Source organism: Tasmannia lanceolata, unplaced genomic scaffold, assembly GCF_043159265.1.
Source record: "Tasmannia lanceolata isolate RefF3 unplaced genomic scaffold, GAP_Taslan_0.1 ptg000018l, whole genome shotgun sequence".
Classification (NCBI taxonomy): Eukaryota; Viridiplantae; Streptophyta; class Magnoliopsida; order Canellales; family Winteraceae; genus Tasmannia; species Tasmannia lanceolata.
Genome location: NW_027518695.1, coordinates 54,199,720 through 54,271,808, shown reverse-complemented (window position 1 = coordinate 54,271,808; position 72,089 = coordinate 54,199,720). Strand labels below are relative to the sequence as shown.

Here is a 72,089-nt window from a genome sequence, read left to right as displayed (position 1 = left end):
ATTTATTATTAATTTTGAAGAGTTTTGGGAGAAAATCATGCGAAATGGGAACGGATATCCCCGAGATAACGTCTAGCTAATCATGCATGTCTCAGAGATGAATAAGAAGCACACACAAAAGAAATGAAAGATATGTCGCCTAAGAATAGCTAGGTTATGAGTGCCATGCCTAATTGGTGTCTAAGTTCTGGTGGACAAGCACATGCATGCTACAGCTAAAGGTATAGGATCTGTACATGAAAATAAGAAAACACAGCAAAATACGCAACACACGACTCAACAAGACAAATCCTAAAATTCTAATGCAGGACTTGACTCGGACCAGGATGGCCATCCATCCTAGCTGCACTACGTATCCCGGCCTCGGGAAGAATCAGAGCCAACGTAGTTCGGTGTCCTATGCTAAACTACAATGCCTAAACCTCTAGGACCGCTATCCTAGACTCGATCAACTAGACTCGACTAGTTTTTAAAGCTTTTTGTGCGATTGCTTAAATTCAAGTGGATTGTGATTTTTACGACTCTCTATATGTCCTAACTAATGCAGGTTGTTTAGCCTTAAGCTAATGCAGGTGGGCCCTACATCCTATGTGTATCTAGGCTGTGCAACATAAAGAAAACCATGGGCTGACTATATGCTTCCTAGTCTAGCCATCGGTTCGACTAAGTGTCTGACCGATCGACTCGAGGCCTCCTAACTCTAGGGACACTCACACGACAGGACACACCATATCAATACAAATCAGGACCGACTCCTAACTCTAAAACACCCTAAATATCTAGGACAGACTCCTAACTCTAGGGGAAGATCTTTTTTGAAAAGGTTTTGAAGTTTTTTTGTATTTTTTGGAGGTTTTGAAGTTATGAAAAATGGTGAAAGGGTGTAAAAATGGTGACTGAAAATGGTGAAAGGGTGTAAAAATGGTGTCTAAAAATGGTGACTGAACTCAGGGTGCCAGCAGCACGCCTGAGCTGCCTACGTACCCCTCAGCTAGGGATCAAGCCATCCGTAGTTCGGACCAGAATTCCTAACTACTCTGCACATGACTCAAGATTTTTTTTGAAATTTTGATTTTTAAAATGTTTTTGGATTTTGAATTGTTTTTGAGATGTTTTTGAATTTTCAAGTGTTTTTTGGAATGTTTTTGTTGTTTTCAAGTATTTTTGAAATGTTTTTATTGTTTTTTGACACCAGAGAATAAAATCCTATCATCATACGGGTAGGGAGACTTCTGGAATCCCGCAAAGGTTGGATAGCATCCTATGCTTTGCGGGGGAACGAACAGGAAAATAACTCGGCAAGGGTTGGACAGCATCCTATACCTTGCAGGAGCGGGTAAAGATCACGACTTGATGAGAGGATGGACAGAATCCTAACCCCTATGATGATAGGAAAAACTCCTGGACTGACTGAAGGACTGACTCCTGTGCTGAAGACTGTTATAATTACTATTTATAATTACTATACAAGATTACTATTCAAAAATACTATTCATAATTACTATTTATAGGTACTATTCAAAACTACTATTCATAATTACTATTCAAAACTACTATTCATAATTACTATTTATAAGTACTATTCAAAACTACTATTCATAGTAGGACTCGTTGATGTGGGACCCGCTGTTGTGGGACCCGCTGCGGGACCCGCTGTTGTGGGACCCGTTGATGTGGGACCCGCTGGGACCCGCTGATGTGGGACCCGCTGATGTGGGACCCGCTGATGTGGGACCCACTGCTGTGGGACCCACTGTTGTGGGACCCGTTGTGGGACCCGCTGTTGTGGGACCCGCTGTGACCCGCTGGGACCCGCTGTGGGACCTACTGATGTGGGACCCGCGGATGTGGGACCCGCTGTGGGACCTACTGCTGTGGGACCTACTGATGTGGGACCCGCTGTGGGACCCGCGGATGTGGGACCCGCAGATGTGGGACCCTCTGTGGGACCCACTGTGGGACCTACCGCTGTGGGACCCGCTGTGGGACCCGCGGATGTGGGACCCGCAGATGTGGGACCCTCTGTGGGACCCGCTTTGGGACCCGCTGTGGGACCCGCTGTGGGACCCGCTGTGGGACCCGTGTGTGTAGTGCAAAGAATGAATAATTAAAAAATAATAAAAAATAAAATAAAATAAAAATAAAAAAAAAATGAACTTACGCCACAAGAGATCCAGGAAGGTGTTGACAGAGTCGTGCTTGTGTGGGGCCCGCTGATGTGGGACCCGCTGATGTGGGACCCGCTGGAGGTGGGGCCCGCTGGAGGTGGGGTGGAGGAGATGTGGATGCCGATGGAGCTCCGGTGGTTGGTTGGGAGGATGTCGGAGAAGGTGGCCGGAATCCGGTTGGGTTGCCGGAGGAGAAGAGGTGGTGGTCTGTGGTGGATGGAGGGTCGGATGATGGTGGTGGTGATCGGTGGATGGCCGGTCGGAAATGGGTTTGGCCTCGCCGGATTCCGGCTGGGTTGCCGGAGGAGAAGACTCTCTCTCTCTCTCTCTCTCTCTACAGATCTCTCCTCTCTCTCTCTCTCTCTCTCTCTCTCTCTCCCCTCTGCAGATCTCTCTCTCCTCTTTCTCTTTTTTCCTCTGGTTTTTCCTTTCTTTTCTTCCTCTCGTTTTTCTTTTTTCTGTGTTGTTTTTCCTCTTTTTTTCTCTTCCCCTCCCTGGTTTCTCCTCGCGAGAGAGAAGAAAACCATCATGAGTCATCATGAGGGGGAGAGAAAGTGAGAGTGGTTGTCCCCCTCATGTCCCCCATTTTCTTAATTTTTTTTTTTTTTTTTTAAAAAAAATAAAATAAAAAATCATTACATGCATAGGATACCAAAAGAAAACAAAAAACATAATCATTGCTTACAAATTTTAAAAATCAAAAGAAAATGATGATGTCCCCTTTCTTCTTTCTTTGAATATAATCGGATCCCACATCAACGGGTCCCACACAAACGGGTCCCACACCAGCGGGCCCCACACAAGCGGGCCCCACACAAGCGGGTCCCACACAAGTGAGCCCCACACAAGCGGGTCCCACATTATATATATATATATATATATATTTTTTTTATTTTATAAAAACAGGGTGGTGATATTGACACTACCAATATTGATGGGCGCACTATTGGCGGAAAAATTGATGGACGCACCATCCAATCGTGTCTTATTCGAAATCTGCTCTGCACCGTTCCAGGATAATTCACCCCCCTTTTCTGGTTTACACTACGGTCCTTTCTCTGCTCGTTCGCTAGGCAAATGTACTCGGATTTTGACGAAATTTTGCGGGGACCTAGCTGGGACCCAAAGCTAGCCTAGGGTTAAGTTTGGGACCCTAGATCATTGATCTGATGGGGTTTTGCACAAAATGGGAAGGGTTTAGGGCACGGTCAAAATGGGGTGTCTACAGATGCCCCTCTTTGGCAGAGCGCGCTTGTCGCGCGAATGTCAAAGCTGAACAGACAACACATTTTGACTGGCCCAAGATTTCGAACAGAAGGGATGCAAAAGGGTGGCGAGATGGATCGACGAGACACATTCTCATCGAGAAGGAATGATAAGATGAATTGACGAGACAGAATCTCGAAAAGAAAACTGAGATGGACTCTCAAGTGGTAATGAGACAGACTCTCACACAATGCAGAATGGAATGATTAGACAGCATCTATTTAAGCCATTCAGGGATTTGGAGATTGTAAAGCGGAATGATTAGACAATATCATGATCAAACCTAAATTTGGATCTGGGACAAGCGAAATGATTAGACAGCATCTTGATCATTCCTGAATTGGGATCTGAGAAGACAGCATCTTAACAGATGAACACAGCGGAATGATTAGACAGCATCATGATCAAACCTGGATTGAGATTTTGAGAAGACAGCATCTTGACAGACGAACGTTGCGGAATGATTAGACAGTTATCATGATCAAACCTGGGATCTGAGAAGACAGCATCTCGACAGATGAACGAAGCAGAATGATTAGACAGTTATCATGATCAAACCTGGATTGAGATCTGAGAAGACAGCATCTTGACAGACGAACGTTGCGGAATGATTAGACAGTTATCATGATCAAACCTGAATTGGGATCTGAGAAGACAGCATCTTGACAGATGAACAAAGCGGAATGATTAGACAGTTATCATGATCAAACCTGGGATCTGAGAAGACAGCATCTTGACAGATGAACGAAGCGGAATGATTAGACAGTTATCATGATCAAACCGGGATTGAGATCTGAGAAGACAGCATCTTGACAGACGAACGTTGCGGAATGATTAGACAGTTATCATGATCAAACCTGAATTGAGATCTGAGAAGACAGCATCTTGACAGACGAACGTTGCGGAATGATTAGACAGTTATCATGATCAAACCTGAGATCTGAGAAGACAGCATCTTGACAGATGAACGAAGCGGAATGATTAGACAGTTATCATGATCAAACCGGGATTGAGATCTGAGAAGACAGCATCTTGACAGACGAACGTTGCGGAATGATTAGACAGTTATCATGATCAAACCTGAATTGGGATCTGAGAAGACAGCATCTTGACAGATGAACGAAGCGGAATGATTAGACAGTTATCATGATCAAACCTGGGATCTGAGAAGACAGCATCTTGACAGATGAACGAAGCGGAATGATTAGACAGTTATCATGATCAAACCGGGATTGAGATCTGAGAAGACAGCATCTTGACAGACGAACGTTGCGGAATGATTAGACAGTTATCATGATCAAACCTGAGATCTGAGAAGACAGCATCTTGACAGATGAACGAAGCGGAATGATTAGACAGTTATCATGATCAAACCGGGATTGAGATCTGAGAAGACAGCATCTTGACAGACGAACGTTGCGGAATGATTAGACAGTTATCATGATCAAACCTGAATTGGGATCTGAGAAGACAGCATCTTGACAGATGAATATAGCGGAATGATTAGACAGCATCATGATCAAACCTAAATTGGGATCTGAGAAGACAGCATCTTGACAGATGAACACAGCGGAATGATTAGACAGCATCATGATCAAACCTAAATTGGGATCTGAGAAGACAGGATCTTGACAGATGAACACAGCGGAATGATTAGACAGCATCATGATCAAACCGAAATTGGGATCTGAAAAGACAGCATCTTGACAGATGAACATAGCGGAATGATTAGACAGCATCATGATCAAACCTGAATCGGGATCTGAGAAGACAGCATCTTGACAGATGAATATAGCGGAATGATTAGACAGCATCATGATCAAACCTGAATCGGGATCTGAAAAGACAGCATCTTGACAGATGAACACAGCGGAATGATTAGACAGCATCATGATCAAACCTGAATCGGGATCTGAAAAGACAGCATCTTGACAGATTGACAACAGCGGAATGGGTGCTCTAAGGGAGACTTTAGTGAGGTGCTCTCAGGGAGACTTTGGTTGGGTGCTCTCAGGGAGACTTTGGTGAGGTGCTCTCAGGGAGACTTTAGTGAGGTGCTCTCAGGGAGACTTTGGTTGAATGCTCTCAGGGAGACTTTGGGTGGGTGCTCTCAGGGAGACTTTAGTGAGGTGCTCTCAGGGAGACTTTGGTGAGGTGCTCTCAGGGAGACTTTAGTGCGGGTGCTCTCAGGGAGACTTTGGTTGGGTGCTCTCAGGGAGACTTTGGTGAGGTGCTCTCAGGGAGACTTTAGTGAGGTGCTCTCAGGGAGACTTTAGTGAGGTGCTCTCAGGGAGACTTTGGTTGGGTGCTCTCAGGGAGACTTTGGTTGGGTGCTCTCAGGGAGACTTTAGTGAGGTGCTCTCAGGGAGACTTTGGTGAGGTGCTCTCAGGGAGACTTTAGTGCGGGTGCTCTCAGGGAGACTTTAGTGAGGTGCTCTCAGGGAGACTTTGGTTGAATGCTCTCAGGGAGACTTTGGGTGGGTGCTCTCAGGGAGACTTTAGTGAGGAGCTCTCAGGGAGACTTTGGTGAGGTGCTCTCAGGGAGACTTTAGTGCGGGTGCTCTCAGGGAGACTTTGGTTGGGTGCTCTCAGGGAGACTTTAGTGAGGTGCTCTCAGGGAGACTTACACGGATGATGCCTCAGGGGTCTTACATAGATGGGATGCCTCAGGGGTCTTACACAGATAGGATGCCTCAGGGGTCTTACATAGATGATGCCTCAGGGGTCTTACACAGATGGGATGCCTCAGGGGTCTTACACGGATAGGATGCCTCAGGGGTCTTACACAGATGATGCCTCAGGGGTCTTACACAGATGGGATGCCTCAGGGGTCTTACACGGATGGGATGCCTCAGGGGTCTTACACAGATGATGCCTCAGGGGTCTTACACAGATGGGATGCCTCAGGGGTCTTACACGGATGGGATGCCTCAGGGGTCTTACACAGAAGGGATGGATATTTCTTTTGATTTTGATTGATTGATTTATTGATTCAGATTGATTCATTTGAAAATTGCTTTGTCTCTTGCCGAGAAAATGGGATTGCGAGTTCTTTGCTGAGGACCAGACTCACATGATCTGCTGAGGTTCTGAGTATTGATCATTTCTTCTGAGAGAACTGAATTTTGCTGGAGATTGAAGGCTGCGTGAGCAAATTCTAGACTTCGCTAGGGAAACTGATTTTCTTGGAGAATTGACTCTTCTGAAGAGTGGAATCAACTGAGGAGTTTAGAGGTTTGGCTTGAGATGTGCTCGTACCCCTCTTATCTTAACTTGCTGGAGGCCTTATTACTGATTGCCTTTGTGTGCTTGACATCTTTTATGACGCGAGTCATAAAAGATGCCCCTAGTATATTGTGTTTCCATGACAGGAGTTTTAAGGAGGCAGGACAATGATGGTTGAAGAAAAGATGTTTCATTTCATGAAGGCTTGAGGTTGCACAGTTTTTTTTTGTATGGAGAGAGTAGGACAATCACCATGATGGCTGGGTCTGAGAATCCCTTTTTTTTGCATTGCTCACTTTTGGAGGCTTAAGGTCTCTGGTAGGTTTGAATAAGATGTCTCTCGCCCCTTCTGATACCTAAACCAGGATTTACTCTGAATTTTCTTTGCATTTTGGAGGACACGCTCCCATTCTTCCAGCACCCGACAGTTTGGACTTTGCAAGGAGAGGGAACACAAATATGGAGGAACAGATTTCCAAGGACTCAATCAAAGAAGACTCTTTTTGCTTTAAGGACTCGACTCGCTTTCGACTCACTCTTGGATCTGATGTGTTATTTTTCAAGGGTATGGCTTAGCCACTCTTAGAGTATTTCGAAGACCATGTCAAGAGGCACTACTCTCCTCTTTCGGTGTTTCCGTCATGGTTATTATCCCTTTCAAATTGCTCGGTTTCAATGCCCCTAGTTTAGAGGAATGTTAAAGTAATCTTGCTGGCACTACTTGGACTCCGAGATTTTGCCCTGGTTGAAGACTGTTTCTCCATCTCGATGATTCGCTTTTTCGTTGGAAGTCATTGCCATTGACCAGATTGCCTTTTCAGGTTTTCAATCTGACGGACCGCTTGCCCTAACTTTTGCCTGGTTCGCCCTTTCGGGTTTTCAATCCAGCGGGCTTGATACCCTAACTTTTGCCTAAGCTGACTTTTCAGTTGTCAACTTAGCGGGTGAATGACCCTAAATTTTGCCTAGACCGCCCTCTCGGGTTTTCAGCCTAGCGGGTCTTCAGACTCCGTCTCTTTTTCTTCTTGACTTTGAACCTCTGCTTGTTCACCAGAAGGACTTTTCTAGGTAGGCTTGGATTCAAAAGGGTTGGGTATTTCTTTTGGATTTCAAAGTTTCGACCGAACCTTGATCGGCCAGGTTGCCTAAAGTATCCCAAAAATGGAGGATCAGGTCCGCGTAGTTCGCTGGGGTTTGGAACACAATGATTTGGCTTTAAGCTCAAAGGTTGAAAGGGAATAATGTGACTTTTATTCCAAAGGTTGAAAGGGAATAATTTGACTTTTATTCCCAAGGTTGACCGAACCTGAATTGATCAGGTTGCCTACGTACCCCCGAAGAGTTGGGGATCAGGTCAGACGTAGTTCGAAACGAACTACCCCTGGTTTGTGGGTGTTTGAAAAGAATGTTTGATTTTGTTGAGGCTCAAAGGTGTTTGCAAAAGGATTTTTTTTTTTTAAAAAAAAAACTTGGGATTTTGGCATTTAAGGCTCAGGCGTCCAAGGATGGCCTTCTGGTGTTTTGGCATACAAGCTTTTTGAATGGCTAAGGTTCAATGGCTTTGAACTTTTTTTTTCTCTCTTTTTTTTTTTAGGAGTCTGGCGGCATTTCCTGGCAAGACTTCATCTGTACTGCGCAAGCTAGACTGATTGAATTCCCACTTTTTCTTTGGGATCTCGCACTGATATTCGGGATTCTACGGCTCTGGGTCTTCTATGAATGCTGAAGATGATTTTGAAATTTTCAATCCATTTATCGACTCTGCTTCCTGCGATTCTGACGTTCTTGAGGAGTTGACGTGGGGCATGCTCCCTTCTCCTTTCTTCTCTGGATTCTATCTTTCTTTTTTTGTTCATTTGAAATGCGGGAATGCCCTTACCCTTTGATTACTTTGACTTAGAATTCCATCGTAATGTATAGCCCAAGTATTCTTTTTGGGGTTCATGTTCTATGCTCATGACTTTGTTGTCCGAAAGTCTTCTCTCAATTTTTCATTAACTTCACTTGATATCTGGTATTCTTCGTTTGAAATTTTTGCTTTTTCGACCCGATGTCTGAAGCTGAGGGTGACTTACGTTGAACAATGCCAAGGCACGCTTCTGGTTTATCCTCATAGGACCAAGCAACACTTATTTGAACCCTCTAAATAGGTTTATCGATTCTTTGCGCTCTTCGGGAGATTTTGCCAATCCTTATTTCCCGAGTTTCGGATTTGGATACCACTATCCACGGTATCGATTTCATCTTCGAGTGGCTTTGCTCGACGCTCTTCCCCTCGTTTGATCAGCTTTCAAATCTCGAGGAGAATTTCATCGGCATCCTCGTCTGAGGAGGGTGTCTTAATTTGTTTATTAACATTAGATCCAAGAGTGAACATATATAAGAATAATGACGACACTGGAATCAAATGTTCGTTGCATTGAATGTTTGAAGTACATACATTGATTTTTGACGCGCCACGATAGGCTTTCCATCAAATTCAACAAAAGATTGGACATTGGTTCACAATGAGAGAGACCAATAAACACAACGTACGTAGAATTGATATTGACATGGTTAGGCTTACCAACTTTGACAGGAGGGTTGGTATACACTCTTCCAAACAAATTTCAAAGATGAGACACTTCATCGGAGGCAACGGATTGGCGCTGAAAGTTCAAGGACAACGTGCTTTCATTGATAATGATTGGAGAGAGCAATCCTGGAGTTAGAATCTCAGAAGAGAGGGCCTCTTTGGTTTCTGTTGATCCAGCTCAAATTGTCCTTTAGCACCTGACAATGGCAAGGCTTTCTCTGGTATAATGTTTTCAAGGAGTTCAAGCTCTGACATTTTTCTTTTCCCTTCCTAATCATTTTCCAGCCCAGAGGTGGTATAGGTAGAGGTGGTAAGATCTGTGAAGGGTTGAATGAGTTGAATGGTTCCCATGGTGGGTGAAAGAAGTGCAACACGGTTATGTGCAGGGTTCTCAGAAGCATTTGAGTTCGAGACGACTGAGGGGATCCCCGTCTATCAGGTCATGGATGTCATCACCATCTCTCTCATTTCTCTCAAGACGAGACTTTCAGCATACTCAGCCATCTGGGCAATGTGAGAGGAAAAAGGTATAGCGGGCTAGACCAAGCGAGTTTAGAGATGAAAGCTTTTTGGGGTTGATGGTAAACGAGTGACTAAGACTCCTGTCATGGACATCATAAACACTAGGCTCAATGAGAATTAATCCCATAGCAATGTAATGTGCAAGTTGAGACAAAAGGTAGCGCCAACACATCCTTCCCTTGGATCAAAATCCGACAGCTTAACGGTTGTGCATGAAGATGTGGTACGACAAGTACATGGTTTGTCAACAAGCCTAAAAGGATGATGACCACACTCAAGGTATTTGGAGAAAATTCGGCAGCATAACGGCTATACCAGGAGATGTGGTAAGGTAAGCACATGGTTTGTCAATGAACCCAAAAGGATAATGATTACGCTCAAGGGTTCTAAAAAAAATTGGCAGCATGACGGCTATACTAGGAGGGTCTCAGCAACTAAACATGAAGAGTATGCCGTCATGGTCAAGATAAAGCAGGGTTCTCAGCAAGAACACACACTCCGATAATGATAATGGCAAGATAGACTCACAATCGACATGTGGAACACGGTCTGATCAGGATCAATCAAATGATCAAGCTCACGGAAGACAGATCATGACTAAAAGAGCCAAGAATCTGATGATAATCCACAGAATGGATAGATGGGGAAAAATTGATTAGATTAGAAGGAAACCTAACTAAGAAGCAAGCCCTAATCTAATAATAAATATATACATATATATATATATATATATATACATCCTAACCAGGGGCACCAACCCTAGTCTAACTAGCGGAGTCAAGGAAGTCTCGACTCAAGACAGACTGATGAGTGTACTAGGACCGTTGTAGCCATGTCAAAATGAACTACCCTAGTCTACAAAGGGGACAAAGCTCCTAACTCTAGGCTCCACACGTGTGAGCAACACATGTTCGTCCTATATGAGTACATATATATAGTGTCCTAGCAAGGGTTCCCTAATTTTGGTTCTAAAGGGAGCAACTAATATATATACATAATATAATGAAATGAAAGTAGGGCCCAGGCATTTCTGCAGGGTACTATGCCTATGACCATACCCTTGATGTATAACGCCAGCACACCCGGCATTATACAGAGTATGTTCATTGCTCATCGGCTGCTGTAGAACACCAGCACACCCAGTGTCTACGGCTGCAGCTCTGGCGCATAGCTCGGAAATAGATACAACGGCTCCCATCTGGTGCGCGTCATATCTATTCCCTGAGGCCAATAATGAAAATAATGAAAGAAATAAAGAATATGACAATGCATGATGTGCAGTGTGTGAATCCCTTGTTTTATTTACGCACCTAATTGGTGCCCCTGGATTTCTAACGATAAAGTTCCCATTTAACTTGGTTTTGACCCAAATTTCTTCAAAATTAATAAAAATGGCATTTTTACAGAGTTAGGCAATGTTCCAAGAAATCCCCAGCAGAGTCGCCAGCCTGTGGACCCCGATCCGGGACGGGCGTGGAGGACGGGCCCCCGCGCGAGTCTCTCTAGATCGTCCACGTGAAGGAGAGCCCCACCAAGGAACTCTCGAAAGAGTGCCCCTCACAGCATGAGCGGCGATGTAAAGTGAGATACCTCTCGATTCGGGGACTAGCCCAGATTCGAGGCGTATCTTAAACAAAGAAGAGTCGCCATCCAAGGAAGTGGGCCCTGGATCCCATGCTGTGCTCTGTTGCAACGGATAACCAGAGATATAAAATAGGGTTCGTGCCTGATGACGAATGGGGAAGGGATTAGGCGCCCCCAATTCGCCCAAGTGCTAGCACCTGGTCTCTCATGCCATTTATTATTAATTTTGAAGAGTTTTGGGAGAAAATCATGCGAAATGGGAACGGATATCCCCGAGATAACGTCTAGCTAATCATGCATGTCTCAGAGATGAATAAGAAGCACACACAAAAGAAATGAAAGATATGTCGCCTAAGAATAGCTAGGTTATGAGTGCCATGCCTAATTGGTGTCTAAGTTCTGGTGGACAAGCACATGCATGCTACAGCTAAAGGTATAGGATCTGTACATGAAAATAAGAAAACACAGCAAAATACGCAACACACGACTCAACAAGACAAATCCTAAAATTCTAATGCAGGACTTGACTCGGACCAGGATGGCCATCCATCCTAGCTGCACTACGTATCCCGGCCTCGGGAAGAATCAGAGCCAACGTAGTTCGGTGTCCTATGCTAAACTACAATGCCTAAACCTCTAGGACCGCTATCCTAGACTCGATCAACTAGACTCGACTAGTTTTTAAAGCTTTTTGTGCGATTGCTTAAATTCAAGTGGATTGTGATTTTTACGACTCTCTATATGTCCTAACTAATGCAGGTTGTTTAGCCTTAAGCTAATGCAGGTGGGCCCTACATCCTATGTGTATCTAGGCTGTGCAACATAAAGAAAACCATGGGCTGACTATATGCTTCCTAGTCTAGCCATCGGTTCGACTAAGTGTCTGACCGATCGACTCGAGGCCTCCTAACTCTAGGGACACTCACACGACAGGACACACCATATTGTAGACACCCCATTTTGCTCTACCTTAATCGATAAATAAATTAGGGTTTGTTTTCCGTCGGTTTTCCAATGTCTTTCTTTCCCGCATCCGTTTGTTACATTTCTAAATATTTTTGGTCTTTTCCGTCGTGTTTCGTATTTTCCCGCTAAATGTTGAGAAGGATTATTCAGAAAAATCTAAACCAGAGAGAATTGGGACCTGTTTGGTGGGCCCGCATTGGGTGCTTCGATTAAATTTGGATCGAGAAAGTTGGACCCATTTGGTGGGGCCGCATGATGCATTTTGATTAAATTTGGACTCGTTTGGTGGGCCCGCATTGAACATTTGTTTAAAATCGAATCAACCGAGGGCCCACATTGTGGGGCCCGCGTTGTGGGGCCTCAGTGGGGCCTCTTGTGAGGCCTCTTATGAAGAGCAATGATGGTAGCTCTCCACTAAGAAACATGATGGGCCCTCCACTAAGAGCAATAATGATGGACTCTCCACTAAGAAACATGATGGGCCCTCCACTAAGAGCAATAATGATGGACTCTCCACTAAGAAACATGATGGGCCCTCCACTAAGAGCAATAATGATGGACTCTCCACTAAGAAACATGATGGGCCCTCCACTAAGAGCAATAATGATGGACTCTCCACTAAGAAACATGATGGGCCCTCCACTAAGAACAATAATGATGAATTCTCCACTAAGAGGGACAACATGATGAGCTCTCCACCAACATATCTCTCTCTCTCTCTTTCTCTCCCTATATATATCTCCCTTCCCATCCATAAGAGAAAAAAAAAAAAAGAAAGAAATTTATCTTCCATTATCTCTTTCTCTTCCATTATCTCTTCTAATCACTCCCTCCAATCCCTTTCCTCAATATATTCTTCCATCCCTCTCCCTAATATTCTTCTTCCATTATCTCTTCACTCCCTCAATCACTCCCTCTAAACACTCCAGAGAAAGCGAAAGACGGCGGAGCGGATCGGCGGCGGCAGGATTTTTTATATTTTTTTGGATTGGGCGGAGATCTTCACCACAGGTAGGTGCATTGTTCTCAAAATATTTCTGTATTTTTCCGAATTTTTCTGATTTTTTCCGCAAATTGTGTTTTAAAAATGGAAAACTCTTCAAAAAACATCTTTTGAAGAAGAAAAATTAAATTATATACCAAACAGATTCTAAAATTAATGAAATTTCGTGGGAAAATAATATGTTACTTATTCATTTTACCATGAATTTATAAAGATTTTTGGAGTTTATTTGGTATATTATTTAATATTTTCTTTGAAACTTATCAGATTTTAGGAGAATTTTTACTAACATCACATCATCATTAAAATTCATAAAATTTTTACAGTAGTCTTATCTTCCATATTACTTGTTACTGTAAAAGTTTCGTGTGATTTGGATCTGTTTTAATATGGGATGTAGTGTTAATTTATAATCTGGTCTGGAAATTGTAAAATCCGAAATTGGTAGTAAATAATTTCTAAAATTCATGAAAATCTCACTGCATGCTATTTTGATTCATATAGTATTTCTGTAGAAATTTCATAGAATTTAGAGTTACATTTCTACTAGTTTATGTGTTAATTGTGCAATCTGGACATTTAATGGTTTAATCAAGATTAAATGTGAATTTAATGTAAAAATATGCAAAACTCATCCTGTAAGCTACATACATTTTCATCTTGCTGTTGTAGAAATTTCAAATCATTTCGAATTTATTTGCAACAATTTCACTTGTAAAACCGCTCATATGCTTAAAATTGATAAAATCCATGGAAAATTCGAAATTAATTGAAAATCATATAAAAATTCCTAAAGAACTTTAAAATTCTGTCACATGTTCACTCCTTAATTCATTGAAACAGAAATTTTAGGATCTTTAGATTTTCCTGGAAAAATGGCCCGTGCATCCATAATCGTATCCCAATTGCAACTTGATCTTTGACAATTTGAATATTTAAGTTATAGCATGTTGTTGGCTCCGAGGTTGGTGTCCACGGAAATCCTGAGATTCTGCCAGGCAATAAGATGCTATAACCTAAGTATTAAATTGCACAAGGAAAGAGCGCACGATTCCCTCCTTTGGATGCCATTCAAGGCCGAAATTGGTGAACCCTAGAACCATTGGTAATCCTTAAATGTCTAGAAACTGAAAATCTTCGAAATCTGAAACTCATTAACCTCGAGAACTTAAATCGATTTATCTTGTGTCTTTCGGAACCATTGGATTATGGTTTCCAATCTAAGAACCATTAGAGCCCAATTTAGGAACACTGGTGTCGTGCCGTGTCCTAGGTTTTAGGGAGTCCTAGAGTTAGGAGTCCAGCCTCATCACGGACGCTTGCTATGAATAGCAACCGTACCATAGGTCTAGTTACACTAGTCACCCGATCTTTCCCTAGGACAAGCCTAGTAAACTAGGATGTAGGCAAAACCTGCATTAGTCTAAGGGACAACTTGCATTCAGATAAGAATCATATAGCATCTTAGATGAAATCCTAAGATAATAAAATCCTCAACTTGAATTAAATAATTTCTCTTAAAACTGTTGAAACAGTCAAATCCGTCTAAGTCGGTGTCCTAGTTGAGTTAGGCATATGTAGCTTAGCTTAGGTGCACCGAACTACGTCGACTCTGATCCCAGTGAGGCTTGGGTACGTAGGCAGCTTGGATGTCTGACGGCATACCACCCGCGAGTCGGCACCACAACAAATTGTGGTGTTTTGTATATTAATTTTCTTGTAAATACTTAATCAAATCAGTTAGGGTTTTCCATGAAATTAGAATTCTAGGAGAACTTTCACTTAGAATGAATCCAGACAAATTAATAAATCAAGATACACATCTAGGATTCACATTGAAATTAGATTCTAGGATGCATGTCACTTAGTTCGCACATTAACATAGAGTTGAATGAGCCATTTAAAATAAATTTAAAAGAGTTAGCTTTTGGAATCGAAGACCGATTATCGGACAAGAATGGTGCATGTGGTGGATAACTCCCCATACCTTCCATTCTCGTAACCAGGTAGCGAGTCTAGATTTCTGGTTAATTACGGGTCCTAGATCCCACATCTAGGTGGCGACTCTGTCAGTCTCTTTCGTGTGGAATTCGGATTGCCTTAGTGATCCCAAGTTTACAGGAAAGACAAATTCAAATCAACAATTAAAATGCACACGCCAATCGCGTGGGAACGAGAGACCAAAGAGAGAGCGCGCGGCGGCTCGCGCCCCACGCCCCTCTCGCGCGATCTGGCTCCCACAGTCTGGCGACTCTGCTGGGGACCACCTAACTTCATTAAAATTTCAAAAGATAATTCATTTGAATTTAATTTAACTGGCTCATAAAAACTCTATACTTGTTAGATTAGTTTGTCTCGTTTTATTTTCTCATCACATTTTACTCGAACTTAATTTAACAAAACCTGAAGGCATCATAGATTGCGCGAACTTATTGCACACACTTACATCACTTGCATCTAAACCCTTGCATTTCACATGCACACACGTCCTATTTTAGGAACCCGGAGTGTTATCTAGCATGGTTGACTGGGATTTCATCACCTGGTGCCTCTGTGCTAGAGAAGCATTCCACCCTTAGCCTAGTACCTTTATGGTGCGTAAACGGATCTCTTGTTCACGTACTGATACGCCGGACACTGGTACAGTATATCGAACATGGATTCGCGCTAAGGGGACTCTTGGCCTTACCCCTAGATTAACCCACACATGCATGCAGTATACGAACACATGTGCACCACATGTGTGAGCCTAGTTTAGGATATCTTACCCATTTGTGTCTAGATTAGGCCGTAGTCCATCTTCCAATGGCTACGATCGGTCCTAGGTACACAAACAAAGTCATGAGTCGAGATCATCTCTCCACTCCGCTAGATTAGGATTAGGGTTGATGCCTTCAGGTAACACTGTTAAAATGTGCGAAGACTAAAAACTTTTCCTTTGGGGTTAGGATATAAATCCCATCATTTCCAAAGATCTCATAGGATTAGTCATTCATGATCTATCCGTTGAAAGCAATCTTATACTATCTCATCTAATCTCTTGATCGTGCGTCTTTCATTCTTCTGTCATACGATTCGATCGTATCTTCATGCCATCCCCTAACTGGCAGGAGCAGAATCTCACAATCTTTCGATTATGCAATCTCATGATCTGATCATGCCTGGTCCAGATGATCCAATCTTGCTTGTACCCTTGGTCTTTTCTTACTCTAAGGGCAACCTTTTTCAAGAATATTTTGCTAAGTCCTTCAGAGTTCACTATCATAATCCTTGAACTAGGGGCGTTCCCCTATGCGAATCAGTAATCATGGTCAGTACAATTGTTGAGTCCGGTCTTACATTTCAAGGTCAATGCCTAGTCCAGGCAAGATATCTTCTGCTTCTCTTTTTTATTTAGAGTTGTGAATCCTAAGAATGTTCAGGATAGGTCATCAGATGTAATAGCCATTTCTTTAAATAAAAATTTCAGTTCCAAAAGTTCATTGGTGTCTGTTTCTTAAGTGTGCTTCTGATCTTAAAATAAGACTCCCTCATCAAATGAGGACAAAATTGACGAAACTCCACTTGAGTCACAACGATTACTTGAACAAGAGGAGGAGCGCCAATCTCAGCCTTTCAAAGATGAAATTAAAGTGGTAAACACTGGCACTGAAACCTTGATCCAGTAAATGCCGATTGAAAATACATTACCCTCTGAAGAGTGTGAAGAATTGGTAAACCCATTTTGAGGATAAAAAGATGGTCCGGTAAGTGTTACCATTAATGCCAAGAGAAAGACCCAGATAGAAGGTTCAAGAAAGAATGAAGTGAATATCATATGCTATGCAAGGGGCATGGAGTGGAAACAACTTTCATATTACCAATCAATGACCTTGGTTCTCAAATTCATAACATGAAGCCATCAAATTCGAGATAAGAAGTTCAAGAGCAAGCATTGAAAAGTGATCATCAGATATCAAGAGTTACAAATCCATAGATGGAGGATGTCGAAGAACAAGTTTCGCTCTATGAAAGTCGAAGGCACGTATTAGAATCTTGAAAGAAGAAGATTTATTATCTCTTACCTGGAAATGCCGTCAAACTCCGTAAAAAAAAGAAAAAGAAAATAAAAAAATAAATAATCAGTACCAGAGGGACTCTAGTAAACTAGATCGACTCCCAATCTGAACATCGGAAGGCCTCCTTTGGCCGAATAAATCCCAAAATCAGAACCCAACGTCAAAAGAATACTGGTTTGCAAACCCTTCGAGCCTAAATGAAATTTTCTTGAAAACCCATCAAACTAGGGGCATTCGCCCCGAACTACGCGAGACCTGATCCTTACACTGGGGTACGTAGGCAGCTCGGTTAAACTGAGTTCGGTCAATTCAAAAAAGAAAAGCAATTCAATCAATCCAAAAAAAAAAAAAGAAATTCAATCCTTTCAGAAAAAAAAAAAAGGGGGACAAGTTCCTAAAGAAGAGAAGTCAATTATTCCAGAAAGAAGAAAAAAAAAAGAAAAATCAATAAACTTTCGAACAATTTATCTTCAAACTAGGGGCATTCGCCCTGAACTATACACGACCTGATTCCTACCTTGGGATATGTAGGCAACCTATTCACAGGTTCGGTCGAAATCTTTGTTGAACCTTAAGCCATTCTTTGAAAAGCCCTATCCTACCTATAAAGTCCTTCCGGTGTTCAGAACTAATGATCTAGGTCCCGAAACAAAAAAAAAAAAATGATGATGAATAAAAAAAATGGAGTTTGAAGATCTGCTAGACTGAAAACCTGAAAGGGCGGTTTAGGCAAAATTTAAGATCATTCCCCTGTTAAGTTGAAAACCCGAAAGGGCGGCTTAGGCAAAAGCTAAGGGGATAGCCTGCTGAATCGAAAACCTAGAAAGACGGTTCAGGCAAAAGTTAAGGCTACCACGGTCCGCCAAGTTAAAAACCCTGAAGAGGTGACTTGGTCACGGTAAGAGAATCATTATAAGAAGGCTACAGCCAGTATCAAGACTGAAGATCAACTGAAGTTCAAGCAAATTTATAAGAAGGTTACAGCCGGTATCAGGACTGAAGATCAATTGAAGTTCAAACAAATTCAAGTGACATCCTCAAAACTGGGGGCATTGGAGCTAAGCAATCCTAGGAGTTGTAATTAAATCATTGAGGCATTACTGTTTTAAGGAAAAAGTCCAGTGTTTACCAATTGAAAAAAATATTCCTTGAAAGGATAGACTTACCAAATAAAACGTTAACTAAGTCAGAAGCATTACTGTGTCTGTCAGTGTAGTTAATCAATCGTTGTTATTCTATGTTCACTCCTTTAGAGCTCCTCAATCCTTTGAGTAGTGCCTTTTATCTAAGTTTTCTATTTAAAAAGAGTCAATCGTCATCCATATGTCCAAATGATGCAACTGTCTCGGTGAAGGAGGCCCGGCCTCGTCAGCTCCCTGCGATTGTACCTGAAAAAGTTCGAGAATCTAGTCAAACAGCTATATTTCAAAGATGATCAACCCAGAAGAATTCAGAAGTAGAAACATCAGAAAGCCCAGCTTCCGTAAAAAGATCATACCCCAGGAAGGCATCTTAAGCTTGGAAGAGCCTCAGATGCAATGATGGTCGAGCCAATTTCTCAGAAAGATGAACCGTTAAAATTCAGAATTTCCTTCCAGTTAGTTAAATACTTTCCTGGTCAAGAAATGTTTATCTAAACACCTATCAAGAGGCAAGTCCCACTTTTCCATGATTATATCCAAGAGAGCCGTTGTTCTAGATTACCAATTTCAAGTGTCTTGTTCAAGGTTTCAGTCATCCAAATCCCCAAAGACAAGACCAGCAGTCTCTTTGAGAAAAATCTTGTTGAAGTTTCATAAAAGTGTTTCTAATCCATTCTTGTTAGTAATGGTTCTTCGGTTTGCCGTTTCATCATTCGTCAAAGTCCTAGTTTCCGATATCTTTGTCAGGCACGATCTATAACATCCTCGATTTCATTAAGTTCAAAAAAATCAAAAATTCATCAAATCCAATCCTATGTCAAATTCAAGTTCATGAAAAATCTCTAAATTCTTCGTTGTTGAGTTCATCAATCAAAGCTATCTTGTTTCTTTGAGCCTGTTTGTGAACGGTGCCTCTTTTCTCGAGTCCATTTGTAAATGGTCTCGTCTTCTCCTTGAACCCGTTTGTGAACGGTGTCTCATTTTTCTGAGTCCATTTACGGTCTCATGTCCTCCTTGAGCCCGTTTGTGGACGGTGCCTTATTTCTGAAAAATCAAAAATTCATCAAATCCAATCCTATGTCAAATTCAAGTTCATGAAAAAACTCTAAATTCTTCGTTGTTGAGTTCATCAATCAAAGCTATCTTGTTTCTTTGAGCCCGTTTGTGAACGGTGCCTCATTTCTCGAGTCCATTTGTAAATGGTCCCGTCTTCTCCTTAAGCCCGTTTGTGAACGGTACTTCATTTTCTGAGTCTATTTGTGAATGGTCTCATGTCCTCCTTGAGCCCGTTTGTGGACGCTGCCTTATTTCTGAAAAATCAAAAATTCATCAAATCCAATCCTACGTCAAATTCAAGTTTATGAAAAATCTCTAAATTCTTCGTGGTTGAAGCTATCTTGTTTCTTTGAGCCCATTTGTGAACGGTGCCTCATTTCTCGAGTCCATTTATGAATGGTCTCATGTTCTCCTAGAGCCCGTTTGTGAACGGTGCCTCGTTTCTCGAGTCCATTTGTAAATGGTCTCGTCTTCTCCTTGAACCCGTTTGTGAACGGTGTCTCATTTTTCTGAGTCCATTTACGGTCTCATGTCCTCCTTGAGCCCGTTTGTGGACGGTGCCTTATTTCTGAAAAATCAAAAATTCATCAAATCCAATCCTATGTCAAATTCAAGTTCATGAAAAAACTCTAAATTCTTCGTTGTTGAGTTCATCAATCAAAGCTATCTTGTTTCTTTGAGCCCGTTTGTGAACGGTGCCTCATTTCTCGAGTCCATTTGTAAATGGTCCCGTCTTCTCCTTAAGCCCGTTTGTGAACGGTACTTCATTTTCTGAGTCTATTTGTGAATGGTCTCATGTCCTCCTTGAGCCCGTTTGTGGACGCTGCCTTATTTCTGAAAAATCAAAAATTCATCAAATCCAATCCTACGTCAAATTCAAGTTTATGAAAAATCTCTAAATTCTTCATGGTTGAAGCTATCTTGTTTCTTTGAGCCCATTTGTGAACGGTGCCTCATTTCTCGAGTCCATTTATGAATGGTCTCATGTTCTCCTAGAGCCCGTTTGTGAACGGTGCCTCGTTTCTCGAGTCCATTTGTGAATGGTCTCGTCTTCTCCTTAAGCCCGTTTGTGAACGGTACCTCATTTTCTGAGTCTATTTGTGAATGGTCTCATGTTTTCCTTGAGCCCGTTTGTGAACGGTGCCTCGTTTCTCGAATCCATTTGTGAATGGTCTCGTCTTCTCCTTGAGCCCGTTGGTGAACGGTACCTCATTTTCTGAGCCCATTTGTGAATGGTCTTTTATTCTCCTTGAGCCCGTTTGTGAACGGTACCTCATTTTCTGAGTCTATTTGTGAATGGTCTCATGTTTTCCTTGAGCCCGTTTGTGAACGGTGCCTCGTTTCTCGAATCCATTTGTGAATGGTCTCGTCTTCTCCTTGAGCCCGTTGGTGAACGGTACCTCATTTTCTGAGCCCATTTGTGAATGGTCTTTTATTCTCCTTGAGCCCGTTTGTGAATGGTACCTCATTTTCTGAGTCCATTTGTGAATGGTCTCATGTTCTCCTTGAGCCCGTTTGTGAACGGTGCCTCGTTTCTCGAGTCCATTTGTGAATGGTCATGTGTTCTCTTTAAGCCCGTTTGTAAACGGTACCTCATTTTCGAGTCCATTTGTGAATGGTCTCGTCTTCTCCTTGAGCCCGTTTGTGAACGGTACCTCATTTTCTGAATCCATTTGTGAATGGTCTCTTATCCTCCTTAAGCCCGCTTGTGAAAGATGTCTCATTTTCTTTTTTTTTAAAAAAAAAAAAAAAAAAAAACCGCTTGAGAACGATCTTTGTTCTTTCTGTTCGGAATCCATTCGAAAGTGGTATCTCATTCTCTCGTTGCCCGTTTGTGAACGGCACCGCATCAGGATTTCTTATTATGTTCTAATTCTAGGATTTCATTTAGGGCCTTGCATTAGGTAGTAAATGTTTGCGTCTAAGTTCCGTTTGTGTAGAGTCTTTTGTCGATTAAAGCTACGCAAAATGGCTCTGTCATTTTGACTTTGGTATTCGATGACTACGTCATCTCTACCAAAGAGGGGCATCTGTAGACACCCCATTTTGCTCTACCTTAATCGATAAATAAATTAGGGTTTGTTTTCCGTCGGTTTTCCAATGTCTTTCTTTCCCGCATCCGTTTGTTACATTTCTAAATATTTTTGGTCTTTTCCGTCGTGTTTCGTATTTTCCCGCTAAATGTTGAGAAGGATTATTCAGAAAAATCTAAACCAGAGAGAATTGGGACCTGTTTGGTGGGCCCGCATTGGGTGCTTCGATTAAATTTGGATCGAGAAAGTTGGACCCATTTGGTGGGGCCGCATGATGCATTTTGATTAAATTTGGACTCGTTTGGTGGGCCCGCATTGAACATTTGTTTAAAATCGAATCAACCGAGGGCCCACATTGTGGGGCCCGCGTTGTGGGGCCTCAGTGGGGCCTCTTGTGAGGCCTCTTATGAAGAGCAATGATGGTAGCTCTCCACTAAGAAACATGATGGGCCCTCCACTAAGAGCAATAATGATGGACTCTCCACTAAGAAACATGATGGGCCCTCCACTAAGAGCAATAATGATGGACTCTCCACTAAGAAACATGATGGGCCCTCCACTAAGAGCAATAATGATGGACTCTCCACTAAGAAACATGATGGGCCCTCCACTAAGAGCAATAATGATGGACTCTCCACTAAGAAACATGATGGGCCCTCCACTAAGAACAATAATGATGGATTCTCCACTAAGAGGGACAACATGATGAGCTCTCCACCAACATATCTCTCTCTCTCTCTTTCTCTCCCTATATATATCTCCCTTCCCATCCATAAGAGAAAAAAAAAAAAAGAAAGAAATTTATCTTCCATTATCTCTTTCTCTTCCATTATCTCTTCTAATCACTCCCTCCAATCCCTTTCCTCAATATATTCTTCCATCCCTCTCCCTAATATTCTTCTTCCATTATCTCTTCACTCCCTCAATCACTCCCTCTAAACACTCCAGAGAAAGCGAAAGACGGCGGAGCGGATCGGCGGCGGCAGGATTTTTTATATTTTTTTGGATTGGGCGGAGATCTTCACCACAGGTAGGTGCATTGTTCTCAAAATATTTCTGTATTTTTCCGAATTTTTCTGATTTTTTCCGCAAATTGTGTTTTAAAAATGGAAAACTCTTCAAAAAACATCTTTTGAAGAAGAAAAATTAAATTATATACCAAACAGATTCTAAAATTAATGAAATTTCGTGGGAAAATAATATGTTACTTATTCATTTTACCATGAATTTATAAAGATTTTTGGAGTTTATTTGGTATATTATTTAATATTTTCTTTGAAACTTATCAGATTTTAGGAGAATTTTTACTAACATCACATCATCATTAAAATTCATAAAATTTTTACAGTAGTCTTATCTTCCATATTACTTGTTACTGTAAAAGTTTCGTGTGATTTGGATCTGTTTTAATATGGGATGTAGTGTTAATTTATAATCTGGTCTGGAAATTGTAAAATCCGAAATTGGTAGTAAATAATTTCTAAAATTCATGAAAATCTCACTGCATGCTATTTTGATTCATATAGTATTTCTGTAGAAATTTCATAGAATTTAGAGTTACATTTCTACTAGTTTATGTGTTAATTGTGCAATCTGGACATTTAATGGTTTAATCAAGATTAAATGTGAATTTAATGTAAAAATATGCAAAACTCATCCTGTAAGCTACATACATTTTCATCTTGCTGTTGTAGAAATTTCAAATCATTTCGAATTTATTTGCAACAATTTCACTTGTAAAACCGCTCATATGCTTAAAATTGATAAAATCCATGGAAAATTCGAAATTAATTGAAAATCATATAAAAATTCCTAAAGAACTTTAAAATTCTGTCACATGTTCACTCCTTAATTCATTGAAACAGAAATTTTAGGATCTTTAGATTTTCCTGGAAAAATGGCCCGTGCATCCATAATCGTATCCCAATTGCAACTTGATCTTTGACAATTTGAATATTTAAGTTATAGCATGTTGTTGGCTCCGAGGTTGGTGTCCACGGAAATCCTGAGATTCTGCCAGGCAATAAGATGCTATAACCTAAGTATTAAATTGCACAAGGAAAGAGCGCACGATTCCCTCCTTTGGATGCCATTCAAGGCCGAAATTGGTGAACCCTAGAACCATTGGTAATCCTTAAATGTCTAGAAACTGAAAATCTTCGAAATCTGAAACTCATTAACCTCGAGAACTTAAATCGATTTATCTTGTGTCTTTCGGAACCATTGGATTATGGTTTCCAATCTAAGAACCATTAGAGCCCAATTTAGGAACACTGGTGTCGTGCCGTGTCCTAGGTTTTAGGGAGTCCTAGAGTTAGGAGTCCAGCCTCATCACGGACGCTTGCTATGAATAGCAACCGTACCATAGGTCTAGTTACACTAGTCACCCGATCTTTCCCTAGGACAAGCCTAGTAAACTAGGATGTAGGCAAAACCTGCATTAGTCTAAGGGACAACTTGCATTCAGATAAGAATCATATAGCATCTTAGATGAAATCCTAAGATAATAAAATCCTCAACTTGAATTAAATAATTTCTCTTAAAACTGTTGAAACAGTCAAATCCGTCTAAGTCGGTGTCCTAGTTGAGTTAGGCATATGTAGCTTAGCTTAGGTGCACCGAACTACGTCGACTCTGATCCCAGTGAGGCTTGGGTACGTAGGCAGCTTGGATGTCTGACGGCATACCACCCGCGAGTCGGCACCACAACAAATTGTGGTGTTTTGTATATTAATTTTCTTGTAAATACTTAATCAAATCAGTTAGGGTTTTCCATGAAATTAGAATTCTAGGAGAACTTTCACTTAGAATGAATCCAGACAAATTAATAAATCAAGATACACATCTAGGATTCACATTGAAATTAGATTCTAGGATGCATGTCACTTAGTTCGCACATTAACATAGAGTTGAATGAGCCATTTAAAATAAATTTAAAAGAGTTAGCTTTTGGAATCGAAGACCGATTATCGGACAAGAATGGTGCATGTGGTGGATAACTCCCCATACCTTCCATTCTCGTAACCAGGTAGCGAGTCTAGATTTCTGGTTAATTATGGGTCCTAGATCCCACATCTAGGTGGCGACTCTGTCAATCTCTTTCGTGTGGAATTCGGATTGCCTTAGTGATCCCAAGTTCACAGGAAAGACGAATTCAAATCAACAAATAAAATGCACACGCCAATCGCGTGGGAACGAGAGACCAAAGAGAGAGCGCGCGGCGGCTCGCGCCCCACGCCCCTCTCGCGGGATCATGTCCCACACATATCAATACAAATCAGGACCGACTCCTAACTCTAAAACACCCTAAATATCTAGGACAGACTCCTAACTCTAGGGGAAGATCTTTTTTGAAAAGGTTTTGAAGTTTTTTTGTATTTTTTGGAGGTTTTGAAGTTATGAAAAATGGTGAAAGGGTGTAAAAATGGTGACTGAAAATGGTGAAAGGGTGTAAAAATGGTGTCTAAAAATGGTGACTGAACTCAGGGTGCCAGCAGCACGCCTGAGCTGCCTACGTACCCCTCAGCTAGGGATCAAGCCATCCGTAGTTCGGACCAGAATTCCTAACTACTCTGCACATGACTCAAGATTTTTTTTGAAATTTTGATTTTTAAAATGTTTTTGGATTTTGAATTGTTTTTGAGATGTTTTTGAATTTTCAAGTGTTTTTTGGAATGTTTTTGTTGTTTTCAAGTATTTTTGAAATGTTTTTATTGTTTTTTGACACCAGAGAATAAAATCCTATCATCATACGGGTAGGGAGACTTCTGGAATCCCGCAAAGGTTGGATAGCATCCTATGCTTTGCGGGGGAACGAACAGGAAAATAACTCGGCAAGGGTTGGACAGCATCCTATACCTTGCAGGAGCGGGTAAAGATCACGACTTGATGAGAGGATGGACAGAATCCTAACCCCTATGATGATAGGAAAAACTCCTGGACTGACTGAAGGACTGACTCCTGTGCTGAAGACTGTTATAATTACTATTTATAATTACTATACAAGATTACTATTCAAAAATACTATTCATAATTACTATTTATAGGTACTATTCAAAACTACTATTCATAATTACTATTCAAAACTACTATTCATAATTACTATTTATAAGTACTATTCAAAACTACTATTCATAGTAGGACTCGTTGATGTGGGACCCGCTGTTGTGGGACCCGCTGCGGGACCCGCTGTTGTGGGACCCGTTGATGTGGGACCCGCTGGGACCCGCTGATGTGGGACCCGCTGATGTGGGACCCGCTGATGTGGGACCCACTGCTGTGGGACCCACTGTTGTGGGACCCGTTGTGGGACCCGCTGTTGTGGGACCCGCTGGGACCCGCTGTGGGACCTACTGATGTGGGACCCGCGGATGTGGGACCCGCTGTGGGACCTACTGCTGTGGGACCTACTGATGTGGGACCCGCTGTGGGACCCGCGGATGTGGGACCCCCTGTGGGACCCGCTTGTGGGACCCGCTGTGGGACCCGCGGATGTGGGACCCGCAGATGTGGGACCCTCTGTGGGACCCACTGTGGGACCTACCGCTGTGGGACCCGCTGTGGGACCCGCGGATGTGGGACCCGCAGATGTGGGACCCTCTGTGGGACCCGCTTTGGGACCCGCTGTGGGACCCGCTGTGGGACCCGCTGTGGGACCCGTGTGTGTAGTGCAAAGAATGAATAATTAAAAAATAATAAAAAATAAAATAAAATAAAAATAAAAAAAAAATGAACTTACGCCACAAGAGATCCAGGAAGGTGTTGACAGAGTCGTGCTTGTGTGGGGCCCGCTGATGTGGGACCCGCTGATGTGGGACCCGCTGGAGGTGGGGCCCGCTGGAGGTGGGGTGGAGGAGATGTGGATGCCGATGGAGCTCCGGTGGTTGGTTGGGAGGATGTCGGAGAAGGTGGCCGGAATCCGGTTGGGTTGCCGGAGGAGAAGAGGTGGTGGTCTGTGGTGGATGGAGGGTCGGATGATGGTGGTGGTGATCGGTGGATGGCCGGTCGGAAATGGGTTTGGCCTCGCCGGATTCCGGCTGGGTTGCCGGAGGAGAAGACTCTCTCTCTCTCTCTCTCTCTCTACAGATCTCTCCTCTCTCTCTCTCTCTCTCTCTCTCTCTCTCCCCTCTGCAGATCTCTCTCTCCTCTTTCTCTTTTTTCCTCTGGTTTTTCCTTTCTTTTCTTCCTCTCGTTTTTCTTTTTTCTGTGTTGTTTTTCCTCTTTTTTTCTCTTCCCCTCCCTGGTTTCTCCTCGCGAGAGAGAAGAAAACCATCATGAGTCATCATGAGGGGGAGAGAAAGTGAGAGTGGTTGTCCCCCTCATGTCCCCCATTTTCTTAATTTTTTTTTTTTTTTTTTAAAAAAAATAAAATAAAAAATCATTACATGCATAGGATACCAAAAGAAAACAAAAAACATAATCATTGCTTACAAATTTTAAAAATCAAAAGAAAATGATGATGTCCCCTTTCTTCTTTCTTTGAATATAATCGGATCCCACATCAACGGGTCCCACACAAACGGGTCCCACACCAGCGGGCCCCACACAAGCGGGCCCCACACAAGCGGGTCCCACACAAGTGAGCCCCACACAAGCGGGTCCCACATTATATATATATATATATATATATTTTTTTTATTTTATAAAAACAGGGTGGTGATATTGACACTACCAATATTGATGGGCGCACTATTGGCGGAAAAATTGATGGACGCACCATCCAATCGTGTCTTATTCGAAATCTGCTCTGCACCGTTCCAGGATAATTCACCCCCCTTTTCTGGTTTACACTACGGTCCTTTCTCTGCTCGTTCGCTAGGCAAATGTACTCGGATTTTGACGAAATTTTGCGGGGACCTAGCTGGGACCCAAAGCTAGCCTAGGGTTAAGTTTGGGACCCTAGATCATTGATCTGATGGGGTTTTGCACAAAATGGGAAGGGTTTAGGGCACGGTCAAAATGGGGTGTCTACATTATCCAATTATGTACTAAGGTTATCAATTAAGAAACAAGGGTTATCCAATTCTTTGTTGAGGTTATCAATTTATACCATACTAAATTCTTCAGAACACACCAACAAAATGAAACTAAAAAAATTCAAATATCAGTTATTAGTTTTAAAATAGGTTTCAGATCATAAGAAAAATAACGTTTCCAAATATAAATGGGGGTTATCCAATATTTACAGGGGGTATCAAGTCTAAACGACAGATTATCAATGTAACCCACCAACTTCCCCGGAAAGTAAGCCGGAAAAACCAGTGACATAAAAAACTGAAAAAAAAAACTTCCACTTATCTATTTAGGAGGAGGGAGAGAATCACAAGGTAAAAGGAATTTGAATTCTACATGATTTGAAAGAATACAGTTGAGCTTTTCTTCTTTCATCTTGTAAAAAATGGCTTGGAATGAAGAAGAAGATGAAAACATGGCGATTATACGGTTGAGGTTTTCTTCTTTCTTCTTGTCAAAATGGCTAGGAGTGAAGAAGATGAAAACATGGTGACTATGCAGTTGAGGTTTTCTTCTTTCTTCTTGTAAAAATGGCTTGGAGTGAAGAAGAAGATGAAAACATGGTGATTATACAGTTGAGGTTTTCTTCTTTCTTCTTGTAAAAATACCGTGGAGTGAAGACGAAGATGAAAACATGGTTTACTTGCAAGGGAAGTAAAAAGCTTTTTGATTTGACAAGGGGCATTTTGGTCCATTTTTCAGGCGAGAATTGGGCCTCAACACCAAATAGATATCTGCAAATTCGATGACTTCAATCAGACATTTCCCTATTTTCCCGACGTCACTTGGAAATTTTTCCTTTTTAAAGTGAGGTTGCTATTGTTTGATTCTCCTTGTCGGCCACACGGAACAATGACATTAACTAGTGCTTAAACGGGCCCCATTTGATTGGTAAAAATCTCTCCACTCGTGCTTTACTATCGATTTGAGATGGACGACTAGTATGAATTTGATGGGTCTTGCTATTTTTGACAGTCTATGTGAGGTCAAGATAGAAAGATTTGTATGAATTTTGGGGCATGTACAGGAGATCCAAAGCAAGGTCGATCAAGTGAATGGTTCAGATCAATTGACTATGGGCCCTACTAAAAGATCCCTAGAGCATTATGGGTCCAATCTTTAACTTATGGGAGCCATCCATTTTATACCAGTCCACGTGATGTTAAGAATCGATGATTTGCAATAATTTTGGGGCATGGAGATCCAAAGCAAGCCCCAATAGTTCAGATCAATCTATATCCGACTAATGGTCATTATTTCTTAGTTTTACACCCATTTTGCGTCAAAAGAATTATCCATTACTTATTTTTGCCCACTGAAAGAGGTTCTCTGTGCTAAAATAAAACCAGAGGCTTTCTGAGTAATTATCATGTTCTAGAGAAGCAACCATCTTAGTGCTCTAAACTTGCATTTTTTTTTTTGAATCACGATTTGTTAGTTCGTTGCTTCTTTCACTGGTTCTTCGCTAAACGAACATCCCAATCAACAATTTTTTAGTAGGTCGGATCAATGGATCCTATCATATGAACATTGCACATTAAAAAAAGAGCCTAAGAGACTTCGTCTAGCAATTTCTTTCTTTTAACTCTAGGTTTGGGTTTGCAAACTACACATCTTTTCCATAAGATTAAGTCCTATGAAATCAATAGTTTAGGCACCTTTTGTTTTGGATTTTGAGAATTGACCGAGTTCAAAATTGATTATCGACCTAAAATTTTAACACCATTCTGAGTCCAATAATCTGAGTTCAATAATTAGTTTTCGGACTCAAATCAATTCTCAAAATCTAAAACAAACGGTCTAAATGAGGCCCAATAGAACGAAAAAGCTAAAGTCATTTGATCAAGTGGGGTTCGATTGACGGATCCTATCCGATGAACACATGTGGTGCTCACCTGGAACCTCCACTGACGAATGTATCTTCATCCTTATCAATATTTCTAAATACTTTGAAGGGCGATGATAATTTTGCACCCCTCTTGGATAATTCACACCCCTTTAATGGGAATCGATGTCAAAAAGCATTAAAGTCTTGCACATAACCTTCTTTTTACAATTTTTGACATCAATTCATAGTAGAGGGGTGCAAATTATCCTTGGGGGGTACAAATTTATCATCTCGCTACTTTGAATCTTATACTCTAGTTGAATTAATTATTTGTTGCAGATTTTGCATCTCTCAATACATTTCTAATGTCAGCTTCGCGGTTATTTTATGCCCTGTTTATGTTGGATTTTGATTACTGATTAATGGACTAAAAATTAAGCATAAATTTGACTCCAATAATCAGTTTTGGACTCACAATCGGTTCTCAAAATACGAAATTGAGCCTTAGAGTTCTAATCTTGTTTTGGAGATTCTCGATCGATCTATACTTTTTTCTAAGTTTTGCCCAGTTATTTCTCGTGAGTAGGTCTGACAATTTCACCCAGGAAAGCGGGATTCCGCCCCGCTTGGGGAGGCGATTCCTCGATTTGAGCGGGGAAGGGGATTTAAAAAATTCCTCGGTAGGGGGAAGGGGAGGAGAAGGGGATGGAATTGGCCCCACCCCACCCCGCCCTCATTAATGCCATTTTTTCTTGTATTTTTTTAAGTGTTTTCTTTTTTTTTTTGGGAAAACTACTAGAAACCCCTTGGATCGAAACATATCTACAAGATTCCCCCAAAATTTTCATAATTTCCTTTACTACAGTTTTGTCCCTGAAATAGCTTTTTATGTTTTCTTTTACCCATAATCCATTGGGCATTGTCCCTCATTATATTAGTATATTACCCTTAGAAATCCCTAAAATCTCTCCATCGAACCATCACTGTAAGGCAACATTAAATCCTTTGAAAATCTCCCTCCCCCAAATAAAGGCAACATCTCTCTGATGAGTGATGAGATTTTACATGGTGTGCGCTCGTATAGTCCATTATTTTTCAAAAAGCAATGTATGGGCTACGCCATAGGATGATTCAAACCGTCCATTTGATAGGCTACAATTTAAAAGTACTTTACAGGCCACACCCTAGATATCCAAACCGTCCATTTGTTGGGCCACAACGTAAATAGATTGCGGCCCAAAAATCATTTCCATAGGATGATTGCAACCCTCCGATCTATAGAAGGTACCATAATATGCAATTCCTCTATAGATCAGAGGGTTGGGATTATCCTATGGAAATGATTTTTGGGCCACAACCTATTTACGTTGTGGCCCATCAAATGGACAGTTTGGATCATCCTACAATGTGCCCATCAAGTGGAAGGTTTGGATCATCCTATGCCTATGGTAGTATGGTGTGCCCATCAAATGGACGGTTTGCATCTTCCAATGGTGTGGCACGTACAGTACTTTTGGCAAGTGGGATTGGAAATTAGGGATCTGCTAGGGACTATTGATCAATTAAATGAATCTGAGAGCAACCACCTTTGTCCCCAGGTTAATAAAATGAATAAGACAAAATCTTAGCCGGTGTGGGTTGTGTGGCTACTCTCACATGCAACAGCCAAGCCACAGCATGCCTGAAGTGATTGTCCCTAACAAATCTTTAGTTTTAAACCTAACATGTAACAAAGTAAAGTGATTGTCCCCAAAGGATGCGAGGCGGGGAAGGGGTAGGGGACCCCAACATCTGGCCCCGCCCTGCCCCGTTGCCAGCCCTACTCGTGAGCAGAGATGAAACTTGTACGAAGATTTTTTCTCTCTTCAAGTGAGCCACCCTGGCTTTTTTCTAACGTGTGGTGCTCGTTGGCTTGAGCACGTGAGTGGGGTAGATGAATTATTTCATCTTTGATTCTGTTGGGACATGGGTAGAACTCGCCCTCAAAAGCTAGCTTGTTAAGGGGAGGGAACTCATTCCCTTATAAGCCCATCCACATCGTTACACTTTTCCGATGTGAGACTATTTTCCTTTCACGTGGAACCCCCCAACAATCTCCCCCTCCACGTGGAAGCACCGTGGACAATCTCGCCCCTCCACGAGGAGGCAACGTGGGAACTACGAGATCTTCCCCGAGGGGTTTTTTCATCCTTGGAGGCATACCAGGGTTACCGAGATTTGCAATAATTTTGGTGGACTAGTGGGAGCCATCCATATCTTAGTTTTCTAATCTTCTGACCATGATAAGAACGTGTAGCTAGATTTTTTTTTCTGTGTGGTGTTCCTTGATCGCCACATAAATCTCAAAGATGAATTATTGCATTCTTTTTCTTTTTCGTCTGTCAGTCACAGTCAAACTTACTTTTCTTTCCGGAAGTGATAATTTCACCCCCTTCTATGTATGAATTCACCCCAAATTTTCAAAATGGAAGGTACAGCCCATACCATAAGATGATCCAAACCGTCCATTTGATGGGTCACGACGTAAATAGGTTATGCCCCAAAAATCATTTCCAGAGGATGATCCATAGAATTTCTCATAATAGGAGTCCCTCTTTAGATCGGAGGGTTAGAATCATCTTATGGTAATGATATTTTTGGTCACAACATATTTACGTTTTGGCCCATCAAATGGACGGTTTGGATCATCCAATGGTCTGGGCTGCACCGTGCATTTTGAAAAATAGGGGTGAATTCTTACATAGAAGGGGTGAATTTATCGCTACCCTTCTTTCCGTGTATAATTTGTTTTACGCCCATTTTTCGTCTAAAGAAAGTAGAAACAGTGCTTTTAATGTGGGCTTTTGAGTTCTTATCCTACTGTTCTAATCCTACTTTTTTTTGAAGCACGGTATGGCAGATTACTTACTATCCCCTCTTGTTGATGCAATCGTTGGCAAATTGGAGGAATCCATAAAAGAGATTAAATTACGGTGGGGTATTGATGAGGAGATCAAAAACCTTTCCAGCACATTATCCACAATTCAAGCTGTGCTTCAAGATGCTGAGGAACAGCAAGTAACTAGTAATGAAGTTAAAGATTGGCTTCGAAAGCTTAAGGATGTTGCATACGACGCGGATGATGTAGTGGAAGAGTTTGCAACGGACGTGCTCCGATTAAAATTGGAAGGCGGAAATCAATTCAGAAAGAGGAAGCATCAGCTATACAACTTCTTTTCTGCTCTTTTTAATTCCATCTCATTTTTGTCTCGAGATAAGACGATCGTACAGAAGATAAAGGAAATTCAGGAGAGACTGGATAAAATTGCAAAGGAGAGGCATGACCTTCATCTCAAACAAGAAGATGGAGGGAGGCGGCGTGAAATAAAAAGGCAATCGCTGACTAGCTCCTTAATAAACGAATCAAATATATTCGGTCGGGATAAGGATAAAGAGAAGATAGTAAAATTGCTACTGGGTGAATCCGCATCATCATCGTCGTCGTCATCTTCGTCCAAGGATATATCTGTTATTCCGATCGTCGGCATTGGGGGCCTCGGAAAGACAACTCTCGCCCAGTTTATTTACAATGATAAAAGGGTGGGAGATCATTTTTCAGGTCGAGGATGGGTCTGCGTCTCAGAAGATTTTGATATGTGTAGACTAACAAAAGCAATTATGGAATCAGTGACAAAGAACTCTTGTGATCTTAACGAAATCGATCCACTTCAAGTTAGACTCAAGGAAGAATTGAGTGGCAAGAGATTTCTACTCGTCCTAGATGATGTATGGAATGAGAATCATAGTGACTGGGATAGGCTACAGTCCCCATTCAGTTCTGGGGCAAACGGAAGTAGAATTATAATAACTACTCGAAGTTCAGAGGTTTCAAGAATCATGGGCACAATTCCCGTCTATAATTTGGGTTGTTTAGATGAGGATGACAGCTGGTCCTTGTTTACACGACGGGCATTCATAGTGGGAAGCTCAGATGTACCTCCAAACTTAGTAGCAATTGGAAAGAAGATCGTGAAAAAGTGCAATGGGTTGCCTTTGGCAATAGAAGCTCTTGGAGGTCTCTTACGTTCAAATACCGACGAGAACAAGTGGAAGTATATCCTTGAAAGTGAATTGTGGGAAATATCAAAGATGAGAAATGATATTATTCCAATACTAAAATTTAGCTACGATCACTTGCCTGCGTGTCTGAAACAATGCTTTGTGTATTGCTCCCTGTTTCCAAAGGATTATGAATTTGACAAGGTCACTCTAATCCAACTTTGGATTGCAGAAGGATTTATCCAATCTGATAGAAGGACGCGATTGGAAGACATATGTTCCGAGTATTTTGATTTTTTGATGTCGAGGTCCTTTTTTCAATATTTTGAACGGTCCTACGGATCACGCTACAAGATGCATGACTTAATTCATGACCTTGCGCAATCCGTTTCTGGTGACGAATACTTCAGAATAAAGAATAGCGCTGACTCTTGGAATATCGCTGCAAAGGTTCGTCATGCATCAGTATGGCAAAGCAATGAACACTCAGGAATTTTCGAGTCCTTTCATGAATCTGAGAGGTTGCGAACATTTCTGCTACCGCCAAGGTACGAAACACTCACTAAGCAAGTTGCTCATGATTTCTTCCTAAAATTGAGATGCTTACGAGTGTTAGATTTGGCTAATGTTTGGATAAGAGATTTGCCGGATTCTATTGGCGAATTAAAATATTTTAGGTACCTTGATCTCTCTCATACAAATATTGCAACCTTGCCGGAATCAATAGGTAGCCTCTATAATTTGCAAACACTGAAACTTTGCTATTGCGAGCAACTTGCTGAGCTACCAAAGTCCACCAGCAACCTAATTAACTTACGACATCTCGCTTTGGAGGGTTGTAAGATTTGTACGCCGCCAGAACTTGGGAAATTAATAAGTCTTCAAACACTGACTATATTTGTTGTGGGCAAAGAAAGTGGATGTGGAATAAGGGAGTTAAAGAACTTGACAGAGTTGAGGGGAAATATTCACATTTCAAATCTGGAGAATGTGATAGATGGGAGGGAAGGCAAGGAAGCCAATTTGAAGAAGAAAGAGTACCTTGATGAGTTGACGTTGGAATGGAGCAATAATAATCCACGAGTTGTTGCAGTTGATGAGGAGGTACTTGAAGGCCTCCAACCTCACACCAACCTCAAAACCCTAAAGATTTTATCATATGGTGGTGTTAGTTTCCCCAGGTGGATGATGAGCGGTAATCTGACGAATCTGACCACTGTTAGTCTGGTTCGATGTTTGAATTGCCAACAGCTTCCACCCCTTGGCCAGCTAGCTTTCCTCAAGAAGCTCAAGATTAATGGAATGGATGGATTGAAACATATTGAAGATGAGTTCATTGGTGGGTCCAATAAGGCAATTATGGGTTTTCCATTATTGGAGGAGTTAGAGTTGGTAGACATGCCGAATTTGGAGGAATGGTGTGGAGCAAGGGAAGGAGACATGCCATGCCTTGGTACACTAAAAATATCAAAGTGTCCTAAGCTGCAGAGATTTCCCCACCTCCCATGCATTAATAATTTGGAATTAGGAAAATGTAATGAGATGGTATTGGCCTTGGTTCCTTGCCTCACTACTCTAAAGTCATTACGAATTGGCTTTATTGAAGGCTTGATATCCTTACCCCCTGGATTGCTTCAACCCTTAACCGCACTAGAGGAATTGGCGGTCACTGGCTGTAATGAGTTGGTGTCTTGGCCAAAGGAGGTCGGGTTGCATGACCTTCCTTCTCTCCAATATTTAGAAATTTATTGCTGTCCTAAACTTGAATCATTGGAAGACGACGAGGAGGGCCTTCCCATCACGCTTAGATCTCTCAAGATATCCAACGATTGTGATAGCCTCAAGTGTATGCCTACAAGGGGGCTAGGAAAATTGGGCTCCCTCCAACGTCTGGACTTGGTTACCCAATGCACATTCTTGCCAGAGGAGGAACTGCCCATCACTCTTCAATCCCTTAAGATATTCTCATGTTCTAATCTCAAATCCATGTCCAAGGGGATTTTCAGCAACCTTACGTCCCTCAAAGAATTGGTAATTAGAGATTGTCCGCAATTGGAGTCATTGACAGGCGAGGGGGAGCTACCCACGGCGCTTACAAGTCTCTGGATCTCCGACTGTCCTAATCTCAAGTCCCTAGCCAAGGGGATGCGTAATAACCTCACCTCCCTCGAACAATTTTATATTAATAAGTGTCCACAACTAGAGTCATTGCCAAACATCATCGGCCTCCGTAGAATGACAATTAGAAAGTGCCCTCTAATGCAGCAGTTTCCAGAGGGAACGCTCGACATGCTTACATCTCTCTCAGTTGATAATGGTGAGATTTTTTCTAACAAACTTACATCCCTCCAAACCTTGAATATTTCTGAATGTTCACAACTCGAATTCTCTCCAACCATGCTACTGCCCCCAACGCTTAAATTCCTCCGTATCAATTCGTGTGATAATCTGAAATCCCTGCCCAACGGGATGTTGAAGAACCTCACCTCCCTCAAACAATTGACCATTGCTTATTGTCCTCAACTCCTTTCCTTGCCGGAGGAAGGGCTGCCCACCACGCTTCAGAGATTATATATTTATGGCTGTTCGGAAGTAGAGAAACAGTGTCACGGAGGTCAATATTGGCCCAATATCTCACACGTCCCCAACATATGGATAAATCACTCGAGGGTTTGAAGACTAGTCTGGAGAAGGTACAAGACTGTCTCTCATCTTTGCTTTTGTTTTATTTTTTTGGTATGTAAGATGGGATTGAACCTCCGACCTCCAGGTTGATTTCAAAGCCTTAACCATTAAGCTACAGGCTCAATCCCAAATTAGGGCTCTTGGCTTTTGAAGAATAGTAAACCTCAATTTCTCTCTATCTCTTTTCATTTCCTCATTTTCTCTCTTTCACTTTCCTACAAAACAAAGGAAATAGTCAAAATTACCCCAGTTTCTTCTCCCCAATCCAAACATTTCTTTAATTTTTTCATTACATCTCAATTTTTTTTGTCTTAGTCTTTGCCTGATATAAAGTAGATTATGACTTGTTTGAGACAAAAGGAACCCTAACTAGGATGAATTTACCTTATATGCTTCATTGAATTTATGCTCTGTTTTGGGCCCTTTGATTTTTGTTCCTTGATGCCTTGATGGAGTGTTTGTTGAACTTTTCTTTGTTTTCATTTTTCAGTAAGTTTCAACTAATCCTTGAAAAAAGAAAAAGTAACTTTGTATATATTACTTCAGAATTTCATCAATGTATGAATGTAAGATCTTTTCATAATTAACTTTTAACAAAGTCAAACCAGCCACCGTGGATTTTTATTGTCTACTCATTAGTTGTTCCTTGTCATTATTTCTTGGGATCATTCATATTAATTCATCTTGTAGCTGAAGTTTTAGGCATTCAACTCTTCAAATTTTCTTCCGTTTTATTTAGTGTTGGTTTGGTTTACATGTTATTTGATTGATGATTTCATTTGCAATTGATTACATTCTTAATACTTAACTTCTGGTAGAGCTGAGCATCAAAACTCTGTTAATTTTTCATCTTACATGTACACACACATTTTATTGGAATTTCAAGTTCATAAAGAAAGTGCTAAAGAAAGTGCACTTTTCCATGAAAAATGAAAACTAGAAGACAAAGCAAAAATTCCACGATTTTCTTCTCCAACCCAAACATTAACTGATTTTCTCATTAAATCTCAAAGTTACTTACTAATATCTCAGCCCCCTTGTCTTCTCATTTTTTTGATAACAGTATACAAAAATGATGGCTGTTCGAAATGCCTTCTTTTAATGTTTTTTTTTTTGAAAAGGTAACATAATTTTTTATTGCTGTAAGAGTAAATACAACAGAGGGGACGAGACATCCCACACATGTAAAAAACCATACAGCCTGTAGCCTGAAACTTCTAGTCCACCCCTAAGCATACCAACTGACAGCAAACTCACCAATATGCCTCCTTTTTATGTTAACTTCCTTTTCTACTCTTTCTTTTATTCTTTTTAATTTCGTCCACTTTTATCATGGTAAATGGCAAAGATACCCTCCCCTTTGTGAACCATGTGACTTCTATTCTTTGGATGACTTCATTCTCCCCCGCTTGGAAAGAAAGTCGGCATTGGGTTTTCATTCAAGTCACCATTTTAGAACGCCACACAAGTGAACATTTTGCCAAAAACAAAAGTAGCTTGCATAAGAAGCCATCAAATGAGACCATCTTTTACCTTAAATGTGGTCTTTCCATTCATCACTTTGGATGACATCATTCTCCCCCGCTTGGAAAGAAACTCGCCATTGAGTTGATTCGGATTTGATCTAGCCACTTCTTAGTTTGATTTTGTTGAACATTCTGCACTAGCGAGCATTTCATACATGTCATCTATCTCTGTCTATCCCTGCATGTTAATTTCTGTTTTTTATGGTATTTCAGTTTTTTGGTAAATTCTTTTATGGAAAATACATTGTCAAGCTCATTAATAGAACAAAGAAAAACAGATTATTCTCCCCTATGGAGGATTTCTCTCCTCTCTCTCTCTCTCTGTCTCTTACATGACTATAGAAGATATTACACCATTCCATAGCATAGGGATCAAGTTCCCTTGACAAGGGATTTATTTTAACCTCCTATTAGATACACATTTTTCCTTCTTACACCCTTTGAAGCTATAGATCCTTTTCCTCTTCTATATAGTTCTCAATTCTATCTTCTTTTCAAAACCCTAATCCATCTCTCTCCAAGAAATGGAAATCCCACACAGATCATACTCTCCTCTTTCAAAAATTTTACTCAAAAATTTTGTTGTTGTCTCACTTTAGACTCTTCCAACAAATTATAACTATGAGTACAATGTCATTCAATTTTTTATTATTCAGTTACGTTTTTGTGAATACCCATTATCATTTGAATTATTTACTTGTTTAGATGTTTCTTTAGTTGAACTTGACAACGAAAAGAATTTTCATCCCGTAAATTTTCTACAACTTTACATTCCATGACTTTATTTCTCTCAAAATTGTTATGTTTTTATACTCCATATAAGCAATATATCAAAGTCGTACCAAATTGACATGATGTTCAAGTAATATATATGTCCACTTACATGCTTATCTTTTCATTTCAGATTAAGCAAATTCAGCGGGCACCATTCTCTCATGGAACAATAGAAATGGCATATTATCTAAATATTCAGTCTGGAACGGATCTTGAACATCATGTAAGTATAGAATGTAATAACGAATACGTAACTCCGTACAAACAAAGTTATGCTTGGTTACTATGAAATTCATGATTTCCTTCCTACCAACCACAAAGATAAATTTGCATACATTTTGCTGCTGACAAACTATTTTTCACTGTCTATGTAATAAGTGAAGAACACAACATCTTCCATTAGCACGTTGTCCTTTCTTTTTGTATTGTTGTATTGGTCTGAAGCTTCAGGACTTCCTAAAGGAGCCTCATGAATTGTCTTTTGACCGAATATGTGGTTCATTTTTTAGGATAGAAACAAAAAAAAGAAAAGAAAAGAAGAAACAAGTCCAGAGAGCTGAATTGCAATATTCTTAATAGCTACTAGGACTTCCTAATAGCCAATAATGAAATCTCCATTACCAATTCTATGTAAAATGCCTCTAGATGCACAGCCAAAATTGTTTTTTGAAGCTCCGTCTTTGTTAACAATTTTTCATTGCTTTGCTAGTGTGTATTCTAAAGCGTAAGTGGGCAGGGATTGCAATGCAAAGCCACTGGCTCAATCCCTAAGTCTTATATAATCATTGAAAGACTGATGCTTTTCAGATGCAACAGAGCAACTGTAGTGTATGCTTTTCAACACCAAAACAATGTTTTGTCCGGCCCTAGAAATCTTACTAGTTGAGCCCTTTTGGATTCTTCATCTGTTGAGTCCTACCACCAATTTATCTTCAATTTTGCATATTGGATGGTATGAATTTAAAGTTTGCATCATTTTATTGGAGGCTTTGGCCCCCCTACATGAATAGGAGTTGTAGAAATCTGACAGGTGCCCATAAACAAAAAAGAAATCTGACAGGCCTAATTCTATCTCACGTACAAACGGAACCAAAAAACTAATATAATGATTACACAAGTGTTTTATGCGGTTTGAAAATGGTGCCTACATCTATGGGAGAGATGACAATCTTCTCTTATATGAAAAACAGATAAACAAAGATTATAGTTGATTAATGAAGTATAACTCTTGGCTGCTCTTTGTATTTTCAAGGAAGAACTATTCGGAAATCTTATAGTCAAAGGTGATCCATGCAATTGATGTACTAGAAGAATGTCCTATGGCCTTGGAGATTAGCAAAATGGCTGTTAGATTTCTATCTATACAAATTTAGTCCAACTTTCTTCAACTAGGTTTCGACATCTGCAAATAGGAACCAAAGGAGAGAGCGTGGAGAGCTCTTCGCAGAGCATTGAGAACACCCTCCCCTTGCAGTAGTTCGTGGTACATGTCAGAGGGGTTGTTGTTCCTGTCCGCATCCTGCTACATCTATCCAAGCAGCGAAAGTTTCATCCATTTTGTGCTGCTGTTTTGTTTCAGGCACTATTTTCATGATGGCAGGTTCTTTTAGATTTAGTTTTTTCTTAGGCATAGTGGTTGGGTGATAGAGTTGTTAGTACTTTGTAGTCACCTGCTGGGTACCTTCTTTGTTGGGACATCTCATTCCATTTTGATGTACCACAGGGTTTTATTTTCAAATGATATATTTTAAAAAATAATAATGTAGCCTAGGCATGTGGTTGTATTCAGAAAGCTTTCCAGGTTTTAGTCATGACCTTGAGTTGAGTTGACATGGCTAGTCACCCTACTGAATAAAATGGTTGCAAGACATTCTAAAGTATTGGAGAAAAATTATTTTACTTGGAGTAAAATAGGACAATAAATTCAGATACTCAATAATTTTTATTTTTTTTTAGTTTTGGAAACTTGGGGGCCGATAACTCCATGTTCTCCAAGCCTCAAACAAAGACATGGTCCGGAGCAACTACGAAGGTGTTGGGACCACTTTTCACAACCCTATCAGGCAGTATGAATCCCAATTGTTCCAATACTCGGGCATATGGGTGTGTTGCACTATGAGTGCATGGAGCTGGCATTCACTTTGTAACTTCTAATAATTCTTTGATACTGGCCTTACATTCAAGGAAACATTACTGTACTAACAGAGAATTCATATGATATACTAAAAAAAATAGTGGGAGACTGCAAATTTTAGCAAATACCAAAATAATTTACTGACATTCATATTATTGTTAACCTACCACTAAATAACAGCGTTAAGTAGTGAAACAATTTGATTGTGTAGCCTGAAATGTAACACTGAAATGTATTGACAATCTCGCCTTCTTGTATATGAGAGCAGGGCAATATATTAAAACGCTGTCCATGATTACTTATATTATTAGGTTGCATCGGTAAACAGAATTGGAAGTTCAAAAAGTTAAGAATTTGCTAATAAAAATCTCTACATATGGGCCCATACCAATGTCCTACTAACACGTAGAAAAACTAAACTAAAGAAATCTAGATGCCAAACATGTAATCAACAAACCGGAGAGTTGCAAAGTAAATATTTGCATAACTTATTAAATGCCTTTCTCCTAATGATAATACTTTCAGTACCCAATAGCTTAAGCATTGCTGCTTGAGGCACCTCTCATATGGTGTGTTCTGTTAGAGCATAAATTTGGACTTGAAGAGGACCCTATTGGGTTGTTGTAGCATGAAACTTGCTTGATTTACAATTTGAAGTGGACTCTTAGTTAATAATATAAGAGAAATGACAATATTTTGTTGTACCCTGAAAATTGCTTGATTTGAATGACAATACCTGGTCTCTACCTCCTCTTACCTCCTCTTATAAGTTATGCATTTCTCTTAACTCTATCCAAATTCTTGAGTTGTGAGATTAGCTAAATTAAGCTATGCTCATCATTTATGATTCACGCCTCACTCAGTTAGAGCCCTAACTACTTCAATGAAATTAGTTCCAAAGACTATTTTAATCATTGCTCTGGAACAATCAGGTCAAGAGGTTGTCCAGTCATCTCAATGAAGAATTTAGCTATGCCACCCGCCGACCTTACACTATGAGTATTGTTGTAGCAAAGCCAACAGGAAGATCAGTCCCTGGGCTCAATCTAGGCTGTTAGCTAGGGTCAAGATGGATGAAGGGTTGTCAGGGAGCTTTATAAGGAATTGTAGGATCCATAGCTGGAAATACTGAATCTTCAAGGCATATACTTTTAGCTGCTCAATTTCATTTTGAAGGATTTCTGTTCAATTTTTTCTATCTTTCCACCTTGGTTGGACTCCTCAAGAAACAATCTGATGGCTTGGTGACACGTATTCCTTCTTTGGATGCAAAGTTATATTATGGAAGGATTTGCTGCTCCTCATCCTTTTGGAGTTATGGAAGGAGACGTATACGAGAAGGTTCAAAGAATGTTGCAAGTTATGACAATGGTCTGATACTCTGATTAAACTTATTGAAGATGATTTCTCAAAAATGTCTACCAATACTAAGAAAACTGAAGACTTCCTAGGCGTTTGTCTTCCATAGAAAAAGCACCCCTTAAGAACTTAGTTCTTTTCTTTCCTCTTCCGGGACTGAAAAAAAAATGAACAATCTTGCAAAATTTGCATCTATCCTTGAGAGTAAATCTCTCAAAAATGTGCATGTCCATGGACATTAAACAGTACGCGCACCTGATTCAAAATATTCTATCGTCTTATTATAATTCTCAACATTCCAAGAGAAGTATGTCATCTTGCTCATATTCTAGCCATAGTCTAAGATCTACCTCCACTGGGTGGTCAATCAAATCAATTGGTGAAACTGTTGCTGGTCGGATAGATTTGATCACCGTTTGTTGGATATTATCAAGGACGTCAAGAAAAAGTACAGAAGGCCATATATTGTTTTAATCTTCACTAAATAATAGTGGGGTCAAATAATTTTTTTATCAGCAACCTAACTGCCATTGCAAGTGTACTAGTGTATAACTTATTTTGAATAGAGATTGGTGGTGAGTAAATTCATTTTAATGTTTGTTTCTCTATTGGGTACTTTCGTAAATATTCCGTTAGCGTTCCATTAAATACTCATTACTGTTTGAATTTGTCACCTGTTTAGATGTTGCTTCAGTTGAACATGACTAAGTAAAAAACTTGTCGTACTGTAGTTTTTTCTCCAACTATACATTCCATGGAGTTATTTCTCCTGAAATTGTATGTTTATGTAATATAGCTATGCAGCAAATCAGGGATGTATCAATTTTACCTAAAATTAAAGTAATATAAATTCAACTTACATGTTAATCTTTCCATTTCAGGTTAGCGAATTCAGTCTGCACCCTTCTCTCGTTGGAAAAAAAGTACAAAATGTCAGATTATGTGTATCTGAGGCCCTCTGTCCAGAAGGTAATAATGTATGGTTATGTTATCGCCCCACAAACTTAGCTATGATTGGTTTGTATGCAATTCATGATTGCAATATAAATATGTATGTTGTTATTCTTTTTGTACTGTCATATAGGTTTAATGCTTAAAGGAGACTCATAGATTGGCCTGTGATTGAATTTATGAAATGAAAGAGCATGTTGTTCTTGTTTTTTAGCATAGAAAAAAGTCTAGACGGTTGCATTACAGTATTCTTAATAGCAACAAAAAAAATCCTAAGGGCCAACAATGAAATTTCCATTAGCAATTCTATTTTGAATGCCTTTGGATGCACAACCCAAATTTTTTTTTGAAGCTCCATCTATATGAATGTTTTTTCTTTCCTTACTAATGGGCAGTGTTGATATCTTTGAACAAAAGTTAGAACACTGGTTGATCTTTTAGTCTTTTTTCTTTCTTTGAGGTATATAGGCATGGATTGAACCCAAACCTTGTAGTTGCAACACAAAGCCACAGTTTCAAGCCCTAAGTCCTACAATCATTGGAACATTAATCCTTGTGAAAATCAATCTTTAAACTTCTCTTGTGGAAATCCTAAAGGAGGCCTAATAAGTCAATGGGCTAAGATCATCCGATCAAGGTGGTCTGAAGTCTGAACAACAGTTGGGTGGATATGAATTCACCGGATCGGATGAATGTATCTTTTCGCATCAACGAGGCACATGTAGGGCTCAAAATGTGGTTGTTGGAAATAGAAGAGTCCAATAGACAGTCTTTTATATATATAAAAAAGAGTAAGAGTCCAGTAGACAATTTTTAATAAAAAAAGGAAGAGTCCAACAGACAGTATTCTTTTTTTTTTTTGAACGATAGTCCAAGAGACAGTTATCTTAGCACTTTTCTATCCTGTCATCGTAGTTCTATATCATTGTGTCCAATCTTTTTGAGAATATTTCAAAATTTCCTGAGGGTCGATACATCAGGACCTTCAAATCTTTGTTACAATATCGTGGGGATCAAACCTTTGTTACAATATACTCGGCCTGCCTCCACGTGATGGACATTCTCTCACCTCATTGGATTACTTGGAATGAATGATTGGATGTATCTTTCGGAAGAAGATGTTCAAATTGCTCAGTCTGTGGTAGCTATGCCTATTTAGAGATTTTTTATTTTCTTCCCTGTGACTTAGTTATGCTTAATATTTTATTATCTTTATTTTGGGTTTTACTCTGATATTCTCAGTCTCTGGGTTTATCCTTTCCTTTTTTCTGTTTAATAAAAGCTATGCTTCCATTAAAAAAAAGCATATGGTGTTAACTATCACACAATAAAAAACAGAGAGAAAACTCCATTCACGGCCTATAATATGGAAAGGGAGGAGCTGTTCGAATTGCTCATTCTACGGTAGCTATGCCTATTTAGAGATTTTTTATTTTCTTCCCCATGACTTGGTTACGCTTAATATTTTATTATCATTATTTTGGGGTTTACTCTGATATTCTAAGTCTGTGGGTTTATCCTTTCCCTTTTCTGTTTAATAAAAGCTATGCTGCCTTTAAAAAAAAGAATATGGTGTTAACTATCACACAATAAAAAATGGAGAGAAAACTCCATTCACAGCCTATAATATGGGGAGTAAACTCCATTAGAATCCATTCAAAAGGGAACGAGCTTGTAGGAGGAAAATAGGAAAGAAAAGACCTAATTGGAAGAGGATTCATAGTCTACAATTATGGATTAGCACATGAAAAGATAGATTTACAGAATTTTGTAAATATAAGTGGGAGGGCAAGAGTGGGAACACGAGAGGAGAGAGAAGAAGAGAGGCGGAAGAGAGAGAAAGAGAGAAGAAAAGGGTTTCTTCTTGGGTGTTTTCTTGGATTCTTGGGCTCTCGGGGTTTTCTTCTCATGTTACTCTTGGTGTATGGTCTTGGGTGAGAGAGGCAAGGAAAGAGTTGGCCTAACCACGTAAAATTTCAATGTTCATCTTGTGGCTTGTTTTCTTATTTTACTTTTCCGTTAATTTGTGCACGATCGGATCGGATTTACCGAGCAGATTTTGTCAACATCCTGTTCGTTGAAACCGGGTCTCGCATTTCTTGTCGAAAGATATCCATTTATTGCTTCGCATGTCTTGACAACAAGATTTTACATGTATTGTTGTGCATGTCTTGAAAAAGGATTTCTAACTACTGTGTTATCGAGATTTCTACTATTTCGAAATAACTTTTATTGAGACCTGGATATGTTATTCATGGAAATACCGAAATATGTTTTGTGACAAATTGTTATCTATAATAAATTCTAGCATGTTTTTTGAGATTCTAATTTCTTATTTATGTTAAGCTTTGGATATGTTTTATGACCATGGTTGGGGAAAGTATTTGGTTCGGATTTCATGTTATATCTCACGGAAGTTGTGATCTGATATCCCGCCAATGAGAAGCAGTACGTTAGCCCTGTCGACTTGTATTCTGAGAAACCGGTTCAATCTGAGCTTCCGACATAATGGTAGTTGTTATTTTTCGTATATCGGTAACCCCTCGAGCTCTTGGCTTAATAGCAATTGTTGTTTTGTGGCACTTTGGTACCCCGAGCTAGCAGCTTAACAATAGTTGATTCCGTGTTGTGATCTACAACCCATGCTCATGAGATTATCAGTTTTGTACATGCCTATATCTAATATATTTTGTTTGATAGTTTTGATGAATATGTGGATTCTGTACATATGCCTAGTTATTCCTTATCATGTTTCATTCGAATAGCATGTTTTAACTCTTTGTTCTTTAATGCTTAGACCCAATTAGGGCTGTGCTATATTGCTTACTGGCTTTTGAGTTCACTCGTGTTTTTCTATTATTTTTCATATCCCGAATTCTGATTTTGCGTGGGATCATGGAGGGTGCCCGACTAGTTTATTTGCTTTGGACAATGTAGAAGAATTGTAATGGCTTAAACTTCAAGTTGGGATGGAGAGTGGTGACTTTGATAGTTAATTAATTGTCTTTGGAGAAGTTTTAGTTGCTCTAAGTAGTAATGCTCCAGCTTATTTGAAGATTATGGAAACTTTATTTAATTGGATGATTCTGTTTGAAGTTTGTAGGAAAACTAATTTTGTGACTATGTTAGCGTTGTGTGCTTGTAAAATTCCACTTTGCAGGCTCGTGACGCCTGTCGTGTCTTCAGGTTGGGGCGTGACAAGAATAGATAAAGAGAATGGGATCAGTTTTTTTTTTTTTTTTTCAACTAGAAAATCGGGCTAAAAGAGAAACGGGAAAGGCGGGTTTGAGGCTGCATTCTTTAACCATCCTATTGATTCCCATTCTTGAAATCAGAATCATTTTTTGTTCTTTGGAATTCTTTCTAGAATCATAATCATGTTTCTTAACTCATTTCTGAGAATTATTATTTTAATTTTCTAGAATAAAATCATCTTCTCTAGTAATGAAATAATTTTATTCTAGGGTATAATTTGTGACAACCCTAATTTTATAGGATGAAAACATAAACTTTATAATTATGAAAGGGAAATGTTATCAGCACTACTATAATGATCAGATGGTTGGGATCAACCTATGGAAATAATTTTTGGGGCACACCCTATTTAGGCTGTGGCCCATCTAAGGGACGTTTTGGATCATCCTATGGTGCGGACCATAACGTACTTTTAATAAAGTGAGGAGTGTCCTCATCAAAATACAATAGTGCTGATAACATTTCCCTTATGAAAATAGAAAATAGGTGCCACTATCAATTCAAATATTTAGGGAATAATTTACAATAGTAAATGGTTTATGAGTTCAAGTTCAAGTAGAATTTCTAAGTTGGAGTTTTTAAATAGGGTGGCTGCTTATGTTGTTTGGGTTATGTTAGATATTGATTCTATAGGACCTAATATAGATAGGGTGTACGTAAGAAATCATCTTCATAGGATCATGGTAAGCGTTGATTTGTGGAGGTTTAAAATGGACGTCCACAATATGGTCCATTTTGTGCCTCTACAGATCGAACGGTTAGGAGGATCCTATGGAGATGGTTTCGTGAGAACAACCTATCTATGTCAGCTTCTATGGAATGAATGGCTTGGATGAGTCAAACAACATGGGAGATGCCCTATATAAAAACTCTACCTTAGATAGAATTTCTGAGCTTGAGCTCAGATACCGCGCCCCCTAATTACAATTGTAGTTATCAAAACAACATGTGACAATTTATGAGTTTATAAATAAAAAAGTGGGTGTTATCAAAACAACATAATACTAACTAGGGGTGTAAATGGATATTCGAAAATTCAATAACCGTCTTCATCTGAATCCGTTTAAAGCGAATATTATCCGAATCCGTTTATGAGATATCCGGCTCCTAGCGTATGCGAATCTGGTAAATGGTATGTCCGATCCGTTTAACATCCGAATCGGAGAAGTACATCATTTTTATTTATTATTAATAATATCGTTAATATTTATTCTAAGTAATGACACACTATCTTTTGTTTCTAAAAGAAAAGTGAATTTTCTATTTAGAAAAAAAAAACAAAAACAAAAAGTGTTTTGGGTGGGAAATGGAGTTTATCTCTCATTTTAAGGGCATTCTTGGAGTTTGACATGGCTTCTTTATGAAGCAACAAATGTGGGTTGTATGATGAAAGAGACAAATGGATGTGGTGATTGAAAGAAGATGGCATAGCTTCTAGAGAATTCTAGCACATCTAGGTCATTGATGGTAAATGGATGGCTCGGATCAATTTTTCAACTTAGGGTTATATAAAAACCCAAAATGCAATTAAAAGAGGGGACTTCTAATGTTTGCAAGGAGAAGCAAGACAGAGGAGAAAGGAGGAGGCCGAGGCACCATATCCGGCATTCCTTGGTGCCCGCAACCCCCACCAAAATCCACCGTCGCCCCTCTCCACCTTCTCACGGCCACCTCCATCACCGGCAATCACCTCCATCTCTAACCCAATCCCCATCTCCATCCCCATTTCTCTTCATCTTCCACCATCAGCACTCCCACTTCCCCTGTTCAAAATAGCCCAACCCGTTCCATCATATACAGCAAAAAAAAAAAAAAAACCTAAAGACCACTACGAGCACCATCATCCATCCCCACCACTTCCCTCTCTCTGTGCCTTTGTTTTAAAAGGAAGAAGATGATCTCATATATTTTAGGGTTTGAAAAAATCATTTGAGGAGTAAGAAGGAGAAGAAAGATAAATTGTTGCAATAAAATGTTCGAATTTACCGGATAAAGGGATACGGATAATATCCGAGTTCGAACAATATCCCCTGGAATCGAATTCGGTAATAGATATTAAATATCCGTCGAATCCGAATCCGAATCCGAATTCAGATAGTGTATACTGTAATGGAGTTCAGATATAGCCATATCCGATTCGAATTCGATCCGTTTACACCCCTAATGCTAACTTTACAGGGTTGAGTCTAATAGACGTAAGGCCCTGTTCCTTTCAACATAATGCTTGAAAACTCTTATGTCTCCCTCCCATGTCATCAAAGTCCGGACCCAAAGCTAATCCGACTCAAAATTTACCGGAGAAATGATATATTCACCCTGTTTTTTACTAGGGAAATAAAAACAGGGGCGAATATATCACTTCCCAATTTTTCTCTCAAATTTCTTTTGCATTGGAAACAATTATTAGAATAAAACGGGTTTCTACCTTAGGCCCTGTTCATTTTAGATTCTGAAAACAGATTGTGCGAGTCAAACAGATTATTGAACTTAATTTTGAATCCAATAATCGATTTGGAGCCCACAATCGGTTGTCACAATCTCAAACAAACTGGGCGTTAGGGTTTTAATTCAAATAATTTCCTTTTTCATTCCTATTCCGTTGAGGAATTATAAACTGAAGGGTACCCTTGCAAAAAATCATCTACAAGGGCACTTCCATTGGTCCATTTTAACAAAGTGCATTTAAATCTATATTTGTTTGAACCGTTTGATAGTTTTCCATGTGATTATAAATGCACTTTGTGAGTTCAAAACTGTTTTTTGGCACCTTGGACTGGTCCAAAGAAATGCCTTCATTGGAGACCCCTATAAGTCAAGGCGCTTATCGCTTGACCACAAGACTTTATTCTGTACCTTCTGATTGGTATGAGTTGCCTGCTTTCCCTAAATAAATCAATCCATCCCCTCTTGTTTAACTTACCGGATTAGCTCAAAATTAAACATAAATTTGAGCCCAACAATCAGTTTTGGAATGACAGCCAGTTCTCAAAATCCAAAACAAACAGGGTGTGCAAGTAAGAATATATTTTGGTGGCATTGAAAGAGATTGCATGCCCTGTTTGGAATGCAAGAAAAATATTTCCAATGGAAAAAAAATTGGACGATTTTTTCTCTTTCCATGATTTAGAAAGAAATGATACGCTATAGTTAATTTATGGGGTTATCATCATAGAAGTGAAGGTCCCTCTAAATAAAAAATGAATAGGGTTGGTTCAAGGAGAAATTATATGGTGGCCGACCGTCAAGATGGTAAGTGAGACGTACCACCCTTGATATTTGATCCAACAGCAGCCTCTTAAAATTACTTAAAAAGTGTGCTGCTATTGGATAAAATATCAAGGGTGGTACCGTTTTGACGGTACTTGACTGTCGGGTACCATATAAAAACTCTGGTTCAAGTTATCTTTTTTTTCTCATATGTAAAAGTGGTAGGAAATTTTAGAAATACTTTTCCTTTCCAAACTTTTCAAAAAAAATTCTGAAATCCAAACAGAGCCTTAGGGTGCGTTCTTCAACAATTTTGGAGATTTTCTTTCTAAAAATTAGAATTAATCTTTATCCGTTAGAGTCCTTTGGAATCAGAATTGTGTTTTTTCTAATTTAGGGATAATTACATTTACACCCCCTCAACTATGGCCGAATTCCACTTCTGACCCTGTGATATCGACTTCACCCACGACACCCTGAGATTTCAATGGGTTTTTTTTAACGTGACGGAGTGGACAGAGAGGAGGAAATGACTATAATGCCCTCGTCCCCCAACAAATAATTAGGGTTTTAATACGTGAAAACTGAAAATTAGGTTTTCATTCAAATCCTTATTAATTTATTTGTCAACATAAACCCTCGATGTAGGAGTTTTATTTGTCTTCATTCCCATTATTATCATGATTTGCACAGAAACCCTAATATTTTAGCATTTTTTTTGTTTTTATCAGTATTTGTTCTGGAAATGATGTAGCCATGGGGTGGAGTTTCATTATCGGTGGTGGATGTGTCTTAAAATACAGTGGAGGGCATATTGTTTGGGTGATCCAAACCATTCATTTGATTGGCCCTCACATAGATAGGAGTTCCACAAAAAATCAGCACCATAGGATCATCCCAACTCTACGATTTGTGGAGGTAAAATGGACGTGTATAAAATCTTCACAAATCTGTCCATTTTTTGCCTCCACGGTTCGAAGGGTTAGGATGATCCTATGAAGCTGATTTTTTGGGCACACCCTATCTATGTGAGGGCCCAACAAATGAATGCTTTGGATCACCCAAACAATGTGGGCCCCCACTGTATTTTAAGCTAGTGTGTAGATAACTTATCTACACTAGTGTGTAGAAACCGTTTATATATATGAGAAAACGGTTTCTACACACATGTGTAGATAAGTTATCTACACACTAGCTTAAGATACAGTGGAGAGCATATTGTTTGGGTGATCCAAACCATTCATTTGATTGGCCCTCACGTAGATAGGGTGTCCATAAAAAATCAGCCCCATAGGATCATCCTAACCCTACGATTTGTGGAGGTAAAATGAACGTGTATAAACCTTCACAAATCTGTCAATTTTTTGCCTCCACGGTTCGAAGGGTTAGGATGATCCTATGGAGCTGATTTTTTGTGGACACCTGTGGACCCCGATCCGGAGAGGACGAGTGCGGCGAGGGACGCGAGGTCCCCACAGCAATCCTCTAAGATCTCCACAATGTGAAGGAGAGCTCTGCCAAGGAACTCTCGAAACGGATGCCACCCTCATAGCATAGCACGAGTGGCGATATAAAAAAAAGGGATATGTCTTGATCCGGAACCGGGGTTCGAAACCGAGACATACCTATAATAACTCAGAGTCGCCATCCATGGATAGGCCATGGAACCCTAAAATCAAATCCTCTGTGCAATGGATAACCAGAAATATATATGGGTTCGTGCCTGGTTACGAATGGGGAAGGTCTGAGAGCACCCCCAATTCGCCCGAGTGCAAGCACTTGGTCTCTTATGCCATTTTCATTAATTCCAAAGAAGTTTGAGTAAAAATCATGTGAAATGGGAACAATCCTCAGGAATCGTCTACCTAAGCATGCATTTCCTGAGAATGGAGAAATAAACACGTAAAATGAAATGAAAAATGTGTCACCTAAGCAAAGCTAGGTTATGAGTGACATGCCTAATGGGTGTCTAAGTTTCTGGTGGACACGCACATGCAAGCTACAACCAAAGGTATAGTATCAGTACAAGAAAGTAAGAAAACATATCAAAACATGAGACACAAATCTATGCTATGTATGACGGGACAAGACAAGTCCTAACTCTAATGCAGGACTGGACTCGGACCAGAATGGCCATCCATCCTAGCTGCGCTACGTATCCCGGCCTCGGGAAGAATCGGAGCCCACGTAGTTCGATGCCCTATTCTAAATTATGATGCCTAAGACATCTAGCCCTCTATCCTAGACTCGATCTAAAAGACCGAACCAGTTATTAAAGCTTCACCCTATATGCCCTAACTAATGCAAGTTGATTAGCCTTAGGCTAATGCAGGTGGTTCCTACAATCCTATGTGTAACTAGGCTGTGCAACCTAATGAAAACCACGGGCTGACTATATGCCTAGTCTAGCCATCGGTTCGACTAAATGTCTAACCGATCAACTCGAGGCCTCCTAACTCTAGGGACACTCACACGACAGGACATACCATATCAATACAAATCAAGACAAACTCCTAACTCTAGAACACAACCTAAACAGCTAGGACATACTCCTAACTCTAGAGGAAGATCTTTTTGAAAATGGTTTGAATATTTTTGTAACTTTGAAAGATTTAAAATTTTTATTTTTAAAGGTTTGGCTGGACTTGGGATGTGGATCCCAAGCTGCACTACGTACCTCGTGGAAGAGGATCAAGCCAACGTAGTTCGAAACGAACTCTCTACCTATCAAACACTTACGGCAAATCAACTATGCTCTAATAATACTATTATAAGAGCAAATGAGTCAAAGACTCTCTAATGACAGTAACTGGAGAATAAATGAGTCAAAGACTCTCTAATAAAAGCGACTAAAGGATAAACGAGTCAAAGACTCTCTAATAAGAGCAACTGATAACACTGAAATGAGATAACGAAGTCAAAGACTCTCTAATAATACTGCAAATGAAACATATGAGTCAAAGACTCTCTAAAAACGGAAACACGAGTCAAAGACTCCAATGACACCAACTAAAAGATAAATGAGTCAAAGACTCTCTAAAGGAAAAGAAACACGAGTCAAAGACTCCACTAACATTAACTAAAGGATTAATGAGTAAAGACTCTCTAAAAGAGATGAAAAACACGAGTCAAAGACTCCACTAACACCAACTAAAGGATATATGAGTCAAAGACTCTCTAAAGGAAAAGAAATACGAGTCAAAGACTCCACTAACACCAACTAAAGGATAAATGAGTCAAAGACTCTCTAAAAGAGATGAAAATACGAGTCAAAGACTCCACTAACACCAACTAAAGGATATATGAGTCAAAGACTCTCTAAAGGAAAAGAAACATGAGTCAAAGACTCTACTAACACCAACTAAAGGATAAATGAGTCAAAGACTCTCTAAAAGAGATGAAAACACGAGTCAAAGACTCTACTAACACCAACTAAAGGATATATGAGTCAAAGACTCTCTAAAGGAAAAGAAAACACGAGTCAAAGACTCCACTGACAACAGCTAAAGACAGATGAGTCAAAAGACTCTCTAAAAGATATGGAAACGCGATCGAATCATATAATAGAAGATTGAAAATCTGTGATCAAGATGAGATGAGATAGCATAAGATTGCTTTCAACGGATGGATCATGAATGACTAATCCTATGAGATCTTTAGAAATGAATGGGATTTACATCCTAACCCCAAAGGAAAAGTTTTTTAATCTTCACACATTTTATCAGTGTTACCTGAAGGCATCAACCCTAACCCTAATCTAGCGGAGTGGAGAAAGGATCTCGACTCATGACTTTGTTTGTGTACCTAGGACCGATCGTAGCCATTGGAAGATGGACTACGGCCTAATCTAGACACAAATGGGTAGGATATCCTAAACTAGGCTCACACACGTGATGCACATGTGTTCGTATACTACATGCATGTGTGGGTTAATCTAGGGGTAAGGCCAAGAGTTCCCTTAGCGCGAATCCATGTTCGATATACTGTACCAGTGTCCGGCGTATCAGTACGTGAACAAGAGATCCGTTTACGTACCATAAAGGTACTAGGCTAAGGGTGGAATGCTTCTCTAGCACAGAGGCACCAGGTGATGAAATCCCAGTCAACCATGCTAGATAACACTCCGGGTTCCTAAAATAGGACGTGTGTGCATGTGAGATGCAGGGGTTTAGATGCAAGTGATGTAAGTGTGTGCAATAAGTTCGCGCAATCTATGATGCCTTCAGGTTTTGTTAGATTAAGTTTGAGTAAATGTGATGAGCAAATAAAGCATACAAAACTACTATTTATAATTACTATTCAAGACTACTATTTATAATTACTATTCAAGACTACTATTCAAGACTACTATTCAAGACTACTATTCACAACTACTATTCACAACTACTATTCAAAACTACTATTCAAAACTACTATTCAAAACTACTATTCAAAACTACTATTCAAAACTACTATTCACAGTAGGACCTACCAAGTACTATTCACACAAACGGGCCCCACACAAACGGGCCCCACACAAGCGGGTCCCACACAAACGGGCCCCACACAAGCGGGTCCCACACAAGCGGGTCCCACACAAGCGGGTCCCACATCGGCGGGTCCCACACAAGCGGGTCCCACATCGGCGGGTCCCACATAAGCGGTCCCACATCAGCGGGTCCCATATCAGCGGGTCCCACATCGGCGGGTCCCACACAAGCGGGCCCCACACAAGCGGTCCCACATCGGCGGGCCCCACACAAGCGGGTCCCTCGGTAATTGGAAACGAAATAACAATTAAATATTCCACCGAAAGAAAAATAATAATACTTAATTAATAGTAATCATCGCGGTCAAAAAAATTAATAATTTAATAATATTAATAACCGACAAAAATAATAATTTAAATAAAATAATCATTACGGTCAAAAAAACAATAATTACTCACCGACAAAAATAATAATTTAATAATATTAATCGACGAAAATAATAATTTAATAATATTAATCGACCTAGTACTGTTCACGCAAGCTTTACTATGCACGAAAATAAAAATTTAATCCTATTACTATGCAAACAGCTATTACTATTTCGACAATTTTAATATTAATAAAACTTCGAACAGTAATGATGAAACGAATGAAACGAGAAAAAAAAATTAAAAATAAATAAATAAATAAACATAAAAATGAAAATACCTGCGATCGGTAATGGTGGCCGGAGTTGGGGCCGGATTCCGGCACAACCGGTCGGAGGTGGCGATGATCGGAATTTTGGGGAAGACGAGATCCGAGATTTTGAAAATCTGAGCGATCGGTAAGGGTGGCCGGAGTTGGGGCCGGATTTTGGTCGGAAAAAATGGGGGTGGAGGTGATCGGCGGTTGGTGGTTGACCGGAATGAGGTGGCCGGATCTCTCTCACCCCCTCTGCTATCTCTCCCTCTCTGCAGATCTCTCTTTTTTTTTTTTTTTTTTTTTTTTCTTTTTTTTTTTTTCAAATGAGCTCCCCCTTCCTCTCTCTCTCTATCTTTTTTTGTATTTACAAATGAGCTCCTCCCCCTTCGTTTTTTATTTTTTTTTATATAGGTTAAAATAACCTGTTGATATCCGCACCCCCATTTGATGGGCGCACAAAAATGGATGAGTCGCGCCCGCCATTTTTGTCTTATTCGGCCTGGGCGCGACCATCACAGGATAACTCACCCCCCTCTTCAACTGGATATCCCATTCTTCAGATAATTCACCCCCCTTTGGATTTGTACTATGCACCCTCTCCCGGCTCGTCTTATTTGACAAATCAGCTCGGATCTTGATGAAATTTTACGGGGACCTATGGGGGACCCTAACCTAGCTTAGGGTGCAATTCGGGATCCTAACTTGGTGATTAGATGGGGCTTCGCCCAAGCACAGCAAACTTGGGTCCGGTCAAAATGGGGTGTCTACAGATGCCCCTCTTTGGCAGAGCGTGTGCAACACGCGAATGGCAAAGCTGAATAGACGACACATTTTGACTGACCCGAAAACAAAGCCAATTTTTAGGTTTTCAGTTTTAAAACGATATTCACAAAGATAAAACTCTACCAACAATAGGGAGATAGCCTCTCACTGACTCTTAACTCTGTAACTAAGACATCTCAAAGAGATAGTCTCTCCCTAATACTCATGACTCAACTATCTAAACTAGTTAACAAAAGACGAACGAACGATTGCAAAAAATACAAACACACATTTTTTTTTTATCAGGCTAAGCCAAAGTAAACATAACAATTGCTCAAAGAGCATCAACCAAACAAACAAAATAATCATTTTAATTACTCAAAGAGTTTCCATTTTTTTTTATATCAGGCTAAGCCAAAGTAAACATAACAATTGCTCCAAGAGCACCAACCAAACAAACAAATTAATCACTTCAATCACTCAAAGAGCTTCCATTTTCTTTTTTAATTTTTTAGAAACCACATTGCAATTTGTCCAAGACAAGTACAAACTCAAACACTTAAAGAGTTTTTCCTTTTTAGAAACCTGCAAAAATAGGCCAAAGACCAATGTATTGAAACTCGTCCAAAACAAGTTCAAAACCAAACACTCAAAGAGTTTTTCCTTTTTAGAAACCTGCAAAAATAGGCCAAAGACCAATGTATTGAAACTCGTCCAAAACAAGTTCAAAACCAAACACTCAAAGAGTTTTTCCTTTTTAGAAACCTGCAAAAATAGGCCAAAGACCAATGTATTGAAACTCGTCCAAAACAAGTTCAAAACCAAACACTCAAAGAGTTTTTTTCTTTTTAGAAACCTGCAAAAATAGGCCAAAGACCAATGTATTGAAACTCGTCCAAAACAAGTTCAAAACCAAACACTCAAAGAGTTTTTTTTTTTTTTTAAATCATGCCGATCAGTCAAAGACTCGACCAATTATTAGGGTAATCGAATATTCAAGCTAAACTCAAACTTCTAATACCCGAGGCGAGACTAAGTCTCAAGCCCAGCGATAGTTATACAGATCATTGCTGAAAATAAATCTGTGTAACTATCCGAGTAACTCTGACTCCTCTCTTTCAAGGTAGCGAATCACTCCGGATCATGCGGTTCTGCTAAACAGTTCCACGTAAATCCAAATTCGTAGGTCCTGCTAAACAGTCCCCTACGAACCTCTTCGCAGATACACATGACTCCTAACACGTTAGGAAGCTGCACATTGCGGGACGATGATTAGGTAAGTCACCACTTGACATTACACTACTAATCATCTGGGTACTAAGTACCAGAGGCGAGACTAAGTCTCAAGCCTAGCGATAGTTATACAGATCATTACTGAAAATAAATCTGTTTAACTATCCGAGTAACTCTGACTCCTCTCTTTCAAGGTAGCGAATCACTCCGGATCACGCGGTTCTGCTAAACAGTTCCACATAAACCCAAATTCGTAGGTCCTGCTAAACAGTCCCCTACAAACCTCTTCGCAGATACACATGACTCCTAACACGTTAGGAAGCTGCACATTGCGGGACGATGATTAGGTAAGTCACCACTTGACATTACACTACTAATCATCTGGGTACTAAGTACCAGAGGCGAGACTAAGTCTCAAGCCTAGCGATAGTTATACAGATCATTACTGAAAATAAATCTGTTTAACTATCCGAGTAACTCTGACTCCTCTCTTTCAAGGTAGCGAATCACTCCGGATCACGCGGTTCTGCTAAACAGTTCCACATAAACCCAAATTCGTAGGTCCTGCTAAACAGTCCCCTACAAACCTCTTCGCAGATACACATGACTCCTAACTCGTTAAGAAGCTGCACATTGCGGAACGATGATTAGGTAAGTCACTACTTGACATTACACTACTAATCATCGGGGTACTAAATACCCGGGAGAAGGAAGAAAAGACCAATCCGTGTAACACAGGATCGGAAATATTTTCCTTATTAAAACATTTCAAAAAGACCAAACCGTGTAACACAGGTTCGATAATTTCCATCTCTATTAAAATCTTTCAAAAGGACCAAACCGTGTAACACAGGTTCGGTAATTTCTATCTCTGTTAAAAACTTTCAAAACGACCAAACTGTGTAACACAGGTTCGGTAATTTCAAACTCTGTTAAAATCTTTCAAAAAGACCAAACCGCGTAACGCAAGTTCGGTAATTTCAAACTCAGTTAAAATCTTTCAAAAGGAATGAAGAATTTACCATCTTTGATCGATTTCACTAATGGGCCAGTCATCTCTTACCAAGAATAACTAGGAGCGCATGATCTTTGCTGAAAGCAAAACTCAAATAGATTGATGAGATTTTCAGGTGCTGACTCTCTTTAACAGGTGAGAAGCATTTTGATGAGGTTTGAAGGATGCAGGAGTAGATTTTATACTCCGCTGGGAATTAAAGTTTCTGAAACTGACTCCAAAAGAAACAATTGGATCAAGGAATTCAACTCAAAGAGCATGTTCAAGCTTCTCTGCTTTCTATTTGCTAAGAATAGATATCCCAGTTATCATTGTGTAATATCTTTTATGACGTAAGTCATAAAAGATGCCCCTAGTATGATGTGCTTCCATGACAAAGTCTTAAGAAGGCAAAAGCAAGGTAAGTAGAAAAAATTTGAGTTTGCATGGGTTCTTTCTTTGGTATAGTGGTAAAACCATCTCCACAAAGGCTGAATGTAAGAATTCTTCATTTTGCTCAGTGCTTGAGGCTTTGATGTTTCAGGCAGGTCTGAATAACAAATCTCTTGCCCTTCTTTGATTCTTAAACCAGGATCTACTTTGAATTTTCTTTTCACTTTGGAAGGTATACACCCATTCTCTCCAGTGCCAAACACTTTTGATTCTAAAAGAAAAACAATGATAAACCAGAAACAGACTTCTGATGACTCTTTCAAAGAAGACTTACAATATTCAAGGGACTTGACTAAATTTTGATTCACCCTTAGATAAAATGTGTTATTTTGTTATGGTAAGGTTAGCCACTCTTAGAGCACTCTCAAAACTATGTCAAGATGACCTAATTTCCTCCATCGGGATCTCCGTCATGGTTGTTACCCCTTTCGGATTGCTCGGTCTTAATGCCCCTAGTTTAAAAAGGTGTCAAAATAAGTCTCGCTGACACTACTCGGATTCCAGGATTCTGCCCTGTGCAGAGGTGGCTTCTTCGTCTCCCTGATTTCTCTCTTCAAAAGAAGTCATAACTTTTGCTTTCCAAGCTTTCAGTCTGAAAGACCACTTATCTCAACTTTTGTTTGTACTCAAACTTGGGAATTCTACGTAACTGAGGAACTCCTTCTGCTTCTATTCAACTCAACTGTTCATGGGAAGTCTTTGCCCTTGACTGGATTACCTCTTCAAGTTTTCAATCCAGCAGACCACTACCCTGACTTTTTGCATAAGCTAACTCTTTTGGCTGTTAACTTAGCAAATGTATATCTCTAGGCCGCCCTTTCGGGTTTTCAACCTAGTGGGTCTTCAGACTCTCATTCTTTTCTTTCTGTTTTTCTTTTCATTCGCCTCGAACCTTTGCTTGTTTCACCAGAAGGACTTTCTAGGTGGGCTTGTGTTCGAAAGGGTTGAATACCTAAGGTTCTAAAGATTTGAACCGAATCTGGTCTAGCCAGACTACCTACGTACCCCAAAGATGGAGGATCAGATCCGCGTAGTTCGCTTTGGGATTTTTCAAAGAATGGTTTAGCATTTAGCTTCAAAATTTTCAAAGGGGATTTTATCCCAAGGTTTGACCGAACTTGAATTAATCAAGTTGCCTACGTACCCCTGAAGAAATGGGGATCAGGTCCGACGTAGTTCGGGTGCATAAATGCCCCGGGTTTATAATGTGTTTGAAAAGAAGTTGTTTTAATTTTGCTTTTGGCCCAAAGGGTTTACAAATGGATTTTAAAACATTAGGATTTTGGCTATAAAAGCTCAAACGATCAAGGATGGCCTCCTGATGTATTTGATGTACAAGCCCTTTTGTTTAAGGTTCAAAGCCTTTGAATTTTTTTTTTTTTTAGGAGTCTGGCGGTTTTCTGGCAAAACTTCAACCACTGTGCTCCACTCACGTCTCAAAGATCTTGAATTTATGCTCAAGATTCCACAACTCTGTCTGAAAATCTTCTCTCAATATCTCATCAGCTCCACAGGATGCCTGACGCTTATCTCTTTAAAATTTTATTCCTCAACTGGATGTCTAAAGCAGATGAAGTCTTGCTTTGATCAACGACAGGGCATTCCCCTGATTTATCCTTATAGGATCAAGCAAAACTACCTCAAACCCCTCTAAACAGGTTTATCAATTCTTTGCGCTCCTTAGGAGATAAAGTTTTTCCAATCCATCCATCCCGAGTTTCGGATTTCGATACCACTATCAATGGCTTTGATTTCTTCTTTAAGTGGCTATGCTCGACGCTCTTCCTCTCGTTCGACCATCTTTCAGATCTCGAGGTGAATTTCGTCTGCATTCTCATCCGAGAAGGGGGTCTTTAGTTGTTTAAACATTAGATCTAAGAGTGAATCATAGAGTATCAAAGATACGAAATCAACAATTTTATTGAATTGAGGACTGTAAGTACATTGATGATTTTTGACACACCTCAATGGGCTCTTCAACAGTTCTGATAGAAAACAGAATACTGACTCTGTATAAGAAAGATTGACAGACATGACTTCATTTTTTTTTTTTTAACATCTACGTAACTGAACTTTTTCAACTTAGAGAGAAGAAAGTTGATGTACACTCAATGAAAGACAAATCTAAAGATACAGGACACTTCTTCAAAGGTAGTGAACTGACACTGAAAGCTTATAGGTGATACACCTTTCCTCATGATAATGATAACTATAAAGTTCAATCCCGGAGTAGAAATCACAGAAAAGACAACTCCACAAGGTCTAGGTTAAATGGGGCAACAAAAGGCTTATGTTGACAATGTGGGTAAAACAATAGACTGCCTGGATCAAGTATGATTAGAAATAGTCAGTCTTTAGAAAAAATGGTCTTTCGCTAAACATAGACTCTTGACTTGGAAGCACACACACTAGATCAATAGTCATGGGATAAAGATTCTGAACAAACAGAGAAAAGAGTAATCTTGAAATACACCAAAGGGTATTTTATTCTAAAAATCAAAGAAATATTGTCTATGAAGGTCAAAGCGAAATAGACAGTGATATTATGACCTACATCAACAGGGTTTCAATGAATTCTCAATCCACACCTTGAAGTCTCATTTGAGTATAACTGCTCTTCTTTTTGGGAATGAAAGAGTCAGGAACGATAAACATCCATAATCAAAATAAATTTCGATCTCAGCAATGATCATGCACTCAAAGAATACAGGTAAGATCAAACTTTTCCATTAATGATTTTGATATGATCCAAGGGTAAAAGATATATGATAGGTAAACATGGATCAAAAAATCAATGGCTCAGATAATAGACCATGGCCATAAGAATGACAAAAGTAGGGTCAAAGACCAGATCTAAAATCTGAATGATGGATATCAACAACTGTACGATCAATATGAGATGAAATGATAGACCATGGTCATAAGGACAGCAAACGAGCTATCGGCCAGATCTCAAGACAAACAGGTTGACAAATAAGGATCTAATCCTACTAAATGATGTATACATGAGAATCAAGACAAGGCAGACTGACTCCAAAGGATAGCAATCATGCTTAACATACTTTTGGATAAAATCCAGCAGCATAACGGCTATATGAGGAGGTCAAGGTCCAGACTAAGTAAACTGATTCTAAAGAGTAGCCGTCATGCTCAAAATGTTCTGGATAAAATCCGGCAGCATAACAACTATACAAGGGATCACCCTAGCTCAATCGAAAGGTATGAATAACGGTTACTAGAGAAGGGTGATCAACAGATGGACTAACCAAAGGTGAGAATATACAACAATGGGTCAAACCCTATAATCAACAGATCAAGGGCTAAACTCGGCCAAGGTAATGACGGTCAAAATCCACTGACTAGATCTAGATCTAAATTCGGAATGGATATAACCGACTGAAAGGAATAAGGAATCTCTGACTAAGAGGAGAACCATAATATACATAATCAGTATATATAAGTAAATACACATACACACAAATCCTAACCAGGGGCACCAGCCCTAATTCTAATCTAGCGGAGTCGAGAAAATCTCGACTCAAGACAGACTGATGAGTGTGCTAGGACCATGTTGTAGCCATATAAAATGAGCTACCCTAGTCTACAAATGGGGCAAAGCTCCTAACTCTAGGCTCCACATGTGTGAGCAACACATGTTCGACCCTATATGAATGCAATATCCTTATATAAACACGGGTACTTCCTAGTTGGGCTTCACTAGGTCAGTAAGTATATATATAATATATAAAACAAAGTAGGGCTCCGGACTCAATCTAATGGGTACCATGCGTATGAAACATACTTAACATGTATAACTCAAGTGCACCGAGTGTTATACATAGTATGCTTCATTGCTCATCGGCTGCTGTAAACACAAGTGCACCGAGTGTTTACGGCTGCAGCGTTGGCGCATAGCTTGGAAATAGATTCAACAGTACCATCAGGGTGAAGACATCCCAGTCGGGCACGCATTGAATCTATCCCGTGGAGCCAAGAAGGAAAAACAAGGAAAAACAAATATGATAATGCATGATGTGTAGTGTGTGAATCCCTTGTTTTAATTACGCACCTGCCTGGCGCCCCTGGATTCTAACGATAGAGTTCCCATTTAAAATGATTTTAGCTCAAATTTCTCCAAAGTTAGCAAAAATGGCATTTTTATAGAGTTAGGCAATGTTTCAAGAACTCCCCAGCAGAGTCGCCAGCCTGTGGACCCCGATCCGGAGAGGACGAGTGCGGCGAGGGACGCGAGGTCCCCACAGCAATCCTCTAAGATCTCCACAATGTGAAGGAGAGCTCTGCCAAGGAACTCTCGAAACGGATGCCACCCTCATAGCATAGCACGAGTGGCGATATAAAAAAAAGGGATATGTCTTGATCCGGAACCGGGGTTCGAAACCGAGACATACCTATAATAACTCAGAGTCGCCATCCATGGATAGGCCATGGAACCCTAAAATCAAATCCTCTGTGCAATGGATAACCAGAAATATATATGGGTTCGTGCCTGGTTACGAATGGGGAAGGTCTGAGAGCACCCCCAATTCGCCCGAGTGCAAGCACTTGGTCTCTTATGCCATTTTCATTAATTCCAAAGAAGTTTGAGTAAAAATCATGTGAAATGGGAACAATCCTCAGGAATCGTCTACCTAAGCATGCATTTCCTGAGAATGGAGAAATAAACACGTAAAATGAAATGAAAAATGTGTCACCTAAGCAAAGCTAGGTTATGAGTGACATGCCTAATGGGTGTCTAAGTTTCTGGTGGACACGCACATGCAAGCTACAACCAAAGGTATAGTATCAGTACAAGAAAGTAAGAAAACATATCAAAACATGAGACACAAATCTATGCTATGTATGACGGGACAAGACAAGTCCTAACTCTAATGCAGGACTGGACTCGGACCAGAATGGCCATCCATCCTAGCTGCGCTACGTATCCCGGCCTCGGGAAGAATCGGAGCCCACGTAGTTCGATGCCCTATTCTAAATTATGATGCCTAAGACATCTAGCCCTCTATCCTAGACTCGATCTAAAAGACCGAACCAGTTATTAAAGCTTCTTGTATGATTATTAAAATTCCAGTGAATTGTGGATTTTAGGACACCCTATATGCCCTAACTAATGCAAGTTGATTAGCCTTAGGCTAATGCAGGTGGTTCCTACAATCCTATGTGTAACTAGGCTGTGCAACCTAATGAAAACCACGGGCTGACTATATGCCTAGTCTAGCCATCGGTTCGACTAAATGTCTAACCGATCAACTCGAGGCCTCCTAACTCTAGGGACACTCACACGACAGGACATACCATATCAATACAAATCAAGACAAACTCCTAACTCTAGAACACAACCTAAACAGCTAGGACATACTCCTAACTCTAGAGGAAGATCTTTTTGAAAATGGTTTGAATATTTTTGTAACTTTGAAAGATTTAAAATTTTTATTTTTAAAGGTTTGGCTGGACTTGGGATGTGGATCCCAAGCTGCACTACGTACCTCGTGGAAGAGGATCAAGCCAACGTAGTTCGAAACGAACTCTCTACCTATCAAACACTTACGGCAAATCAACTATGCTCTAATAATACTATTATAAGAGCAAATGAGTCAAAGACTCTCTAATGACAGTAACTGGAGAATAAATGAGTCAAAGACTCTCTAATAAAAGCGACTAAAGGATAAACGAGTCAAAGACTCTCTAATAAGAGCAACTGATAACACTGAAATGAGATAACGAAGTCAAAGACTCTCTAATAATACTGCAAATGAAACATATGAGTCAAAGACTCTCTAAAAACGGAAACACGAGTCAAAGACTCCAATGACACCAACTAAAAGATAAATGAGTCAAAGACTCTCTAAAGGAAAAGAAACACGAGTCAAAGACTCCACTAACATTAACTAAAGGATTAATGAGTAAAGACTCTCTAAAAGAGATGAAAAACACGAGTCAAAGACTCCACTAACACCAACTAAAGGATATATGAGTCAAAGACTCTCTAAAGGAAAAGAAATACGAGTCAAAGACTCCACTAACACCAACTAAAGGATAAATGAGTCAAAGACTCTCTAAAAGAGATGAAAATACGAGTCAAAGACTCCACTAACACCAACTAAAGGATATATGAGTCAAAGACTCTCTAAAGGAAAAGAAACATGAGTCAAAGACTCTACTAACACCAACTAAAGGATAAATGAGTCAAAGACTCTCTAAAAGAGATGAAAACACGAGTCAAAGACTCTACTAACACCAACTAAAGGATATATGAGTCAAAGACTCTCTAAAGGAAAAGAAAACACGAGTCAAAGACTCCACTGACAACAGCTAAAGACAGATGAGTCAAAAGACTCTCTAAAAGATATGGAAACGCGATCGAATCATATAATAGAAGATTGAAAATCTGTGATCAAGATGAGATGAGATAGCATAAGATTGCTTTCAACGGATGGATCATGAATGACTAATCCTATGAGATCTTTAGAAATGAATGGGATTTACATCCTAACCCCAAAGGAAAAGTTTTTTAATCTTCACACATTTTATCAGTGTTACCTGAAGGCATCAACCCTAACCCTAATCTAGCGGAGTGGAGAAAGGATCTCGACTCATGACTTTGTTTGTGTACCTAGGACCGATCGTAGCCATTGGAAGATGGACTACGGCCTAATCTAGACACAAATGGGTAGGATATCCTAAACTAGGCTCACACACGTGATGCACATGTGTTCGTATACTACATGCATGTGTGGGTTAATCTAGGGGTAAGGCCAAGAGTTCCCTTAGCGCGAATCCATGTTCGATATACTGTACCAGTGTCCGGCGTATCAGTACGTGAACAAGAGATCCGTTTACGTACCATAAAGGTACTAGGCTAAGGGTGGAATGCTTCTCTAGCACAGAGGCACCAGGTGATGAAATCCCAGTCAACCATGCTAGATAACACTCCGGGTTCCTAAAATAGGACGTGTGTGCATGTGAGATGCAGGGGTTTAGATGCAAGTGATGTAAGTGTGTGCAATAAGTTCGCGCAATCTATGATGCCTTCAGGTTTTGTTAGATTAAGTTTGAGTAAATGTGATGAGCAAATAAAGCATACAAAACTACTATTTATAATTACTATTCAAGACTACTATTTATAATTACTATTCAAGACTACTATTCAAGACTACTATTCACAACTACTATTCACAACTACTATTCACAACTACTATTCAAAACTACTATTCAAAACTACTATTCAAAACTACTATTCAAAACTACTATTCAAAGCTACTATTCAAAACTACTATTCAAAACTACTATTCAAAGCTACTATTCAAAGCTACTATTCAAAACTACTATTCAAAACTACTATTCAAAACTACTATTCAAAACTACTATTCAAAGCTACTATTCAAAGCTACTATTCAAAGCTACTATTCACAGTAGGACCTACCAAGTACTATTCACACAAACGGGCCCCACACAAACGGGCCCCACACAAGCGGGTCCCACACAAACGGGCCCCACACAAGCGGGTCCCACACAAGCGGGTCCCACACAAGCGGGTCCCACATCGGCGGGTCCCACATAAGCGGTCCCACATCAGCGGGTCCCACATAAGCGGTCCCACATCAGCGGGTCCCATATCAGCGGGTCCCACATCGGCGGGTCCCACATCGGCGGGTCCCACACAAGCGGGCCCCACACAAGCGGTCTCACATCGGCGGGCCCCACACAAGCGGGTCCCTCGGTAATTGGAAACGAAATAACAATTAAATATTCCACCGAAAGAAAAATAATAATACTTAATTAATAGTAATCATCGCGGTCAAAAAAATTAATAATTTAATAATATTAATAACCGACAAAAATAATAATTTAAATAAAATAATCATTACGGTCAAAAAAACAATAATTACTCACCGACAAAAATAATAATTTAATAATATTAATCGACGAAAATAATAATTTAATAATATTAATCGACCTAGTACTGTTCACGCAAGCTTTACTATGCACGAAAATAAAAATTTAATCCTATTACTATGCAAACAGCTATTACTATTTCGACAATTTTAATATTAATAAAACTTCGAACAGTAATGATGAAACGAATGAAACGAGAAAAAAAAATTAAAAATAAATAAATAAATAAACATAAAAATGAAAATACCTGCGATCGGTAATGGTGGCCGGAGTTGGGGCCGGATTCCGGCACAGCCGGTCGGAGGTGGCGATGATCGGAATTTTGGGGAAGACGAGATCCGAGATTTTGAAAATCTGAGCGATCGGTAAGGGTGGCCGGAGTTGGGGCCGGATTTTGGTCGGAAAAAATGGGGGTGGAGGTGATCGGCGGTTGGTGGTTGACCGGAATGAGGTGGCCGGATCTCTCTCACCCCCTCTGCTATCTCTCCCTCTCTGCAGATCTCTCTTTTTTTTTTTTTTTTTTTTTTTCTTTTTTTTTTTTCAAATGAGCTCCCCCTTCCTCTCTCTCTCTATCTTTTTTTGTATTTACAAATGAGCTCCTCCCCCTTCGTTTTTTATTTTTTTTTATATAGGTTAAAATAACCTGTTGATATCCGCACCCCCATTTGATGGGCGCACAAAAATGGATGAGTCGCGCCCGCCATTTTTGTCTTATTCGGCCTGGGCGCGACCATCACAGGATAACTCACCCCCCTCTTCAACTGGATATCCCATTCTTCAGATAATTCACCCCCCTTTGGATTTGTACTATGCACCCTCTCCCGGCTCGTCTTATTTGACAAATCAGCTCGGATCTTGATGAAATTTTACGGGGACCTATGGGGGACCCTAACCTAGCTTAGGGTGCAATTCGGGATCCTAACTTGGTGATTAGATGGGGCTTCGCCCAAGCACAGCAAACTTGGGTCCGGTCAAAATGGGGTGTCTACAACACCCTATCTATGTGAGGGCCAATCAAATAAATGGTTTGGATCACCCAAACAATGTGGGCCTCCACTGTATTTTAAGCTAGTGTGTGGATAACTTATCTACACATGTGTGTAGAAACCATTCTCTCTCTCTCTCTCTCTCTCTCTCTCTCTCTCTCTCTCTCTCTCTCTCTCTCTCTCTATATATATATATATATATATATATATCGGAAAAGTGTTGCTACTCGGTCTTGTAGCTAAGCTTTTCTATTCAGTCGGGTTAACTACAGTGGGGGCCCACATTGTTTGGGTGATCCAAACCATTCATTTGAAAGCCCCTTCCCTAGATAGGGTGTCCACAAAAAATCAGACCCATAGGATGATCCTAACCCATCCAACAGTGGAGGGAAAATTGGGCAGATTTGTGGACAAACTGTGTTTGTCCATTTAACTCTCCAGATTCGTATAATGTTATCGACAGTCTGCAAATTTTTACAGACTGAATGAGGCATCTATAATTGTAAAGATTTATCTGTGGTGTAATTTATTGGATTTGTTGTATGTGGAAATTGTAGATCTGTTTATCCTTATATGCTTATGGGATTTAAATCCATGGGCATGCAACATTGTCACGTGCTTAGTCCATGTTCTCGGACTGGGGCGTGCCATGCATATATATATATATATATATATATATATATATATATATATCGGAGAAGTGTTGCTACTCGGTCTTGTAGTTAAGCTTATCTACTCTGTCGGGTTAAATACAGTGGGGGCCCACATTGTTTAGGTGATCCAAACCATTCATTTGAAAGCCCCTTACCTAGATAGGGTGTCCACAAAAAATCAGATCGATAGGATCATCCCAACCCGTCCAACAGTGGAGGGAAAAATGGGCAGATTTGTGGACAAACTGTGTCTGGCCATTTTTTCTCATTTTCCCTCCATTGTTGAATGGATTAGGATGATCCTATGGATTTGATTTTTTGTGGACACCCTGTCTAGGTTAGGGGCTTTCAAATGAATGGTTTGGATCACCCAAACAATGTGCGCCCCCACTGTATTTAACCTGACCGAGTAGATAAGCTTAGCTACAGGACCGAGTAGCAACACTTTTCCGTATATATATATATATATATATATACTAGCAAAAAACCCCGTGCGATGCACGGGCCGACAAAGAATTGTATAGACCACATCATAGGTTGATCTAAACCGTCCATGTGATGGAACACAACATAAATAGGTTGTGCCCCAAAAATCATTTCCATAGGCTGATCCTAGCCCTCCAATCTATAGAGGTTCCATAATTCCTCTTCAATCGGATGGTTAAGATCACCCTATAGATTTTTTATTAAAAAACCATAAAGGAGGGGGGTAAGACTGAAATTATGTGGCTTTAATGGGTGCCTTTGTTAAAACGCATATAGGAGGGGGTAGGATTGAAAAATGTGGATTGAATGGGTGCATTTGTTAAAAAAAGTCAAAAAAAGTGATGTGTGATTCTCATAGAATTTTAAAAAAATTCAAAAAATTCTTTTCTTTTCTCTTCTACTATATATATATATTGAGAGAGAGAGAGAATGGGAGAGAGACACATATACATACATATATCTATATATATACAAACATATATACATATCGCCTGATGTGGAAGAGAGACACAAGGCAATTTAGATGTGGAAGATGGTCAGCAAATTGGGAACATGTATTTGGTATCTCATACCAAGAGGACGTAGAAAAGACTAAAGAAATGTTTCTAGACATGGAAGCCAGAGCTGTGAGGGAGAAAGAGGAAAGAGTTAAGGAGGCTGAAATGGAATCCGGAATATGACTTTAAGGGACCTTAGCTCAAGTGGTTAGTTATTTGATTCGCACTAGTGAGTCTTTGCTTACTAATTCCTTAGTACCTGAGTAACCTGAGTTCATTAGTTGGGGAGCATTGTAAGTGCCTATTAGTGGAGTCTTCCTAGATATGGTTATGTTTGCCATTTTCATATTTTAATTATTAATAAAGGCAGGAAAGAAAATGGGATGTTCAGAAGGGAAATTGGGTGTTTTGTTACTTAGCTTGTGGAACCCAGGAAGTTGGCCTCAATTCTGTTGGTTGGTGTCAAGGGGATACTTTAGAATGGTGGATTGGAGAGATGGCAGGAGAAGTTAATTGTCCCATATAACATCAGATTCCAGGTGCGCCGACGAAAGTATTAGATTCTCATTAGCTTGAGAGACCATGGTCTTTTGCTTGTCAAGGCAATGTCGCATGGATGTTCTTCTTCCCTGCTATTAGCTAAGGAATGTAGTGGATGTAGTTGGAGGAAGATGATGGATGTTGGTTAAAATGATCGTAATGCAAGGCAGTTGGCTCGGGACGGTCGGGGAAAGCTTCTTTTTGAATTGATTAGAGTGTTACAATTGCATACGACATGGTTCAGAAAGAAAGGGCCCAATTTTTGTTGTTTAGACTTAGCCTTTCTGGCTGAGGGTATGCCCTGGCTAGTTTCATTTGATATTATGTAATGCCAGGTGGGACTCCTGGTCCCCAACGTAATTATTATAGTATCAATGAAAATATGTCAACTTTCAAAAAAAAAATATATATATATATATACAAACACACACACATATATGTATTAGGCACCGCACTATCTATGTGAGGGCCCATCAAATGAATGGTTTGCATCACCCAAACAGTGCGGCCCCTACTGTATTTTAAACCTAGGGAGTAGATAAGTTTTCTACTCTAGAGAGTAGGAATTCCTCTCTCTCTCTCTCTCTCTCCATAAAAAAGGCTTAAACTTAAGAGACACACTACAAAATATTCTTGGAAGATTATCTGATTAAAAAATTACCCCATTGTGCCTCTTTTGGAGTATTTTGTAAGGGATTGGACCTAGGCTTCAAATTTGTATATCTTCACCCTATTCTTTTAAGCTAAATTGTATTTGTCTTGGAAGAGATATTCTTTCTTTCTTTCTTTGATTTTGTAATCAGCAAGTGTTCGGAGATGCAGAGCCATCTCCATGGGCGAATGTTTGGGAGATGCAGTGCCATCTCCGACGGCAAGTGGTGGAGACGCAGATCCATCTCCGTCGGTTATTTTGTAGCGGTTTGTTCTTCACCCAATTTAAGAAGATCGGGTTTTAGTGAAATCCACCTTTGGTTTGGGTGGAGTGGGTTTAGGTCCGAATTTGGACCAAACCTTTATAAAAATCTCTATCGCAATCTTCTTTTACTCCCTCCATCTTTTATTTGCACTTAGATTTTGCATCTTGCTTGGATTTAATTGATAAATTTGTTATCTTGCTTTAATTCTCATTAATCTTTTATAAAGAGCAAATATTTTCTAAAACCAAATTCACCCCTTCTTGGGTTGCCACCTGGGCCTATATTTCTAACAAATATTGCTTTGAAAACTTTAATCCTGGATCAAGCATAAGAAATGTTTGTTGATAAATATTAAAGCTTGATTTGAGATTGTTAGAAGGGTGTGTATTGTAGACTTAAGGGCATAGTGGTCATTTTGTAAGTTCTCTTTTATATATAAATACATTAGTGAGGGGGAGGATCCTAACTCACTTTCTTCCCCTCTCTTTCTCTAACATGGTATCATAGCCCTAGGGTTGTGATCCCTAGGGACCACCATTGGCTTCCCCCCTTCTCTTCTTTCCTCGCCCAAAACCCTAAACCTCCATCTACCCCAACCTCCTTAGCCAAAACCCTAAACCTCCATCTACCCCAACCTCCACCTACCTCCATCTCCACCCTCCATCTCTCATAACCCTAACCCTTCTTTTCTTCCCTACGCGACACCCTCTACCTCCCTCACCTTCCCCACCATCATACATCACCCCCTCCTCCCCTACCCCACCTCGTAAAAACCCCACGACCCCTCTCTGTTTCCCTCACCTCCCGCCCCCTCCTGTATCTGTCCCCACACCCCCCGCCCCTCCTACAGTCCCACCAGAACCCCCCAACACCTTCCCTTCCCTCCCCCTCCCGTAGTCGTCCTCACAACCCCGCCCCCCGTCTCCTTCTTTGACTCCTATACCTCCCGCTCTGCTCCCGTAATCCTCCACCACCCCCTCCCTCCAACCTCCACCACATTTTGCTCTCTCTCTCTCTCTCTCTCTCTCTCTCTCTCTCTCTCTCTCACCCTAACCCTCTCTCTTAAGTTTTAAACCTTTCCCTTTCCTCATGGTTTAAATCCATTACCTCTTTTTTTTTCTACTCTCTCCACGGCTCCGACCTCCTCTCTATTTTTTTTCTTCTATTTAGGCCTTCACGGCTCTCTCATGTCTTCATTCTATTTTCTCCTTCGTCGGAGTCGCGGTCTTCTATCTTGCCTCATCTAGTGGTCTCTTTATGCCCTAGAGGTTCCATCTCTTGCTCTCTTGTCGTCGAAGCCTCTTAGTCTCTATTTCTCTCCATGGATTCTCCCGTCATCGAGGATCCCTCTCTACGGTAGACCGTCTCAGGTCTGGCTTACTCTCCCACCTCCTGGCTGCTCTCCCTCCTCTAGTCATTCTTCATTGGTGGATGACTCTTTCCTATTGATGACCACAACCAAACTAGATGGATCCAATTACTTAAATTGGAATGTGGCTGTGGAGACCTACCTTATTGCCAAAAGGAAGATCCACATCATCCATCGTGATCCTCCTACTACTGCTTATTCCACTTATGAGCAGTGGGAACAGGATGATGCCCATATCCGTACACTCCTGTCGCAGAGTATGACCACACAGATTTTAGGAACATTGATGCAGCTTCCGACCGCCAAAACCATTTGGGATCATACTATTATTCTTTACTCTGGCATGGATGACCTCACCCGCATTTGTGCCACATATTCCCAGTGGATGCATCTTCGGCGTGGTGCCGCTCAGTAGAGAGATCAGTCCTAGTTGTTCATTTTCTTGAGACGTTAGGCACTGAGTTTCTACATCTCTATCAGCTGATCCTTGGTTCTGGCACTTTGCCTTCCCTCCAGGAGGTCTATTTGAGGGCCCAACAGTGTCTTGGTGGTGCTTCTCTTCCTCCATCCTTTGTCGATGGAGGTGCTACAGCCGCTTATGGTGCCGGTGATCGCTCTATCCGTGGTGGTGACACTTTCGGCTACTGATATGGTGCCTGTTGATCGCTCTATTCGTGGTGGTGGCACTTTTGGCCGCGGTTGCCGTGGTGGTGGCCATGATTTTGGCTGTGGTGGTGGCCGTGATTTTGCTGCTGGCCGGGGTAC

General features: G+C 40.2%; 1 protein-coding gene across 1 annotated transcript; it reads left to right on the top strand.

Moving 5' to 3' along the window:
• The first annotated feature begins 32,330 nt into the window (after positions 1 to 32,330).
• On the top strand, positions 32,331 to 71,739 carry LOC143850463 (putative disease resistance protein RGA3). Its single transcript, XM_077359713.1, has 2 exons — positions 32,331 to 36,090; positions 71,222 to 71,739. Exons 1-2 carry the CDS (start codon positions 32,331 to 32,333, stop codon positions 71,737 to 71,739), a joined length of 4,278 nt encoding a protein of 1,425 aa, XP_077215828.1.
• The last annotated feature ends 350 nt before the right edge of the window (positions 71,740 to 72,089 follow it).

Bases quoted from the DNA above. Each gene is read 5' to 3' on its own strand.
- LOC143850463 (XM_077359713.1), top strand. From the start codon at position 32,331: ATGGCAGATTACTTACTATCCCCTCTTGTTGATGCAATCGTTGGCAAA. The intron at 36,091-71,221 runs GTCAATATTGGC...TTTATGCCCTAG, and splicing joins AGAGAAACAGTGTCACGGAG to AGGTTCCATCTCTTGCTCTC.